This window comes from Thermobia domestica, chromosome 15 (genome assembly GCF_964235325.1).
Source record: "Thermobia domestica chromosome 15, izTheDome1.hap1.1, whole genome shotgun sequence".
In the NCBI taxonomy this organism is placed as follows: domain Eukaryota; kingdom Metazoa; phylum Arthropoda; class Insecta; order Zygentoma; family Lepismatidae; genus Thermobia; species Thermobia domestica.
The window spans coordinates 183,088,556-183,160,644 of NC_137468.1; positions in this window are offsets into that span (position 1 = coordinate 183,088,556).

The window sequence follows — 72,089 nt, forward strand, 5'->3', positions numbered from 1 at the left end:
CTAATTCCACTTTTGTCGCCTCTCAAAATGTGTGCTGCAATGGTAAACCCCGCCAACTGCCAGATGCGAGCAGTTATACGTTTTTTTTTTTTTTTTTTTTTTTTACAGCAAAAGAATATTCGGATGCAGCTGTTTATCGGAAACTTTGTACCGTGTATAGACCAAGTGTGATGAGTGAAGGACTTGTTCGTGAATGGGTTCGTTCATTTAAAAGCGGACGAATAAACATTCATGATCAAGAGAGGAGTGGCTGGCCTCCAGTGGTCACTGATGAACTGTTCAGAAAATTGGTGGAAAAGTTTGTGAAAATCAGCGTTTCACAATCTCGGAGCATTGCGGAATGTCCACAAATGTCCAGAACTGTGTTATATGATCTCAGCGGTTTGATGATAGGGGCCTAATGAGCTGAAAGATGCTGTTACAGGCTGATTCAAGGCACAGGCGGGATATTTGTATGTTAATGGAATTTCTAAGCTAGTGTTGAGATATGATAAGTGCTTGAATCTTTGCGGAAACTATGTTGAAAAATAGAGCAAAAGAAGTAGTTTTCAGATGTATATAATAAATTGTTCTTATTTACGTTGGAATTACTTTTCTTTAACAGTCGGAGATTACTTTCCGAACAGTCCTCGTAGATAAATATGCTTGACAAATACAATTGGAAAAATCAAATAAGAGAGAATAGGACTCAGTTAATTATTCCTTCTAAAGTGTTTGGACAATCCTCCGAAAAAGTCGAGGTTGGCCTGTTTCGATATAAATCGTTGTTATCTTCACTTACGTGTGACTAAATACGGAAGTTAAAATCGCACGTTTGTCAAGTTCTTAACACGACGCTAAAAGCGACTCTGCAAAAGGCCCCAAATGTTTATAGAATTTTCCAACAGATAGCATTAGTATAAAAGCACAGCAACAAAATTAATGAGCTAAATAACTTACTTATTCTTCAAAACTTGCTACAATATTTTTTAGAACAATTGTTACAAAATAATAATAATCTCTGGTAATGAGAATATAGAGAATCACACGAAATTTCAATTTTGTTTGAAGCAAGGTGACCAGAACTTTTACTTTCAAAAACGGGACGTATACGAATCGGCGACGGGAGGGGGGTGACTTCCACATTTCATTTTGGGACTCAGCAGTGTTTTCAATTTGTAAAATACACAAGTAAGAATGATAACACAGCGTTTCTAACTTAAGTACTACCCAATAATACTTTTAACTACTTCAACACTCAGAATTCCCACTCAATTCCCACTTGAACCACAGAACACTCAATTCTCATTTGAATATTCAGAAGTTCTAGGCACGGCTGAACCTTCCCAGTGAGTGTTGGTACGGAACAGCGTAGAATTAGCATATTAGCATTTATATTATGAATAATAATTACGGGGCACCTGGGTCATGTTTGCTTAAAACGGGACATTTAGGTGTCCCGTTTGAGAATCAGAAAAAAAACGGTTCAACGGTTGAAAATAAGGGGCTGTCCCAGCTAAAATGGGACGTCTGGTCACTTGGTTTGAAGGATATAAACCAGTGGAGAATGCTTGCTTTCGTGCAATGGCGCGAGGTGTAACTTCTAGCACTCTGCAATAATATATTTTTTTATGAAGATATGCTTAACCATCGTTAACTGTGAAGATGTTAATGAATTGACGCCATTAATAAGTTGAACCGAAATAATTACTCTACCTCGTTATTGCAGAAACCGAAGTTAAAAAGAAAATCGCATGCCCTCAAGAGTTATTGTGCAGAGTAACGGACGAACGTGACCATCTTAACATTACAGTCTTATAAAAGAGGACTGAAACTTGTACTAGCCTCGCTAGGACTTCCTATACTTAATGGGGTCACACACTATTGATTTGATTTGATTTTTAGTTTAATATCCATTTCAGCAGCGAGGCTATGTGGGACGTGGACCCACAGTTTAACGTAGGATCCGTACCCCATGAGCTCCCGTCGGGAATCGAACCCGAGTCTCCCACGCCAAAGTTGTGTACGCTAACCGCTTAGCTACAAGGGAGCTCACATTTACTATAAATAGACACCGCAATGATTCGTGAAGCCTGGCTCTACATTAATCATAGAACTGTTTTGCCTCACGTGTGAACATCGAGAGAATTCGGTAAGATTCGTAGAGCTGCCTCCCGAACGCACACTTAAGGAAACATCGAACGGCAGACGTGTAGTCTAGTCTACCAAGTTGCCAAACTAGACATGGCACAAGCAAAAATATAAAACAACAATAACAAAAAATAAACAAACCGAAACTTAGCAAAACAAAAAAAAAAAAAAAAAAAACTAAAACGAATTCTTTTATTTTAACGTTGCGCGTTACGTCCTTTAGGCTAAGGGAGACGATGATTAAGGATAATAAATGATGATGGAAAAATTGGTCCAATGAGAAAGTGGGAGGAAACGAGAGTAGCCCCGAAAACCCCCAAGCAATCCGACAACACTGTTCCTTCAGAAGATATTCTTCTTATAGCACAAGAGACAACAGTTGCAAAGTTTCATAAATGGGGCATTGAAGACCGGGACACACCCTCGCATTCTATTAGATACTGAAATAAATACATCTACGTCAAGCGTCACCACTCTTTGCGATCGCTATAATCTCAATGAGATTCTCATCTCTCGGGCTCGGGCTGATAACCCTTATTAGAGTTTGCACCCAAGGCTAGTTTAGTGCGAGTGGGGCCGCTGTGCCTCAGTGGTAGAGCGTTCACATCAGGTGCATGGGGTCCTTAGTTCGATTGCAGATTGCGCCAAGTGAGCTTTGTGGTGGGCAAACACTATATGCGTGTGGGTTTTCTCAAGGTTCTCCCATTTCCTTCCACTTCATTCCACCATTTTATTCATTTCTCGTTATCACCGTGTCCTTTAGCCTAGCTGGCATAATCGTGGGACGTAAAACACAAAGATTTCATTTCATTTTTTTCCTAGTAGAGTGAGAGTTTCAAATACTCTGAGAGAGAGAGAGAGAGAGAGAATTTGAGATACCACGTATCTATACGTATAATTGTGATTTCCTGAAACAGATAGTTTCTTACATACGTTAATTATTATTCCTTCGAGTGATCTCACGTAGCGTAGTTGCTAACGCTCTCGCCTTTGCTGCTAATGGTCTGGGTTCGATTTCCGGTGGGGAGATCCGGTCGAAAACTTGTAACAGCCTTTTCAGGGCAGCTATCCTGTGAGAGTTTTTTCCTGGGATTTCATCATTCACATCAGGCAGATGCCGGAATGAGATACGTCATTCCTCATATGTGTAACGTGCTAACTTGAACATCGATGCCCAGTGGCGTATTTAGGGGGGTGGCTTCCGGTCTTAAGCCCCCCCCAAATCTTACTTAGTATAGTAAAGTAAATGAAATATCTTGCAGAATTTTCACATTTCCAGGCAAAGCCCCCCCCGAAAGTTAGCAAAGCCCCTCCCGAAACAAAATCGTAAATACGCCACTGTCGATGCCAAAAGCTCAGAAATATACTATCTAATCATAATCGTAATATTCCTTCGATAGAGGGAGCTTTGATTTCCTATAGCATCAGACCCAAAGTCTTGATTCCACATAGCATCAGACACAGACGGTCCTGAACTTAAAAGTAACTAAAAAGGAAAAAAGAAAACACCTGAAACCATTAAAAAAAAATCTTCCAAAAGCTTTGTGGCTACTTAGAATCTTAATAGAAGTTCACTGAGTATTGCGTTCTGCTAAGCAAAGCTCCGAAGAGAGGCTAACGTATAATTAATGACCAGAGAGAAGTTATATTTCTTCAAATCAAATCACGTCCTAACTTTTTTTTAGACTGAAGATTTTTAAATTCGTGGTTCTATAACAAGTTTTTTTTTGGTCTTGTCACAAAGTTTTTGCCAATTTACAAGAACATAACTCGTGACAATCTAAAAATCGCGAACTTAAAAACTTTTTTGTTGTTCTATTATTTTTATTTTTATAGCTTGTACTGGCATTCAAATTACCTTGTAGGTACGAGTATCGATATGACTCTAATTAAAGCCACAAAGTATATTGCGATCCCTTTTTTTGCTTAATAACGCAGCGCAACGTGGTAGGCATACTTTATCGCGGCGGCGGAATATCCATCTGCAAAAATTGACAGTGCTTGCCCTTGCTAGAGTCATCAAAACAATGAGTTGGCAAAATTTTGTACAAGTTCTTCTTGATAGTACAGACGATGACAAGAAATTCCAAAGACGTTATAGAAAAAAAAAGTATAAAATTTTCTAGGTGTTGCCCGACTTAAACTTCCGTAATCTACAAGAATAGTAGAAAACTTGGTGATCGAAAAGTTCGTCAGCACCGTAATTTAAGAAGGCGGCGTGTTGTTTGCCACGACTTGATTTTGCTGGTGTTTGCCACGATTTTGCCACAGCATTTGCATTCCGATGTTATCAGATCTCATTATCGTGGAGATTCACACACATCTGAATAAAGAGGAAAGGTTGTCAGGCACCTCTGTTTGTGATCCCCTGGATTAAGTGGTAAGTGTTTTCGCCTTAGGGAAGAGAGAGGTCTCATTAAACTCTCTTCTGAAACAAAACGTTAAGCTTCAAACAAATGAACACAAAACATCATTAATATCCCAATAACTTAGTAAATTGATATAATTGCATTTTCTCATTGATATAATTGATATAAATAGTGATATATGATGTGATATACATTGATATATGTAATTGATATATATATATATATATATATATATATATATATATATATATATATAGTAGCGGATATATATGTGATAAGGGAGGGGCTAAACCATAGTTTGCCGCTTTATCCAGTGTAAAGCAGGATTGAAGCCCATTTTATCCAGTGTATACCTGAGCGCAGTGGCGTATTTACGATTTTGTTTCGGGAGGGGCTTTTCTAACATTCGGGGGGGGGCTTTGCCTGAAAATGTGAAAATTCTGCAAGATATTTAATATATTTTACTATAGTAAGTAAGATTTCGGGGGGGCTTAAGCCCGGAAGCCCCCCCTAAATACGCCACTGCCTGAGCGTCAAGGGGGCTATAGCTCCTATTGTGTAATTATCTCTTCATTACACAAGTACTTACTTTTAGACATCAAGGCTTAGAATTAAAATATTATAGTAAAGTGGATATTCTCATGATTCCCCGTGTAAACGTGCCCTTCCGGGTCAGAGTAGAGCAAAAAGAATTTGAAGAGGGAATCATGCTTCTTTAGCCGTATTTTGACGATAGATGATTACTGCATCAAACAGATCAGGTCAAGAATTTCCATAGCTAAAGAAGCATTCAACAAGAAAAGATCACTCTTAACTAACAGGCTTAATAATAGACTAAGGAAGAAATTGGTCAAGTGCTATCTATATATGGAGTATTGGACTGTATAATTCAGAGACTTGGACATTACAGAAGTCAGAGAAAAAATATTTAGAGCTTCGGAATGTAGTATTGGAGGAAGGTGGAGAAGATAAAATGGACAGAGAGAGCAACAAACGAAGATGTTTTAAAACGGATAGGAGATAAGAGGACACTTGTAGCCAGCATCGTTCGTAGAAAGGCCAATTGCATTGAACACATCTTGCGAAGAAATTGTCTTCTGCATTCCTTAATAGAAGGAAATATGGAAGGAAAGCGAAGAATAGGAGGAAGAACACAAGTGATCAATGATATGTAAAATAGAACAAAAAAAATTGGAAGTTAAAAGAGGAAGCTGATGATTGAGAAATGTGAAAGAAACATTTCTAGACCCAAACCTAAAATTAAAAAAAAAAAAAACTTATTACTCCCAGGACCTGTTAGAGGGCAGAATACTTAATAATAATAGCAGTGGAAGTAAAGTAAATCCCCCTCCCCTTTCGGGACGGGCCATTAAGGTTGAAGGACTGCGGGATGAGATAAAGCTTTCTTGATTTCAGGACCATGCTTCGGCCGTATTTATTCTCCCAGTTTTTTTTTTCTTTTCAGAAAACTGTTTCAAGATGCTAGGTAAAGCTGTGAGTCACATTTAAAAGAAAGCAGAATGAGAAAAAATCCTTCTCACTGAGGATCGAATCCAAGGCCATGCAGTCGGTAAAAGAGACGCTTTTATCAATTTCTGATAGTTCAGATTTTCTTTGAGAAGGGTATTTGAGTAGGGATGCACACGAGACGAGTGGAGACAGGATTTTCCTGACAAAATTCGAGTCGAGACACGCCTCTTCCAATAGAGAAATATACATTTTTCGAGTCGAGACATCACTTTTACAGCACATTTAAAAAATTTGTCTCGTGCGCATCCCCAAATTTGAGTAAACGGGGGTGAAAGTTGCACTACGAAATAATTATGTCAAGCGGCCCGGCTCGGTTCAACTGAGCCAAGGGCTCGAGCCGGCTCGGTTGCGATGAGCCATCGGCTCGGCTCGGTTCGGCTCAACTGAGTCGAGGGCTCGAGCCGGCTCAGTTGGGTGAGATGTTGACTCGCATCGGCTCGGTGGTGACTGAGCCGTGAGCCGAGCCGCTCGAGCCGTTGACAACACTACTACGAAAACAACTAGTAGCCTAAATTGAGCACAATCAGAGAACTGCTCAGGGAAAAAAGGATCTAGCCAGTCGCTCCGGACAGGGCAGGATTAGTCCATCTGGAGACCCGGGGCTAGAAAAAATATGTGGCCCCAGCTGACTTCGCCTAATACATTTCTGTGGAAGTACAATTGGAACGTTAAGGGAATATGTTTCATATTTTTGGTCATTTAGGAAGCCAGTTGAGATTTTGATGAGGGTGGAGGCCCCCGTCCACCGGGAGGACGGACCTACAGCACCCCTAAGCTCCTCCCTTAATGCGACCCTTGCTCGGGCGAAAGTTCTCTTCCGGACCACCCCGTTTACAAAATTATCACTGTTGCCAACTGCTCTACCATGACTCATTAAAAATTTTAGTACTGAGTCAAAAGTAGAGACACAACTGCCTTACGCTTCTTTAATCACCGTTACTGTGTATAAATATTTATGAAAACTATTGGACAATTACGAGTATCATGAAATAAGTAGTGGCGGATCTAGAAAGTAAAAACTGGGGATGTAGGCAGCCAGAACTCAGACTATATCAGGTATATCACGAGTTTACAATTTTTCATGAGTTCTGCAGAAATTTCCAACTTAACTTTCTCCCGATCTATATTATGGCCAGGGCCGGCGCGAAGGGGGGTCGAGCCGTGACATCGCCCAGGGCGGCAAGTCTTGATGGGTGGCAAAATTTAAAAAAGAAAAGAATTCAGAGGCGGCAAATTTTAAAAAAGAAACTAATAAAGGGGCGACATGTGAAAATATCGCCCAGGGCGGCAAAACTTCTAGCACCGGCCCTGATTATGGCTAAGTTGGACGTTGACATTGTGGACCTCAAGTACTGTTTTACACATTGCATAAAAGAAAAACTGAAATTAAAGCCATATCTAATGTTTTAAAAAATTCCAATTAAAAGTAAGTCAACGCTTACTATAAACTTTCAAATATATGTAAATAATAGCATACATTCTTTTTGTCACTCAAAAAAACTGGGGACCTAGGCTCCCAGGGCCCGGTCTAGACCCGCCACTGGAAATACGTTAAGAGTACTTAACGACAAATATACCATTTAAAATGATGACTGACATACGTTAAACTGTTTCTGTTCAAATCACCATAATCCTGACTTTTAAAAGGAAATACATTGCTTCGACAAAAGTGTTCTAGAACATCATTTAAAAAACATTTAAAAAAAATATATGAAGCTAACGGCACTGTATTACCTTTGGTGGAGCTTCTGTCAGTTTGTGTCTGCTGTAACATGTGGACAATATTTCGTGAAGTATATAATCCACCACACCCGCCCGCTATGTCAGTCACTCAACGATGATGGAAGGCCAAGATTTTTCACTCTGGGACACACAGATGAAATCTTCACGTCTTCATCGTGCTCCGGGTGATCATGTAGGAAGAAAGGAAAACACGATACATTTTTTTTTTGTTTTCTGTTGCCCTTTTATTATGTATATTGTTATGTTTTCTTAAGAGGTTGGACATTCTTTCGACAGTACTTCATAGCACTGTCAGTTTATTTGATACGTATCAGAAAATGTCTTCACTTACATATGTATAGTAAGTATATGTCAACCCTCAGATTGGACAGAACGAGAAAGGAAGGAAGTAAGTCCATAAAAGGACAGCAATTAAGAATAGCAAAAAGTAGGGCAATAACTAAATAGACTTAATTTATTCATTCTTTTAATTAGCCACAAAGTATGACAGCAATTAAGGATATTTAATTCCTACGCACTTGCTTGATAGGTTGCCACCAATTTTGACCAGCATGTAGAAGGTCAATTGTTAGGAATTGAGTTCGCTAATGGGGGTGACCAGTGGCGTATTTACGATTTTGTTTCGGGAGGGGCTTTGCTAACTTTCGGGGGGGGGGCTTTGCCTGGAAATGTGAAAATTCTGCAAGATATTTCATTTACTTTACTATACTAAGTAAGATTTCGAGGGGGGCTTAAGCCCGGAAGCCACCCCCTAAATACGCCACTGGGGGTGACATACAAACCGGAAGTGGTAGAAACCAACTATTTCCGATTTTAACGTTGATTCCTATAGAGTAAAAACAGATACTAAGCAAGAAACCGTTTTTCTGAAATTGATTAACAGTCCCAAGAATACGTATAAATTCCCTTCTTTAACTCTCTACTAAAACCGGAAATGATAGACATCCAGTACAACTTCCGGTTTCAATATTGATCTACATAGTACGAAAACGTTAAGAGATAGCGAGAAGCAACTTTTTGGAACCGATTTATCGTTCTAAGAATAGATACCATCTCATCTTTCAATCCTTTATTCAAATCGAAAGCAAAGAAAGAAATGAAATCATTAAGTTTAACGTCCCACGGTTATGCCGGTTAGGCTAAAGGAGACGGTGATAATAACAAATGAATTAAAAGGTGGAATAAAGAAGGTGGGAGGAAACGGAAGAACCCCGAGGAAACTCGCGAGCACGATGTTTGTTCACCACAAAGTCCACCCGTAGCGAGCTGGGATCGAACCAGGCACCCCAAGCACCGGAGGTGAACGCTCTACCACTTTTTTTTTCTAAAGTTAACTGACTCACCGAACGTGTCTCAGTAACTTAATTGACCTACTTATTACTTAAATTTACTTGCTTTAGTCGTTTACTTGACTTTTTTTTTTCCAATCATCTAGAACGACAAGGACACGAACACAGAAACATCGAGGACAGCTAAAATCACAAATGCTCTGTCACCGGTAATCGAACCCGGGACTTCGTACACCAAAGGCGCACGTGCTAGCCATTATACCAGCGGGGAGGGTTAAACACTGAGCCACCACGCCCTTTACATAATCGAAAGCAGCCACAAATCAAGCACTTCTAGCTTTAACGTTGATCATTATAGAAAATTAACGTGTATCACCACCCGGAAGTCAGTACATATTTTAGCTCGTTCCCTTAACTACTGCGCAATGAAACGTTACATATTATAAATATTGTACTATAAGATAGAGTAATGTTTCAGCTACAGCACAAGACACTAATTCATTTATTCCTGTTATTCGTGTTATGTTTCACATTTTATTTAAATATTAATTTACATTTAAGGAAATAGATTTTGAGAAAAAAATTGCGCAAGACGCCATAATGCGTTGTTGCCAAATTTGTACGTTTACTGTGGTAGTCGCAATACGAAAATTCCTGGATCGTAGCATTGCAGTTCGAGAAGCGGAACTTAACTGTGAATTGTGGTAAGGGTCGAAAACTAATTTCTCCAGTAAATATCCAAGCAGAATTCCATGGTTACTTCCTTTATTATCTGGCATCAGTAAACACTTGGCACTATCTGGCAACGCCACACTATTCAAGCTGCGTTTAGCATAGCATCGAGAACACCTAGTGATCCACCTTAAGAGTCTTCATCCCGGCGAAATTAAAATACCGCTAATTTTACAGTAATTATGTGATATCTTCAAATAGATAAAAGATAATCGAAATATGGAACAAGAGCGCCCTAGACAATATTATTTTACATGAGAAACCGTTATCACGACTCATTTATCTGTTTTCGATTTCGAGCCATTTTGAAAATCGGCACTTATTTTCGCGTTTCTAAAGAGCTGAAAACGGAAAGCCACTAGGTGACTTGTGATAACGGCACCTCACGCAAAATAATATTGTCTAGGGCGCTCTTGTTCCATATTTCAATTATCTTTTATCTATTTGAAGATATCACATAATTACTGTAAAATTAGCGGTATTTTAATTTCGCCGGGATGAAGACTCTTAAAGTGAAATCATACAGTTTAACTTCTCACGATTATGCCATTTATGCTAAAGGTAAACGGATGATTAAAGCAAGTGAAAGTAAGGGAAGAATCGGTCGAATGAGAATGTGGGAGGGAACAAGAGCACCTCGAGAAAACCCACGGACACGATATGGTCCACCACCATATACTTGCTTGACCGAGGATCGAACCGGTATCCCCCACGCACCATAAGTGAGCTACCTTGCCACCTTGATCACTATCGAGTAGAAACGGTAATAGCGAGAAGCGGATTCTTTCAATACATCAAAGTTACAAGAATATATTCAATTTCCATTCTAATCCCTGTAATTAAACCAAAAATGGTAGAACTCCACTATCACTTCTGGTTTCAAGAACTATTGGGAAAATATCACACCATACAAAAAGAAAATGCTTCAAGTGGTGTACACGAGACACAGCTACTTGTTTAATATATTATTGTTCACTTGGTAAGACTATTACAGATTTCGAGCTCCTTCGTGGCTAAGCAGTTCGCGTACGCGCCTTTGGCGTGGAAGATCCGGGTTCGATTCCCTGCAGCAGCCCACGTGGTTGAATTCCACGTTAATCAGTAGATCTACATCTGATATAGCCTCGCTGCTGAAAGGGGAGTTAAACTCAATATCAACTCAACTAAATTACAGATTTCCAAACAATTGGTTTAAACGTTAAACCTATAAGTAATACTTTTGTTTTGGTTTTAAGGAGAGAAGGTATTGAAGGTAAAATAGGTTACTTCTACCACTTCCGGCTTCAGTAGATAAATAAGACCAGAGGTGTAATATATTCTTGAAAAGTTTAAACCATTTTTTAAAAAAAAGTTCAATATATGTCTTACGTTTTTCGTTCTTATACCTGTTTATACCCAGGTAAAAGGACAAACAAGTAAAGTTATTCCAGGAGTTCGGAAATCAAAAGGGAAATGAGAAACGAACCAAAATAAACACAACAACCTTGGCTAGAAAGGAAATAAGATAAGCACAATTGATACACTTCTAAACTATGCTATGTAGGCCTATAAGTGTAGGAATTCTTAGAGAACGGCTTTGTCCGTGCGTCTGTCGACAAGTATCAGAGGAAAAACGGTAAGAAATATCGAGATGCGGTACTTTGCAATCGATTCAGTGCCTTATGGATAGATTCCATCTCCACGAATAACTTTCTATTCAAACCAGAAGTGTTTTAAATTAGTCACTTCCGATTTCAACGTTAAGCGCCGTAGAATGAAAACGGGAACAGACTGAGATAACGGTTTTTTTTTGTAAACAATTCAGTCTTAAGGCAGAATATTATGATTATCCACTACACTCAACCAAAACCGGAAGTGCTTGAATTTTACTATTACTTCCGGTTTCCATACTGATTTCTGTGGAGCAAACACTGTAAATGCTATCAAGATGCGAATTTTTTGCAATCGATTCAGCGTCCTAAGAAAACGATATCATGTCCTCTGCTAACACTATTCAAACCGGAAGTGGTTCAAATTAACAATTTCTGGTTTCAACATTTATCGCCACATAACAAACACGATATTTTTTTTTTTTTTTGCAAACAATTCAGTGTCTCAAGGAACTTAGCATGATTTTCCACAATCAGGGCCGGATCCAGGATTTTCTGACGGGGGTGCACTAATGACTACCAGTATATTTGAATTAAATTTGAATTTTTAAAATGCCTTTAGGTATATGTGGTGTAAATGAGGAATTGCCCTGAGAATGTTAAGTGTCTGCTCACGTTAAATCCTTTTGCTTCATCCTTCAGAATATTGACTTAAACTATTGATTTAGCAAAACTTCGTTTTCTGTCAAGCCCAAACAGAAACATGACAGCAGAAATTTTCGGAAAGTGTTGCTATTTTCATTGCTAGTTTCTAATTTTAGGTGTGTATATTTACATTGAAGGATTGGGGGGGGGGGCTCACGTGCACCTTTGCACTCCTTAAATCCGACCCTGTTCACAACACTCTATCAAACCGGAAGTGGTTTACATTTACTATTTTTCCGGTTTTAATACTGATTTCTGTAGAGCAGAAATATTAGGAGATATCAAGAAGCGGAATTTTGCAATCGATTTAGTGTCCCAAGAATATACAGTGCGTTCCACGAATAACACTAAGGCCCGTCTCCTGAAGAAACCAAGGCAGATAGAAACATGAAAGCTTTTGTAACCTTCAATGGACATAAAAGGCAACATTATGCTGATAAGAAAAACAACCCATGAGGAGGGGCTAAGGGGGTTACGAGGGGAACTACGAGAACTTCGACCGTACTTACGGATGGCTGCCATGATGGATAGAGACACGATAGCGACAAGCAGTTTCCAGAACTGGTCTCTACACGTCATCAGCTTGCAAACGAGGTACAACACGATGGGGATTATTTAAAATTTTATAGTTACCCCCTAACTCCATTAAGTGCCCCTCTTGGGAGATTCTCCTTATCAGCATAATGTTGCCTTTTATGTCCCTTGAAGGTTACAAAAGGTTTCATGTTTCTATCTGCCTTGGTTTCTTCAGGAGACGGGCCGTAGTGTTATTCGTGGAACACAATGTATACTGTGTCTTTCCTTAGCCCTCTATTCAAATCGAAAGCGGTTGAAATAAATGATTTTTCGTTTCTACCTCTATCGCCATGGAACAATAACAATAATTAAGGGATACTGAGTAATGGCTTTTTGATATGAATTCAGCGCAGGCCGGTAGCCAGCCCAAAAATGTAGAGGAGACCCGGTAGAAGTTAGGGGGGGGGGCAGACCCAACCATATTATAGTTCATCACCATATTATAGTTCATTTGCAAGCCTACCATGAACATTTTAGGGGGAGCAGTGAAACTTTAGGGGGGCCCACCCTAGCACCCCGTGGATACGGGCCTGATTCAACGTTCGAGGAACGGGTTCTATCTTTGATTTTATTACTCTATTGTAACCAATACCTATACTTACACATGCACTATTTGAAATTTGAGTATTGAATTCGCATAGTGTGGGTAGTCTTACAACTTATTTTTACACTGTGAAACGACACTAACTTGTTGTACGTAGATAGACTGTAGTATGTTTAGACAACAAACCAACTACTTTCAGTATATAGAAAATAGGTGGCAATATAGTTCAAGACTTCCTTGTATCAGGCAGAGTACACAGTAGGTCCTCATAAAATTTGTGTTTAACTTTCTTTACTATTTAGTATTAAAATAGTTCCGCATGCAGATAAAATATAGTTTTCAGAATGGTTACTATTTACTTAATAATGCAGTTATATCTAATATATCGAGAGAGAACGAGAGAACTGCTGATACATTTACGGAATTTGCCATTTAAACGGTCAGCTATTACACTACATTCAATAATTTTGATGTCAATATGTATTAATAGAGTTAGAACATAAAACAACTCTGAGCAAGAATCAAACATGTTAAATTTGGTTCAGTTGGCAATAGCAATAATGTTATTAACTATTTAATCCTAATAATTTACGAATTCTTGCTACCCGTCAAAGTTAATCATAAAATCCAACAGATCAAGCAAAATATAGTAAAATAAGAACAGTATAAAAAAATGTAACACTGAAAGAACAGCACAAATGTTTGAGGGTAACTTAAAGGAGAGAATGCTCCATCATGAATTATAGGAATTATTTTCCTATTCACCATTGTCCATGTTTAATATATGATTGTGTTCTCTCAGCGAGGTTATTATCTTTCAATTTAACGTCCTACATATATGCCCATTAGGCTAAGGAAGACGGGCGATTTAGGCAAGTAAATGATGATGACAGAATTGTTGGAATGAGAATGTGGAAGGAAACGAAGGTACTTGAGAAAACCTACAGACACGATGCTGTCGACAACAGGCCGGGTATCGAACCAGGGACCCCACATACCGGAGATAACCGTTCTATCACGGAGCCACCGTACCTGCCCCCCACCAGCAAAGTTATTAAAAGAAAATAATGTTCTTTGTGTTTCACGCCAATAACCGGTACAACGAGTTGACTTCTGTTGTTGATAGAGCCTCGCAAAGCAAGGATATAAAACAGCCATTAACACCGTTGTTCAAACAATTTGCAGAAGTTAGCTTACGAAGGCAGAAAATCATCGTATTGGAAATGAAAATTCTGCCTCATACCATGTTACACATTATTAAAGATCTTAGGTTTTTTGAGCCTATTAACGAATTACTAGTCATAGACTTACAGTGTGTTTGTGCCACATGAAGGCAACAAGACCAAAAAGTTTGCTTGAGAGATAAGCGAGAGTTCGGGTCTGGCAACCTCTTTTAATAGTTGAAAAAAAAAAATCAATGTGTTTGTGTGCGGGAGGGGGGGGGGTGAATCGTGTTTGAGTGAACCACCAAATGATTGAATGTATGTGTACAGTTCTCAGATAGTTACAGACGAAATTTTTAAGATGGAAAGGGTTTGTCACCCACTTTCACTGAATGGTTGGTAGGGATGGGACAGGCACTATCGAAGTGATGTGTTGGAGACACTTGTGAGGCGCATTGTGGAAGCATTTTTGGAGTGGGAAGACAAATATTTTTTTCTAAGGGAATTCAGGATTAATAAAAATACAGGATTAAATGTATTGACTTTCTAGAGGACCATATGAAACAATACAAATAAAGCGTAACCGTTCCACTACATACTTATTATCATCACTTTTGGATCAACCCTCGTAGGCCTACGAAGTTTTTCTTGCACTTATTTATTGCAGTCACAAACCCTTTGAGTTGAGTTGAGTTGAGTTTAATGTCCTTTTCAGCAGCGAGGCTATATGAGACGGGACGTCCTGATTAACGTGGAATCCGAACCACATGAGCTCCCGCTGGGAATCGAACCCGGGCCAACAAATCCTATGTATAAACTAAGTAGTGCAATAAAAGAAGTTCACAGTAGGGAACATTAGATCTCATAGTGATGAACAATATAATTTTAGAGAGATCTAGATGAGGCATGGTAGAAAAAGATTGGGAACGACTCCTATATATTAATTAACTCGTCTCAATGAAAGATAGATAAGGACCAAAATGTAACACATTGAGAACAGGCACAAGCCCGTAGTTAGGGTTAGTTCCAATGCGACAACCTTCAGTCTCCTTGGAATTTTTAGTTTTTGTTGCTATAAAATGTTAAATCAAATTAACTCCAGAAAATCATATAAATGCCCTGTCTTAGACTTTAGGCTATGGGCTGAACAATTAGGCTATCTAATTTAGTTTCCGGGGCTGACATATATTCTTCAAATGCGCACATGTAATCTATACGGTATATCAATTAACTCGTCCCGACGAAAAAAAAAGTTATTGGTAGGCCTATATTTCCAATACGCGGTATCAAGAACCTCCGCACGATTTTGTTCAAGGGAGGTGCCAAAAGGCCGACACCAAGCAAATCGCGAATATACACTCATTGATAAACACAATCTTCCATGTAAAACAATTATGATCAATGCCCATTGCAGAAGTTTCTTAGCCACAGTAAATATATATATGAAATACTATAATGAATGAATAAGCAGATCAAAAATGTTTTAATATATCTTTCAAGAAGTGAATCTCTTTGAAAAGTCCAGAGGTGTAATTTCCCCTTTTTGACCCATGCAAGAGGTCTGCACGGGCCGGAATTTTTAGCCCGGACCCGGCCCAGCCCGTGAATTTACCATATAAGGGCCGATCTGAGTCAGTAATATGTTTAAGCTTTTAGGCTCGAGCCCGGCCCGAGCTCATGTGATAATCAAACGATCCCGAAATAAGCCTCAATTACAGAAACTTAATAATTGACGCAAAATTATATTTTTATTTACAGCAATTAGAGGTTTAATTTTGCAGTTGTGCTTTAAAAGTTCTCCAGAAACACCGGTGCAATATATATCTTTGTACAGTATTGTTACAAAGTTAGGCCCGAAAATGCTCGACAAATATGGTTGTAGGCTCGCACACGGCCCGCGGGCTCAGCCGGAGCCCGTGCAAAGAAATTTCCACATATCGTTAATATCAAGGTTTGCTACTCATCGTTTTCTTCCATCACGACGACTTGAATTATTTTGCGTGCGCAATCTCTGAATATATGTTACTATCTCATTTTTAGAAAGAAAAGGTCACGTTAATTCTATCTATTAAAATGCCACAATAGCAATTAAGAGCCACTGAGCTCCAACCAAAACTTTAGCTTTCAAACCTTTGACTTACGGTTATTTGTGATTTCACGTTTATAACAAAGACAAATATTTTTAAAAAGATCTACTTTAAATAAATTACTGGAGTATGTTTAGTACAAGGGGTCCACAAGCTCGTAAAAAACACAAAATTTACAGGAGAAATGAATGATGCAAGTACTTAGACGTAACATAACGTAACCAAATCTAACTTAACCTAACATAAACTAACGTAAGCTAACCTGAACTAACCTAAACTAACGTAATATTAGTAGAAATAATCATTTTTTGGAAAATTATGCGGGATCCCTACACTAATATAACATAACCTAAACTAACCTAACGTAACCTAAACTAGCCTAACCTAACTTAAACTAACCAACCCTACCCTAAACTAACCGAATGTGAACAGAAATTACCAAAATTGTATCATTTTTTAGAGAAAACAGCTGGACCCTTCTGCTAAACATAGACCAAATTACTTAAAGAGATCTTTTTCGCAAAGTTTATCCTTTTAAATTATTGTTCAAAGAATTTGCATTTTAATAAGCCTTCTCCGAAGTAAATGCAAATGAATTGTACTGCCATCTCTGGAATTTTTTAAACTCTATATTTGTGGACGTTTATATGTTTGTGGCAAATCCTTTCGACAGTGAGATCTCGGAAACTACAGGCTCTAGAAAGATCGCGTTTTCACTGATCGATTGCAAATTTTGCGTAGATTGTCCAGTTATAACTCAATATATATTCTTATTTTTTTTTTAAAAAAAAACATGACCATTATTTATTTATTACATTTTTACGGGTACACTGAAAGTGTTGAAATTAAAAAAAACTAAAGCATCATATCCTACGCATTATACATTCCAACACCACAAAATTGTATATAAGGGCTGCATATCTCTCAGGTGTTTGTTTCATGGGCAAATTATAATGAAAAACGAAGGATAACCATTCTAAGTTGAATCTTTATTGTTTGGAGAGTTTTGCCCAATGAACACCATATATCACTTACATTATAATTGATTGTATGTGTAATGTATTAGTTTATTTTAAAATGTATAAAACGATAATCATGCCTGTTGTTCTGTATGGTGGCGAAATATGGTCTCTTACTCGGAACGAAGAACATAGATTGAAAGTATTTGAAAACAAGATCCTGAGACGAATATTCGGACCCAAGAGAAACGGGAATAGGGAATGGCGGAATCTTCATAAGGAGGAACTACATAATTTATACGGTTTATCCAACATTGTTAGGGTCATCAAATCTAGGAGGCAGCTCATGTAGCCAGGATGGAAGAAAGAACGAACGCTTTTAAAATCTTAACTGGAAGACCAGCCGGAAAACGACCATTAGGAAGACCTAGGCGCAGATGGGAGGGCAATATTAAGATAAATTTCGCAGAAATAGAAATACAAAATAGGAAGTGGATCCATTTAAAGGATAGAAGTCAGTGGAGAGATTTAGTGAACGCGGCATTGAACCTCCGGGTTCCATAGGCCATAGAGTTGCTTAGTGTATGTATTTGCTCAGTACATACTACGTGCAAGAAGAAAGAAAACACAGATCATACATGAATTAAAAACTCCAACCGGAAGTAGGCTCAAATCTTGCTAACGGTACGAGATACTGAAAAAGTAATCGAAAAAATCTCCCCTTTACGGTATCTCTTGCCGATTTTTACCAAGACTTCTTTCACTTGTGTCTGCAAAGGGACATGTACAGATGTGAGGAATAGCAAGGAGATTCATGCTCACATCTGAATGATGCGCTGTGTAAAGAGCGTAGATTCAGCTAGTAGTATTGAAAATAATTATGTTTCATTAACAGACTTGCACAGATTCATGTTAAGAAAACACTTTTAACATTTTTGTTCTACTGAATTGAGATACTTCCGTACAGCAACACAACGCAAATAAATTAATAAATAAAAAGTCATTATAAGTCAAGTTTATAACAAGGGAAGATAAAGATAAATTCCTTGCCAGGAGAAAAGTAAAACGTAACTTAATATAAATCAATTGGGTTATATGAGCGAAGGTATAGTTTATATTAATCAGAGTCTAACTACCTATCGTAAAAAGGTTTTTGGACGTGCTAGGAAAGTGAAACAGGAAAAGAATTATGCTTATGTATGGGTTGACAATATTGGGCGAATTCTTCTGAGAAAAAAATCAAGGGGGGTCCTGTAATTCAATTAAAAGCTATGGAAGATGTTGTAACATTGTCATAAGCTATGGAACTGAGAAAATCTTTGAACATATATTAAAGTAATGTATACGGAAAGATAAATAAATTAAATATATATTATCAAAATGTTAGGGGTTTAAGAACGAAAACTATGATTTATATTTAAGTACTATAGACTGTGATTTTGATATAATTATTATGACAGAAACTTGGCTTCAAAGTGACATTATTAATTCTGAAATATTTCACAGTAATTATAAAGCATTTAGAAAGGATGGGGTAGGCAAAAGAGGTGGTGGAGTACTTATAGCAGTTAAAAATCATTTGGTTACAACCAATATAAAAATAGAAAATGATCTTGAGAACTTATGTGTTAAGGTCAATGCATATGGCAAAACTATTTATATAGTAACTATATATATTACGCCAGGTTCACTTTTAAGCCATTATTCAGATTTTTATAAAATATTTGAAGAAAATTGTTTTTTAACGAAAAATAATATTTTGGTAGCTGGTGACTTTAATATGCCATTAATTAGTGGTACGGATTATGATCTTTTGAATGAAGATAATGTTGGATCTTTTGCCAACTTTATAAGTTTACATAATATGTTCTCTTTAAATAATATAAAAAACTGTAATTCTAGAACATTAGATTTAGTTGTTAGTAATATTGGAAATGATGTTGTGGTACAAAGATGCGAACTACCACTTATAAAAGAAGATTTGCATCATTCTGCACTAGAAATAATTATTCCATTCAGGGATCATGGCTAAAACTCTAGTACTGCCAAAATTGGAATATACGTCAGTGACCTGGGCAGCTAAATGTAAAACTCAAGAAAACCAGATAGAAGCAATACAAAAAAAGATTCCTAAGGTACTTATATTATAAGAAAACAGGACAGTCTGCTCTTGTAAATAGAATATCTTACTCTAATTTGTTAAGTGAATTTAATTATCTTAAACTTTGAGCTAGATGTATAATTGCACAAGAAATATGTCTACACAAAATAGTAAATGGCATATTTCATAATAGTGAATTTTTGCAATACATTAAATTTAATATCAGTGACAGAACGTTAAGAACAAGAAATCTGTTATGGTATAAAATATCCAAACAAATACATACAATAATTCACCGTTGGTCAGAATGTGTAACCTGTATAATGATATAGCACAAACTGTAGAAGAATTTGACCTTAATCTTAACCAGCAAACTTAGCCAAAAATAAATTTTTACTGAATAATGGTAAGAATAAAATAAATATAGCCGTAATTATGGACTTTACCTATGTATTGATGTATTCTTGCTTCAAGTATATGCGTATGTACTTATATATGTATGTATTCACACAAAACCTATATACCTGTACAAAACCTATATACCTATAGGGTATGTACTTCAATATGTGTATCTGGAAATATTCAGAAACATAAACCATAACTGTTGTTTAGAGCGATATCTATTATTTAACTTTGTGTTTCTGAGAAGAATGTTTCTTGCGATTTTCGTTTTTTTTTTTTTTTGTATTTTTATTTTCAATTTTTTCTTTTTAATGTTTATCACTTACTGATCTAGTAATTGTTCCTTTTAATGTACATAATACATTGTAAGAGCCTTCTGTAAATGAAGAATGTTTTCTCTGCTGAAGGTAAATAAATAAATAAAAAAAAATATATAACTGCATTGCGATTATCTCAAAGGAAATCGAAAATTTTGCGTTGCTTTGCGTTACGCAAGTCGTTGTAGAACATTATTTACTTGCAAGGTAAGAGATAGCTTCCCTGTCATCTGGCGACAGACGTGTGAACTCTCTCCGAAGCTTATGCTGGTTTACTTGACAACTAGCGACATCTGCCAACAACAAACGGAACAACACACAAGGCTTTGTTGGTTATGGAAGTTATTCGTTTATTACTTTTCTCTATAAATTGAAGGAATTTCTTTATATTGTGCAAGTAAAATAGTAATTTTAAAATTCTATAAATTTATCTTAAAAGTTGAATTTTAAACATTAATTTTTAACGAGTTGAGTTTACCGAAAACTATTTTACTAGAACTCATTTATATTGCTAGAACTCATTTATATCAGAGGTGTTATTTGGGGAGAGTAGGGGAAATGCCTCTTCATTTTTTTAAAAAAAAACTCGCTTTCAAAGCTTTTGAGTGAGTTTTTTACGTCCCACGGTTATGCCGGTTACGCTAAAGGAGACGGTGATGATGCGAGATGAATGAAATGGTGGAATGAAGAAAGTGGGAGGAAACGAGAGAACCCCCGAGAAAACCCACTCACACGGTGTTTGTCCACCACAAAGTTCACTTGGCGAGAGCAGGGTTTGAACCCGGGACCCCAAGCATCAGAGGTGAACGCTCTACCACTGAGCCACCGCGGCCCCTGACACACGCTTTCAAATAAGACAAGAAGTGGGTAATTATAGCTAGAACTCTAGCCTATCCGACTATTTTGTTATGCGGCCCTGGATTGCACGCTCAGTGGTAAATCTCTTACATCTAGTACGTGCGGTCCCTGATTCGATTCTCGACCAAGTAAGTTTGAGATATACATAATTGTGTCCGTGTGTTTTCTACGGGTACCTCCGTTTCTTCCCACTTTCTCATTCCACCAATTCTTCCATCATCATTCATTTGCTGTAACCATGCGTCTCCGTTAGCGTAACGGGCATAATCCTGAGAGGTTATACTGAAATGTTTCACTTTATTATGCAGCCCCGTCCGTACGCCAAATGAAGCCCCATAGTCGGGATTTAACAGTTAAATTTCTTTACGAGACAAAACGAGGCGAAAAATTCTCGAAGCGAGACGAAAATAAGCTTTTTGGCAATCAAGACGAGACGAGATAGAACCCTTCGAGAACCGAAACGAGACGAGATGTCTAAAAAAAACTGAGATGGGACGAGAAGCCTTAAATGGTAAAAACAAAGCAGTATCAGGTAACTGGTAAAAACAAAGCTGAAGAAACAAAAAGCAAAATGCAATAAACAAAGGACAAAAAAGTATAGTTTTTGGTTACAATACTCTGACTGATAATATTTAGGGCAAACGCGGAAAAATACTACTGGGCAAGTGCAAGTGTACGTACATGCATGTGTGTGTGCCAGATTCGCGCCCTGAAATTTTTAAAACAACTTAATTACATCAGCAATAGGTTGAGGTAAACCACAAATTCCCACCTTTATTGGGTCTGGGACGGGTTCAAGGTTTAGGGGTGTTCAATACTACCCAGCACTACGTCTGTGTCGTATTGAACCGGTGTTTTGCTACACCCAAAAACACGATAAGCAATTGCTTAGTACCGCCAGATATATTCTCAGAAAAAAAAAATAGAACTTGATAGGCTTTATATATTTTTAATTATATAAGAAAAGAAGAAAGTACAGATGAGGTTTGATCAATTATTTATGCTGTATTAATCATTATCGATCCTAAATATGTATAATTTTATAGAAAAAAGAGTATAAATAGAGGGCGCCCATGTTGTGGTTTGCAAGGGGAGGGGGGTGGGCAAGTATAAGCGACGTTTCAAAAATAGTTTCAAATTTTGCTGTAACTAATGTAAAAATTCTATTGGATTTTCGATATTCTGAATTACAATTTCCTCTAGGGCGGTGAGCGCCCCACCTTTCCCCCTGATGGGCGCCCTTGGTATAAATGTATTTTGAGTTATGAAGGGTCCGGACCTGTTGGACCCTCCCCCTTCCCTGCGTGGGTACGATTCTGGTGTCTGCGTTCGTATTCCGAAATACTGTTTGTAAGTCGAGGGAGGAATCGTTCAGAAAACAAGTTTGTAAATCAATTTGTTTGCGAATCAACGGGTTTCTTAAAGTGACGGTCTTCTGTAATTGGTTTATTATCCTACAAAATGGTACATGACATTTATCATGAACAAAATAAAAAATAGGAGTAGTTTACTTTTGAATTCCAGCTTTGTCGAATTCTAATTTTATCTACAATCGTTCAGATAATTCTCTTAATTAGGTAAATACGGTTCTATTAAGAATCGTACAATACCGTACAAGATATTTTTCTTGAAAAAATTAAAAAAAGCTTATTCTTAGGCAAAATCTTTTCTAGCTCGACACTGAGATGCCACTGCGAAATAGAACCAATTTTTGCGTTTATTTTAATGCCTGTTGGCAATTTCTGTAAATCAATATATTTGACTTTTCTTCCCTACATACTTTTAAGATTGGAAAATAGGTAATTGAAAAGGTATCTAGATTTTCGAGAATTAAAAACAATTACTAATTTTCCTTTTCACATTCAACAAGGAACTAAAGAGTAACAAATAAGACTTTTAACTAGGTGCAAGTTAAATAATAAAATCAAATTCCTGGTTCGTGCTGTAAAGAGAGAAATACTAAATAGAATACTCATTCGCATTCATAATTTAGAACGATAATTGGATACTCCAAAACACTTTCAGACTTCCAAAACAGACTATGCATTAAGTGATGGAAGTCTTAATGTTAATTCACACGTAGTGTGCCGTTCCCTTATAAAATATAGCACTGTCATCAGCAAATAAAGTTATTCTATCTCTTAGTTTAGTAGACCTACATCACTTATATAAATCCAGAAAAGTAGAGATCCCAATATGTACCCTTGTGAAACATGACAAGGGGGTTTCCATGTTGTGGTTTCCAAGAGGGGGGGCAAGTATAAGCAACATTTCAAATATAGTTTCAAATTTTGCTGTAACTATTCTAAAAATTCAATTGAGTTTTCGATATTCCGAAGTACAATTTCTTCAAGGGGGGCGGGCGCCCCACCTTGCCCCGCCTAATGGGCGTCCTTGAAACACGATAGTGTATTTTAACATTACAACTTTTTTCCATTTCCTCAGACATATTCCGCCTTATGCAGAATCGTTTTGACAGCGTCATACTAAAAACCCGACTACTATAGGGAACATATATTAATCGAACTCTTTAGTATGGCACTAATCACGTGTCAGAACGACTCTGCATAAGGCCCATTGTGACTTATTAGATAGATAGCTTTGGAAGCAAGAAAGATATATGTCTCCGTATCCTTTAATCTCTAGCTTTTGTGACAATGCTTCATTGTATCAAACGCTATCTTCAAATCAATGAATAATCCAGCTGCAAGTTTATTGTTATCCAGATATTCTTGAATTCCTATTACTATATCAGTAACAGCGTTCAAAGGATTCTATTATTTCCTAAAACGATATTGATATTTATAAAAAATTATTCATACAATCCAAATATGAAACACGTTTATTATGTACACACTTCTCAATTACTTTGGGAAAGGAGCTTAATTCAGATATGGTCCTATAATTACTTGGATTAAACTTATCTCCACCGCTATAAATTGAAACTACTTCGACAATTTGCAGTTCATTGAAAATCCACCTGGGTAAAAAAAAAAAAAAAAAAAAACTAATTCCGATATTATTTGACTTATAGTGTTCTTGCAATTGACTAGCATTTGATTATGTAATCCATCTCTTGTCCGATATTCTTACCAATGATTCTAATAATTTCCACGTGGGTAAGTGAAATAAAACAATGAATAGATACTTAGGATCAGGGGCGGATCCAGGGTTCGATCAGGACGATTGCCACCCCCCTCCCAGAAGAGAAAACTTTATTGTTTTTTATATATAAATAAAATCCATCCCAGAGTTTGGAGCCCTCAAAAGTAGCATTATGACAACCCACCGCCCCCCAAGAAGTCGGCCCTGGATCCGCCCGTACTTAGGATATCCGTAAGAGCAACTGTGGCTCAGTGGTAGATAAGTATGAGACTTAAGTAGTTAACAAGGAACACAGATATCATGATAAGCCATCAATTACCGTTGAGTTTATTTTTCTAGTCTCTGACTTAACCAAGATTTTTCGGTAATTCAAATTTTGGCCGGGGCCGCGGTGGCTCAGTGGTAGAGCGTTCACCTCTGGTGCTTGGGTTTGATCCCAGCCCCTGCCAAGTGAAATTTGTGGTGGACAAACACCGTGTGCGTGGGTTTTCACGGGGCTCTCCCGTTTCCTCCCACTTTCTTCATTCCACCATTTTATTCATTACTCATCATCACCGTCTCCTTTAGCCTAACCGGCATATCTGTGGGACGTAAAACTCAAAGATTTCATTTCATTTCATTTTTTTTCAAATTTTGGCCACATTGTCATTTCTATGGATGGCAACACTGATTATTCTTCCGATTCGTATTTTCAGGTGTAAAATAACATTATCTATTGTTGTGGTAAGTTACCTTTCATTATCTCCTTTCAGTTACGAAAAACAGGCAAAAGAAAAATTGTTAGCTTTTCAAAACGGTTCTATTAAAAAGTGTACAATATGCCATAAGACATTTTTCTTTAATAAAATGTTTATTGTCAGGCAAAATGTTTTTTAATTCGATTGTAAGATGCCATTATCAAGCACAACCAACTTTTAACTTTACTACAGTGTTTATAGACAATTTCTGTAAATCAATATGTATGAAATTTCTTCCTCACATATTCTAGAGATAGGAAAATAAATAGTTAGAAAGATGTCTTTGATTTTCGGAGTCAGTAACTGCTTCTAATCTTTCCTTCTCAAAATCAGCATTAAACTAGAATGTTATAAATAATACTTTTAACCAGTTCCAAGTTAGAAATAAAAATTTCATCGTTTGTTCCGAAATTGTGCAGTTGAAAGTTTCCCTTGTACACAATAAGGGACGCCGCCAGAACGAAAACAAAGTGGGAGCTGTCTAAATTACCTCCTTACCTCCTTACCTTTTCAGATTCAATCACAAATTGTCGCAATCGTTTGTACATCGTTTGTACAGAAATGTGCAGGCGAAATTTTCGTTTGTACACACAGGGTCGGCCTTACGTGGCGCGGGGCCCGATTAGTAACATTTTGCGGAGTCCCAGGTTTACAACTAACTTGCACCAAGGTCCGTGTGTGTATCGGTCTCCCTGCTGGTCTAGTGGTTATACCCATTTCCCTTTATAACGTGTTTCCATCTGTAAATGTTCTGGTGAAAACACTCATCTTGTTGATTATAGCAGCTAAATCTTCAGAGAAATAACTCAAATGTACTGTAAATGCAGACAGTGAATGATTTTAAAATACATATTTCACCCTATAACGTAACTCGTTATACACAGGTCCTCAGTGATAATTATAGCTAGATTAAATTACAAAAATCACATAAAATAGTTTATGCTCCGTTTAACTTTCCTAGTTTTTATTGTGGCACACACTTTTTGAAATAAATACACACCTTTATGATTATGCGTACATCCCTTTTTATGATAGTTCCTGAATTACGATATATCATTTATTTACAAAACGTTGCTATGACAACGTAAAGACAAAAACTCATCACAAATCATCAGATTAGAATCAATTTTGATTCTCTTTCCTTTTTCGTATTTTTCTTCTTCTTCTAATTGGTTAGTGCATATTTTAAAATCATACATTGCCTGTACTAAAAATACAAGATGTCGAAATACAAGATGTCGTTACAACCCTTGTGCCTCCCAATTTTTCAAAAAGGTTCTGTACCATTATTTCATAGTTTTCCTCTCTTGCAAGTAAATCTATCGATGTCAAATTTAGTTTCTTGACCAAGCTTGGCAGAGAAGTGCGGAATATCAGGAAACGAGCGTAAGCAAAATTTAAAATGCTTCCGTCCATAAAGACGGCCTAGTGGCCAAAAACCTGATTGATCAGAATAAGCCATAACAATGTGTTTAAAGCTTGAAAATTTCATTTTATTTGTGAAACGGGTAAAGGGTAGAAAAACAAAAACTTATTACCGACACCGGGAGGAAGTAGACATGAGGATATGCTTATCATGGCCGCTATCTTGAAGTCGGCCATCTTGTATCTTGCTCGATTTTTTTTAATAGGAAGGGGGTCATGTAATATTAAATTGGACTAGAATTTTACGAGAAATACAATGGCGAAGTCTATGTTTCCATAAGTTTATATTTGTAAGACATAATGAAATGCACATTGATATGAATTCGTTGGCTCAAAGATTTCTTTAACAGCTGCATCTTTTCGAAAAGAATTCAACTCATGAAAACTTAATGTATGCTAGTGAGAACATCGTAGATAGCTACTCATTAAAGGTATAACCAGCTTGAAATCGTTATCGACTTCAGACAAAATAAAATACTGTTGAGACGATCACAAACCTTAAGGAACTGACGGAAGATGGATGACATATTTTCCATTAGATTATTCGAGTTGGAACACAACCTTCATAAGCAGCCTCCTATTCAGTACGCACTAGTATGCATTCTGTTTTCCTGGCCTTATTTTTTAAAAAATATGTCCACGGGATTTTTCGCAGGAGAGGGCAAAGTTTGTCCTCTGGTTTTGTATTTTTAATATAGCTATAATAAATGAAGGGATATCCAAAGAAGTTGTACTGAGGCTGATTTATTTTATATCTCGGTATTCACATTAGTATGACATGACAATCAGTAAGAACGCCAGGAACTTTTACTCAGTGGGGTGTTCAAAACCAAAGAGGGTCTGCAGCCAGAATAATGATATACATCTTTACACAAACTCAAAGAAAACAATATGTTTATGCCCAGGGGTGTGTGTAAGGAAATTTGGTGGAGTATTAGGGGTGTTGGAGATGTGCAGAATACTCCCTGGACATAATATCTATTTTTACAACAGAAGTTGTAAACGTAGAAAAATATAGAAACTACTGCAGCATTAAATTAAGAAATTATTTACTTATGCCCCGAAACTTAATATAGATTATTCATTTACTTGTTAGGGAGAGTTCATGGATGTACACTCATGTCGAAAATGATTGCCGCATATCTATAACTGTCTTCTTGTAAGAACATAATATGATGATGATTTTGCAGGGTACCTTTAATACTGATACTACGTGTATAATCGAGAAATGTATTTTTGTGGTAAATTTCATAGGAAAAGAATTATAAATACGAAAATTAGAGTGCGTAAAAGAAAATGTTGCTAAATGAACAAGAAAGTTTTATTTTCGTTTTATTGTTCTCATTTACTGCTCTTTTGACATGAAATTTGCCACATGCATGTCTGCCGATTATACTAACATTATAAGAAATACCGGGCGAATTCGTTATCAAATTATATTCTTACAACAACATATTTATAGATATGCGACAATAATTTTGGACACGAGGGTACCAGTATTGCAATATGTCGTTGTGTGTATTTGACAACTGACAGTAGCAGAGCCATCTTAATGGTACTATAGCCACTTTATCGGGGGCCCCGCGAGCAGAATGGCATGTGTTAATTACATGTATTAGGAGCAAAATTTGTCATAGGTACTACGACGCATTTACTCTGGGGCCTAATATGCTGTTAAAACGGCACTGGAGAGTAGATTAGACTGGACAGTAGAGTAGACGGTAATAGCGCGGGGCCCGATTGGGAGCAATCGATCCAATCGGCTTAAGGCCGGCCCTGTGTACACAATCAGGGGCGCCGCCAGAACAAAACCAAAGTGGGGGCTGTCTAAATGGTAGCCCCTCACCATGTCCAATTCAATCACAAATTGTCGCAATCGTTTGTACATTGTTTGTATATAAATGTGCAGGCGAAATTCTCGTTTGTACTCAATTAGGGGCGCCGCCAGAACAAAAACAAAGTGTGGGGTGCTGTCTTAATGGTAGCCCCCCACCTTTTCAGATTTAATCGGAAATAGTCTCAATCGTTTGTACATCGTTTGTACAGAAATATGCAGGGAAAAGTTTCGTTTGTACACAATTAGGGGCACCACCAGAACGAAAACAATGTAAGGGGGGGCTGTCTCAATGGTAGCCCCTCACCATGTCTAATTCAATCACAAATTGTCGCGATCGTTTATGCATCGTTTGTGCAGAAATGTGCAGGTAAAATTTTCGTTTTTACTAAATAATATACGGATGTGAGTGAGTGAGAGAGTGAGTCTGGTGTTTGGTGTCATCTGCCTTTTGTCGTTCATTGCACTTTTGTGTAACTGGAGTTGTCTTCTTCGTGCAGTGCTTTGCCCTGTGTGAATGATTGAGGGAACACAGTGGATTTTGTTCATTTTGTGCTGTTTTCGTGTTTTGTTGCATTGTGCAAAATGCGTGTCAGTTATTATTCGTCAAACTGCATGTCAGTTTAAAAAAAAATCGAATCTTCAACAATAACATTATCTATCAAGCCTAAGTTTAAATAATCTAACAATGAAGATAAATGCAAACTGTTCACAAGATTTATCCATCTTATCCGAAAATGAAATGTATTGCTCCCAATGCGATAAAAATATTCCCTACAAAGAAGGGATATAACATACACAAGACTAGAAAACACGCTACACAGGAACAACACTCAATTACGGAAGACTTTACGCACGAGCTGGCTAAATTAAAATCAAATATATGGGTAATAAAAAGGATTCCAAGAGGCATACGGGGTGCTGTAGCAGACAAACTTTCTTCTATCATTAGTGATTGTGCCAACAAAAATGATTTAACTTCTTGGAAGAAATTGTTTAGATTTGCTTTTCATAATCTACGAATCCCCAGAAACCGAACAACATCCTCAGTCACTAACATAATTAAACAAAATCTAAGAGAGTCTTCTGTAGTAGAATGTCCTGCAACTTCAAGTAAGAAGATCAAGCCCGACTTATCTAAACTGATTACAGCCAAAATCGCTGATTTTGATACAATAGGTGCCTTAAGATTACTGATATCTGACGATTCCCTGGCTCCTTCGAGTGAGGAAACTTTTGCTAGTGTACAAAACAAACATCCGTCTCCTTCCAGAGTTTTAGAAATGCCGGAGCAACCAGAGGGCTTGACATCTTCTCTCCTTGTAAATGAAGACATGGTATCAAGAGCAATCCATAATTTTAAGAGTGGCTGCGCTTCTGGAATCGATGGCTTATCCCCTCAACACCTGAAAGACTTAATTTCTAAATCTACAGGAGCATCAGCGTCTGTTTTACTAGGCGAAATCACGAAATTGGTTAACACCATTTTAAATGGAAACGTAAATCAAGACGTGTGGCAATACCTTTTTGGAGCCAATTTGTGTGCTTTGCGAGAAAAGGATGACGGAATCAGACCTGTAGCAGTTGGATGTGTTTTTCGACGACTAGCATCCAAGATAGCTGTTTCGCTCGTTTACAACCAATGCTCTCAATACTTACAACCACACCAACTGGGATTTGCAACTAAAAAGGGTAATGAAGCTATTATACATGCCACACGGACATACATAAAGAGAAATGAAAACGCAAACAAAGTAATCTTAAAAATGGATTACAAAAATGCATTTAATTCGGTGGAAAGAGATTCAATGCTAAAAGAAGTGAAATCTTTTATGCCACATTTGTATCCTTTTGTTTGGGAAAGCTATGTTTATCCATCATTATTATTTTATGGAGAAAGAACTATCTCATCGCAAGTAGGATGCCAACAGGGAGATCCTGCAGGTCCAATGTTGTTTAGTTTGGCTATTCATCCGATAGTCCAAGCCCTTTGTTCTGAATTGAACGCCTTTTATCTGGATGATGGAACCCTAGGAGGATCGCCGAATATAGTCATAGAGGACATGAAGCATTTATTTGCAGAATCTAAGAAAATTGGGCTAGAGGTGAATCCATCGAAATGTGAACTTTATTACACATCGGGTAAAATAGACACAGACGTAGAAACCCAATTTAAAGAGCTGTTGCCAGGCATGCGTATTTTACAACCAGATGAATTATCGTTATTAGGGTCTCCGTTCCACGAAGAAGGGTATGATATCCATTTCGAGAAACATATGAATAGTTTCAAAGTAATAACTGAGAAACTAAAAAAATTACCAAATCACATAGTTTATTTTCTTCTCAAAAATTGCTTCGGCATTCCAAAGCTAACGTACTTTCTAAGAACTGTTCCAACATGGAAAAGACCATCTAAAGTTTTACAGATAGATAATTATTTGACAAAGACATTACAGCTAATAATCAACTATTCCCTAAACGAAACCCAATGGACACAAGCAAGCCTTTCAGTCCGCCTAGGAGGTCTAAACATACGGAAAGCATCGGACTTGAGCCTACCAGCCTTCCTTTCCTCTTGCCATGGGGTGCGTCCACTTGTCTCCAATATTTTAAATAGTTCAGTTGACAACGTGGATATACATCACATGGATGAGGCTTTGGAAATTTGGAAGGGGATCTACAACAGTAAAATTCCTGAGACAAAAGAATTACAAAAAAGTTGGGATGCAATATTATTACAGGAAGTAATAGATAATAGTAATTAAGTAATTTCTGAAAGTATAATTGACACTGTGCGTATGAAAGCTTTACAGAAAAAAGAGACCGGTGCTTGGTTGCAAGCCACGCCATCTAAAACAATTGGAACCTTTTTAGACAACAAAGTTTTTCAAATATGTGTAGCTTTGCGTCTGGGGGTAAATATTTGCCATACATTTACTTGTACATACCAAAGCAGAATGGATGAAAAAGGGTTACACGCACTAAGTTGTACTAAAAGTGGAGGAATATTAGTACGCCATGGTGAATTGAACAACGTAATAAAACGAACACTGGCGAGCATTGATTTTCCAAGCATTTTGGAACCACCAGGAATGTTTCGAGAAGATGGAAAGCGGCCAGATGGAATTACCCTAACTCCATGGAAAATGGGTCAACGCTTGATATGGGATGTCACATGCGTGGATACCTTTGCACCATCTTATTTGCCATCAACACAAAACGAAGCAGGTAGTGCAGCTGAAGTGGTCTGCAAGAGAAAACACTCCAAATATTCTAAACTGAAAGAAGAGCATCTTTTCGTTGCTTTTGCAACTGAAACTATGGGGGTTTTCAGCAAGGAAGCTCACAAATTTTTGAAAGACCTGGGTTCCAATTTGATTTCTAAATCAGGTGACGCCAGAAGCCAACAATTTTTAGTACAACGCATTAGCCTAGCTATACAAAGAGGCAATGCGATTAGTATCTTAAGCTCCTTCCCTTCACACAAGTTAGAAGAAATCTTTTATCTTAATTAAACATAAATTTTCCCTTATAAATTTTCAAAAATAATTCATTTTAGCGGCTCATTCTTGAAAAATATTTGATGTATAGAATATCTATTATTTAACGGATTCATAAGATCATAATACATAAATAGCTTATATATTTTTTCATATCTGTAATTTCTTGTTCTGTATCTTCATAATATCATTGTGGCATTGGGGTTGTATATTTCCCACCTAAATGTATTTGAACAATCGATAATTGCATAAAATTGTTTAATACACTGCTCCACAAAACTTAAGCAACTCGAAGAAAGTGGCAGAAAATAAAACGACACGATCACTGCACCAAGTATAATGAACAAACAGACGGTCCAGATGCACAATGGAACACAAGTGAAGACGAACAACACAGTTAGGATGTACAGGGTGACCAAAAAGTTCAGCACTACGATACCTCAACAGGTGAAGCTGGGTTGTGCGAGGGCATAGGCAGTCAATATGGCATGTAACCACCACGAACAGCTATACAGGCACGACATCTGGCCTTCATGCTGCAAATCAGAGTGTTGATCAAATCTTGCGGCAGATGGCGCCACTCCTCGAGGAGAGTTGTTTGCAGGTCAGGGAGAGTGTGTGCTGGTGAACTGCGCTGCGCTATTCGCCGCCCAAGAGCATTCCACACATGCTCGATGAGATTCAAGTCCGGCGAATATGCAGGCCATGCAATACGCGTAATGCCTTCGCTCTCCAGATACTCGGACACACGATGTGCACGGTGTGGGTGGGCATTGTCATCCATGAACAGGAAGTCTGGGCCAAATGCTCGGCGGAAATTGCACACATGTGTATTGAGAATTTCATCCAGGTACCGTTGTGCTGTCAAAGTGCCATGTTGCACAATATGGAGGTCCGTTTTCCCGTCCAGCATAATTCCACCCCACACTATAATGGAACCACCGCCATAGGAGGGGCGTTTAGCAATGAAGTTTGGATGATAGCGTGCTCCTGGCTCTCTCCACACTAAAGTCCGATCAGAATCTGACGACAGGCTGAATCTCGACTCATTGGAGAACATGACACGCGCCCACTGGTGTTCCCCCCATACAACATGTTCCTGACACCATGTGTAACGCGCTCGTTTGTGCTCCAGTTTCATGGCACACACAGCGCAGGCCTTTTTGCATACAGTCCTGCTCTATTGAGTCGCCGACGAACAGTTTCACGACTCACGCGTTGTCCTGTAGCCTGAAACAACTCATTGGCCAGGTGAGAGCATGAAGCTTGACGGTTATGTTTGACAGAAATTGTGAGAAATCGGTCTTCGACGGCCGACGTCTTCTTCGGACGGCCTCCTCCATGACGTCTACTGACTTCACCTCCATTTTGAAAGCGATTGCACAGCCTCGACACAACACTTTTGTTCACGTTGAATTCCTGCGCCATTTCCACTTGCGATCGGCCGAATTCCACCGCCCAATTGTTTGCCCGCGGTCAAAGTCACTCAAATGTCGTCTACCAGCCATTGCAAGGTGTGTACCCCACACAAGAACCACTAACTCAATGCTTGGAGCCTCGGACACTACTGGGCTGTGGTGTACGCCTCATGGCATAAGTTGTTCACCGCGCTTGCAACGATGCTGCTTATGCGATAGAGTGGGTGCTCGACTTGCCTGTGTGTCTCTGTGTATGTGCATGCCATTAACCAGTGTTGAATGGGTCCCACACGTCACTTATACCACGTTCTCTCGGGTTGCTTAAGTTTTGTGGAGCAGTGTATTAATTCAAATCATACGGATGTGAGTATTTTTAATATTTGACCTAGAATTGAAGAAAAGGGGTGGGGATTGCAATTACTATAATTATGTATATATCTCGGGATTGCTAAAAGTTAGAAATATGAATGTTGTTATTTCGACTTCTCATTTCAAATGTTAAACCAATGTACCGTGGTTTAACGTTTTCTGATACTTAACATAAAATGTAAGAAAGGGGTTCACTAAAATGCTCACGAAATTCGCGATTTTGGATTTCGGATTAATTCTATATTAAAGACTCAGGATGAAGACAAAATATTGCGCACAGTATCACGTTGGACCATTTGCTAGTCCTAAGATATTATTATTATTATTATTATTATTATTATTATTATTATTATTATTATTATTATTATTATTATTATTATTATTATTATTATTATTATTAATAATAATAATATTGTAGAAGAAACTTCTACTGCTAAAGTACTGGTTTGTGGAACATTAAAAAAATGTGTCACATACTATGGAGTATTTACTAACAAGCCAGGGGATGGACAAAAAAAAGTGTATGAAAGATTGAGCCATTTCAAACACGATTTGAGTCTGAACATGGTGGTGTCGCTGTGGCCACCAGCACATCCTGTGAGGTATACAGCCTGACCAATCGAACAGAAGGGCCAATTAGAGTTCAATGACCAGTCTGTGCAGGTTATCGTGAATCATGTCTGAACTGATAGAGTTTCAAAGAGGGCAAATTGTGGGTGTATGTATGGTGGGAGCTTCCGTGACGAAAGTAGCGGAAATTTTTAGTGTATCAAGAGGTACAGTCTCGAATATAGTTTTTGCCTACGGATGTTATGGAAAACCGCTTCAGCGAAGCACCAGCGTGGACGGAAATGTGCGTTGCGTGACAGAGACACGCACACTGGGTAGGTAATTGTGACCAAGCAGATCACCATGGCGCCAAAAGTCAGAGCTGAGCTGAATACAGTGCTTACAAAGTTTGTTAGTGTCTAAACAGTCAGAAGAGAACTCTACAAGTAAGGAATTTATACCAGATTTTGTACTTCCAATCCACTCGTTACTATTGACCATGCTGCTATACGGAGACAGTGGTACAACGCCCATACAAACTGGACAATGGAGAGGTGGAAGACTGGCATCTGGTCGGATGAGTCTTCCTTTACATTGTTTCCAAGTGCTGGTCGAGTTTACGTGTGGAAAAAGCCGGACCAAGCGTACAATACAGACTTCTGTTACCAAGAGTGATGATTTCGGCAGTTTGGGTGGTCCAGTGATGATTTGGGCAGCCATATGCTGGTATTCTGCCAGACCCATTATCACACTGCATGAACATGTCACTGCCAAGGACCACGTAACCATTTTGAGTAACCAGCTGCATTCCATGATCCAAACCTTATTTCCAGATGGTAATGCCATTTCAAGATGACAGAGTCCCTGCTCATACAGCTCACATCGTCCAGAACTGGTTCGATGAGCACTAAGGTGAAGTGTTGCAACTTCCATGGCCTCCACAATCGCCACACCTCAATATCATCGGGTCCTTGTGGTCAGTTTTGGATACCCGCTACCCACTACCGTCCTCTTTGTAACAACGTTCCGCTACTTTGGCGGAAGAATGGTTTAACGTCTCTTTGACAACCATACGCAACCTGTATTTCTCAATTCCCCGTCGACTACAGGGCGTTCTGCACACGGTCCTACTTGCTCTTAGTGAAGGTAATGTGCATGAAGGAAGTTCATATTTTTGTCCATCCCCTGTAACTTTTATTGTTGAATTTGAAATTTAGTAAAAATGATAACAAGGTATAATCTGAAGGAAAATATACGAAACTATAGGAAAATATATGGAAATAATATTCAATTGAATAATTGTTGCTTCAAATTTATTGGAACTTAAAAGAACGTCTTAGTGAATTTTTGCTCCATGTTCGATTAAATGAATGTACTACATTCATAGATGTACAATATAACACAATTTAATAAATAGATAGAAATTGATATGGATAAGCAATGACGTAAATATGAAGAATAATTTTTAGCTCCCGCCATGTGAATACGGAAGCTTATAGATTCCTACCAGGTGTGTGTAGGTTTGTCTATCTCTCTCTTTCTCTCTGTGTGAATGTGATGTTTTATTTCTCCGTAAATATTGGTCGGATATGAACTAAATTTCGTGAGCGAGTCCATAGAATATAGCTATATTTGGTACCCTCTCTGGCCCTCGTAAGGGTGCTGATATGTGTGTATGCGATACTCTATTTCTTGGTAATTTCTGCTCAGATATAAATAAAATTTGGTGATTAAGTAGTCTATCGTCTAGTTAATAAAGATCGCTATATTCTGCGAACCCTCTCTGACCTCCTAGGAGTGATGGGGATTACATGTAAAAGTAATGTGTCGAATCCATAGTTCAGGGTGTCTGAAAAGAATAGTGATACTTATGATGCCATTTAAATACCATTTTAGCCCCCACCGTCATGGGGGTTCAGAGAGAGGAATAATTGAAAACAGTCGATATTAGTGTCGAGGGAACACTTTCCGGGATGACTGAGATGAATAATGACAGTCCCAATGCCGTTTTAAGTTCAGCCGTTATCGACATAGAGTGGCATACAGAAATAATCAAATTAATGTTTAAATGAGTATAATAAGGACCAACACAGTTTGTGTTTCAAGCTTTGCAAATCGACAGCTTCTGAGTTCGGTTCACAGACTGTCCCTCAGCTTCTACTCTTCCCACTACGGTATTTTTAAAGTCCGTACGTGTTTCACCCACTCCAGTTAATACATTTACAGTAGATTGACGATTATCGGAATAGGAGATAGCGAGAACTGGTGTTTTGCAATCGATTTAGCGTTCTAATAATAGGTACCATTTTCAATCTCAGCAACCGTTATTCAAACCGGTTAACGTTGATCGCTAAACAGCAAAAACGGTAATACACAGCTGTAACCCCATCCCTTTTCTCACTTTCTAGGTTAAGTATAAAAAACGTTAAAACACGATACACTGGTTTAATATTTGAAATGAGAAATCGAAATAACACCTTTCATATCTCTAACTTTGAGCAAATCCTGAGATAAAGCCTTGCATAATCATAAAAATTGCAATCCCCACCCCTTTCCTTCAATTCTAGGTCAAATATTAAAAATACTCACATCCGTATATTATTTAGTACAAACGAAAATGTTACCTGCACATTTCTGCACAAACGATGTATAAACGATTGCGACAATTTGTGGTTCAAACGAACATGGTGGGGCTACCACTTAGACAGCTCCCACGTGTTTTCGTTCAGTCGACGCTCCTGATAGCGCAGACACAAAACTTTCGCCTGGGCATTACTGTACAAACGATGTGCAAAAAATTGAGATAATTTTCTTTTGAATCGGACGTGGGGAGGGGCTACCAATTAGGCAGCATATACTTTGTTATGGTTTTGGCGGCGCCCCTAATTGTGTGCAAACGAAACTTACGCCAGCACATTTCTGTACAAAGACGTACAAACAAGTGCGACAGTTTGTCGTTGAATTCGACACGGTGGGAGGGCTACCATTTAGGCAGCCACCACTTTGTTTTCGTTCTGGCGGCGCCCCGAATTGTGAAAAAGGAAACTTTTCCCTGCACATTTCTGTACGGACGATGTACAAACGATTGAGACCATTTCCGATTGAATCTGAAAAGGTGGGGGCTACCATTTAGACAGCCTCCCACTTTGTTTTCGTTCTGGCGGCGAATTTAATTGTGTACAAACGAAAATTCCGCCTGCACATTTCTGTACAAACGATGTACAAACGATTGCGACAATTTGTGATTGAATTGGACATGGTGAGGGACTACCATTTAGACAGTCCCCACTTTGTTTTCGTTCTGGTGGCGCCCCTAATTATGTACAAAGGAAAATACGCCTGCACATTTCTGTACAAACGATTGCAACAGTTTGTGATTGTATTGGACATGGTGGTAGGTCTACCATTTAGAGAGCCCCCACTTTGTTTTCGTTCTGGTGGCGCCCCTAATTGTGTAAAAACGAAAATTTCACCTGCACATTTCTGTACAAACGATTGTGACCAATTGTGATTGAATTGGAGATGGTGAGGCCCCCACATTGTTTTCGTTCTGGCGGCACCCCGTAATTGTGTACAAACGAAAATTCCGCCTGTACATTTCTGTACAAACGATTTACAAACGATTGCGACAGTTTGTGATTGTATTGGACATGGTGGAGGGTCTACCATTTAGAGAGCCCCCCACTTTGTTTTCGTTCTGGTGGCGCCCCTAGTTTTGTACAAACGAAAATTTCGCCTGCACATTTCTGTACAAACGATGTACAAACGATTGAGACCATTTCCGATTGAATGTGAAAAGGTGGAGGGCTACCATTTAGACATCCCCCCACTTTTTTTCGTTCTGGCGGCGCCCCTAATTGTGTACAAACGAAAATTTCAACTGCACATTTCTGTACAAACAATGTACAAACGATTGAGACCATCTCCGATTGAATCTGAAAAGGAAGGGGGACTGTCTAAATAGACGTAACATGCATGCGTTTCTAGGAACAACAGAAGAAAGAGTGAAGCAAATGTTTATTTGTATGGAAAGCACCGAAGTTTCTGGTGTTTGGGTAGCATGTTCTTCACCACCTACTATTAGTAGTAACAGATTTTGGATGAAGAGTAAATCATACAAGATATTTGTATATCCCATAATATTTTTAGAATTTCAAATTATGCTATGCAATAAGTGTTGGAGGTCTTAATGTTAATTCATACATAGTCACTGCCAGATCTTGAATCCTGCGAACTACGCGTTCGCAGGAGGCACCAGGTGAAGGTGGCGCCAAACTGGAAAAGGAAATTTGTTTTTTAAATGTGAATATTTATTAGATAAAATGTTACGATGAAAAATTTTCGAAATAGCATCAAATATATATTGCGTACACTGAGATACAGATAAAATACATCAAAAAGACAATAAAGCCGAATTTTTGCGTGGTTGACTGTAAAACACCTGTTTACAATTGAAATTGGCTTTACATCAATTGGCGTCAATGCCACACTCAAAAGTGATGCTAGTTTGAGGGAAATTTCCCTTGTCACAGGGAGATTTAGGAAAGTATTTTTTTTTAGAGGGAAAAAGGGAGATTTTATGAATACGAGATGAAATGCATATCAATATTGTTCAATTTTTTGGTACTCAAGGTTTGGCGTTTAATCCTTTATTGCACGAATTAATTTTGGTCGTGTTGAAATTATTTTTCTTCTTTCTTTCTTTACGAATTACGTAGATAAATGTAAATAATATCCAATAATATGATTTTTTATGTTTTACTTCTGGGATATCAAATTACAGGATAGATGTTATGGTTGTATTAAACTAGTGAAAACAGAGGGTAGTGTCAATATCAGCAGAAACCATGTGATATGGAAGACTGTGAAACAATTATTTGTTTTTAATGTTAAGAGAACAAAAATAGTTTTTTTTTTTTTTGAAAAATTTACAAGTAACAAACGTGCACGTCTTGTCCTTATTTTTATGCTTTTTGACGCTCTCTGACACTCTCTGTCCGACCTACGCCACTAGACAAAAACTTTGTGGGAGAAAGCTTAACTCCATTGGTGCCACATGGCATCGGTGTGCGCTATTCGCTAATATACACATTTTAGGAATACTATTATTATTATTGTTGTTGTTATTGATTCACTATGATGCCAATTGGCATGAAAATACCTTTTAGGGTTAAAAGTACCAAATAAAACTCTTAACGGAAGTAACAATGGTATTTTATTTTATTTATTTATTTATTTTTGAAATTGGTGGAATACATAACAAAATTTGACGATATTGTGTTTAAACATGTAAGAAGGGTAACTACGGACTAAACACATGTACATTATTTGAGTAAAACAATGCAAAATGAATTTATCAGACTTCTTACTAGGAAGAATGAAGACACAGTCTTAAAGGAACTTGAAAATGCAAAAAAGTTATTAAATCATACTTGATTGCAAACCAGATTTAAGCTACTTTCAACAAATGACAATGGTCGTAAGATTTGTTAAAATTATTGAGAAGGAGGATGTGAAAGAACACTTCTTAGTCTTTGTACTTATCGCCAGTACTACAGATGAAGAAGATCTAACAGAATGACAATAATGAATTGAAAAGGAAATATTCCTCTAAAAACATGGGAGGACAAGGGTATAGCTCCAATATAAAAGGAAAGCATATTGAGTTTTAAAGAGAATAGAGAATACTAGACCTTAACTATCAGACGTTTCTTGTTCCCTGTGGGAACCATTCCCTAAATTTAGTAGTACAAGATGCTGCTCTGTCTTGCCCACTTGCAATAGAGTTTTCTAGTAAAATTGAGAAGTGCACAACTCCTGCCATTAAATTACCACTGGAGCATTGTAATTAAACATTCACCAACACATTGGCAATAAAACCTCTCAGCAGCACTCTCTGGGAGAGTAGAATTGAAGCCATATTACCCTTAAGGCACTATCCAGAACAAATTTATGATACTGTACATGAAGCCTCCCAAGATGAAACAATTGACTGCTTTGGGAATTGCTAGAAAATTGCAGAGCTTCAAGTTTCTTAGCTGTATAGTCACCTGCATGAGATACTGTTAAAAATTAACATGGTCAACAAAATGTTGCAAAATGTACCTCCGATCTACAGTGTCCAATGAATCTCATCAAAAATGTCCAAGGATTTCTTTTAAGAATGAAATCTGATGATGGAATGAATAGTGTAATTACAGACACAACAGAGCTTGCAGGCAAAATCAAAGTCAGTGTAGAGTCGTAAAAAGAAACTCCAAATCCGCCCAAGGAACATACGAAAAAAGCAATTCTGTTATGAATTTGAGTATGAACCTATTAAAGCAGTAAACATTTTTCAAAGTCAACTGTTTTTATATTGTTCTTGACAAAGGAATCACATCACTGAAAGATTCCAAATAATGGCAAAGCACAGTAATTGCTTTGAACTTCTAAAACAAATACACAATCTGCGAACATGGCATAAAGAATCATAGAAAGAAGCATGTATGAATTTTGAAACTATGTTGAATGATGAAAAGGAACTAAGCATTGATGAAAATTATCTCTTCAACAAACTTCAAACATTTTCTCCTATATTGACCATCGGTACCTCTCCTTCCAGCCTTGTATTTCAATTAAAAATGGCTGGAAATCATCTCTTCAAGAAGCTCCATATATTTTCTCCTATATTGACCTCCACTACATCTCCTCTCAGCCTTGTCTTTCAATTGAAAATGGCTGGAAATCATCTCTTCAACAAGCTCCAAATATTTTCTCCTATATTGACCTCCGGTACCTCTTCTCCCAGCCTTGTTTTTAAATGAAAAATGGCTATGTGAATTCATTTCCAAACATTTTTGTAAGCTTAATTAAGAATACTACTTACTTTCCCAGAGTCCGTCGTCAGTGGTGAACGGAGTTTTTCTAAGTTAAAATTAATAAAGAATTATTTGACACCGACTATATCTCAAGAACGAGTAAATGGACTAGCTTTTATAGCCATTGGAAATGACATACTGAATGAAGTAGGTACGGATGCAATAGTAAGAGATTTTTTCAATTTGAAAGTCGGAAATTTATAACATGAACTTTTCAGTAACAAAATAACGAGAAATTAAGCTAATTACCATAATCGTATCACTAGAAAATAATATGTAAATATGATTTTAATGAAGCACAAGAACACATCTCTTTGTCAAAATCAAAACTGTGTTAATGTTAGACGTAAGCTCATGAGTTTAATTATGTTTCGACTTTTATGTTCCAATTGTACTTGTCAAAATGCATCTTATTATGCACCTTAGTTGTGTCTTGTGCTTATTTTAATAAAGAAAAATGCAATTAATTATTGAAATTCGAACTTTCTACACCATTCATTCATAGTCAAGTACTTATAATTTCGCCATTTTTCGTTAATATTCATACGGAGACTACAGGTATTGAAGAAATTAGCAATTATAACAAATTATTTGAAGAATTTTAGTCCATTGTAACTTTCTACTCTTTTATTATCACAGTTGCGGGCGCCGAAATATTGTTTGCTTACACTTAAGAAATATTTAGAACTGGCTCTGCACATAATGTACCGTTCCCATTCCGTGCTCCGACAGACTGCCAGTCCCGTTGTAGCTCGTCGGTCGTGATTCTTCGGCTTTCTTCGGAGTACACGAAGCGACTCGAAGTTGACCAGAACCAAGGAATATTGTGTGGAGAGCAGTAGCGGTACGGCATAGTATATGAGAAAATTTACGAAAGTTATTCTATCTCTTAGTATAGTAGATGAACATCGCTTACATAGATCAAGAAAAGTAAAGGTAATATTATGGACCCTTGTGGAACACGATATTGTATTTTAACATCATAACTTTCTTTCCCATTTCCTCAGACATATTGTGACTCATTAGACAGATAGCTTTTGAACCAAGAAAGAAGTATGCCTCCGTATTCTATACTTTATAGCTCTTGTTGCAAAATATTATGCTTGAATGTATCAAACACTTTCTTCAAATCAATAGAGAATCCAGTTGCAAGTTTCTTGTTACTCAAATAATCCTGAATTCCTACTAGACTAGTGTGTCAGTATCAGCGTGCAAAGTATTCGATGATTTCCTAATACCATATTAATATTTATAAAAGTTATTTACAGAATCCAAGGATGATACAATTCTATTATGTACACACTTCTCAATTACTTTGTAAAAGCAGCTTAATACATGCCTATACTTGTTTACATTTAACTTATTTGCACGATTATAAGTTGAAATAACTGAAAATTTTGCACTGTATTGTAAATCTACCTAGGATAAAATAAGAATTTAATAATTCGGATATTGTTTCACTTATAGTGTCCCTGCATTTGATTAACAATTCATTGTGTAATCCATTTCTTGTCTGATATTTTTTCTTCTTTTTTTCGAGTTTCAATGATTCTAATAATTTCCACTTGGGTAAGTGAAATAAAAAATGAATACATATCCATAAGGGAATACGATGGCTCAGTGCTAGAGCGCGTACCTCTGGTGCGTAGAGTCCTTGGTTCGACCTCCAACCAAGTAGCTTTGTGGTGTGGGGTTTCGTGTTCAAGGGTTTTCTTGGTGCATTCCTGTCAGCTCTCATATTATCATTCCATTAATCCTTCCATTATCATTCACTTGCTTAAATCATTCGTTTCGCTTAGCCTAATGGGCATAAACATGGGACGTTAAACTATAAGATTTCATTTCATTTTCGGATTTCCACATTCAAAGCTTTTATTTTCCAATATAGATGTCTTGGAAATGAAATTAAATCTTTGAGTTTTACGTCCCACGGTTATGCCGGTTAGGCTAAAGGAGACGGTGATTATGAGAAATGAATGAAATGGTGGAATGAAGAAAGTGGGAGGAAACGGGAAAACCCTGAGAAAACCCACGAGCACGGTGTTTGTCCACCACAAAATCCACACGGCGCGAGCTGGGATCGAACCAGGGACCCTAAGTACCGGAGGTGTACGCTCTACCACTGAGCCACCGTGCCCCCCATGGATGTCTTGGATGCTAATATTTTACCAATACTTACATAATTATCATTCAATACATTTGTTATGCGTTTATTAACAACTAAAGCATTTTCTATTCTTTCAAATTATTTTTATTTTTATCTTACTTTTATTGTTCAACTTCTTTTTTTTTAACGTAGAGTACAACACATACAAATACTTGTAAAGTACTGATTTTTGTTCAAAGAGGTTAGAGAATACTAATTATAGCAAGATTTAATATGAAAAGCGGGTTTTAATGCTATGGGTAGGACAATAAATGAGTAATTATACAACTCTAGCCTATCCGCCTATTATGTTATGTTGCCCCCCTTCCCATTCCGTCCTATTAGACCTGATAATACGAATTCTACTGTATATACCTTTGCAGGGCAAGACAAGACGAGAAATTATTATTTAAATGAGACGAGAAAAAGTTTGCCAAGAACTATGACCAGACGAAAAAGAACTCATCGAGGATGGAGACGAGACAAGACTTATAAAAAAACGAGATGGGACGAGAAAACCTTATACAGTAAGTTAAACAAAACTGTATGAAGGCTAAAAGAAAAAAAAAAACAAAGTGCGAAAGGAAAGGACAAAAAGTATACAGAGTTTGTCTGTAGCGTAATTAGACAGGGTCTGGTAAAAATAATTTATTGATCCGATCGGTACATGTTATTAAAATTCTCCAAAATGGTCTCCTTGGGTATGGATACACCCCTGCCAACGCGAAGTCAGCTGCCGTAACCTCTTTCAGGGTCTCTGAGACAGCCCATTGGATGTTGGGAACAGAGTCTGAATGGTGACCTTTCAGGCTTCTCTTGAGCTTTGGGAACATTAAAAAAGCCTGGTGGACTCACATCGGAGCTGTACGGTGGCTGCGGCAAGGTTTGAACGCCTATCCGGACCAGGTAGACTATGGGCTGAAAATGAAATGAAATGAAATTTTTGAGTTTTACATCCCACGGTTATGCCGGTTAGGCTAAAGCAGACGGTAGAGAGATGATGAGAGATGAATGAAATGGTGGAATGAAGAAAGTGGGAAGAAACGGGAGGACCCCGAGAAAACCCACGCACACGGTGTTTGTCCACCACAAAGTTTACTTGGTGGGAGCAGGGTTTGAACCTGAGACTATGGGCTGAAGTGTTGTCGTGGTGGAGCTTCCAGCGATCGTTAATCTCCGGTCGTTTCCGTTTGAAGGCTCTGTGCAGGTGTGCAAGGCCTGGAGGTAAAAATTCTTTCTGCAGTGATAAAACTCAGAAACATTTTTGCCCACCGCGTGATCCACACTGCGTCAGAGCTCGAAAGCGACTGACACCTGATGCGTTGCTTACAGTTAGCTTAGACGCTCATCACAAATCCACCTGCCGGAGAGCACGCTCCTGGCAGCTGCAGCCCCGCATGGCGATTAGTCTTATTACTTTATGGACAAACAAAGTAGTTTTAGGCTACAGTACTCTGACAGTTAACATTTACAGCAAACGCTCAAAAATACTACTTGGCGTATGGAAGTGCATGTACGTGAATGTGCGTGTCACACGCGCACCGAGAAACTTTTGCTGGGGGCGGTTCAAAGTTTAAGGATGTCCAATACTATAACAGACGATGTCTATGTAGTATTGTAGCGGTGTTATGCTACACAGAAAATCTTGGTAAGTATTTGTTAAGTAGTGCCACCTATATTCTCAGATAAAATGTAGAATTAGATAGTATCTTTTTTAAATATATGAGAAAAGAAAAAGTACAGATGAAGTTTCATCAAATCCTTATGCTATATCAATCACTCCGCTCCGCTAAGTATGTATAATTTTATAAAGAAAGCATTGAAAGTTACGAAGCGTCTGGATCCGATGAACCTCCCGCAAAGTGTTGCTACGAGACGAGATGAGATGAGACTCCAGGTTGTCTTGTCTCATCCCTTGCAAAACATGTATCGTCTCGAAAACATGTGCTTCTCTCGTCTCGTGGCAACACAAGAGCGGCTGAGACCCACAAAAAAGAGCTGTTGTGTCAAGTGGTTAAAATTACAACTTTTAACCAAGTTTGGTTTGGTTAACAGAGCACAACACACAACACAACTACAATCTTCCAACAACGACTACTTAATTTCGACTGAACCAGTAATTACTACGATAGGAATATTTGTCAATACCGTCGGTACAGTCGAAAGGCAAGCCTTCCCCACTTATTCTGAAATCCTTTTTTTAGAACCTCTGGCGCCACTTCAACAAATAAGGAGGTCTATGTGAATTTTTGATTTAAAAAATGACTTAGGTTCGAATAACATCATAAAAGAACAAAAAAAAAAAAATGTCAAACTAGCATTCTTTCAAAACTCAGTACCGAAAGCGCCTGACATTTCTGTCATTGTTCGGAACGAGAAAGACAATGGTTAGTTATTGATGAAACTGCCATTAAGAGAACTTGTACTCGTATAATAGGATTTCCATACATTGATATCCCTACCAATTCCCGGAATGAAATCTTCTGAAACACTGATCTCGACTAATGCGTTAACATTGTACTTGAATCTGAAGAACTATCACAAAATAATTAAACTTGGCTCGATTAAAAAATGGAAATGAAAGTTGTTTGTAAGAATCATTAAAAAAAATAACTGTAGGTATTCCCTGTTCTTTGCAGGATAATCCTCATATAAATAATAAACGCTGGTATACATTTCGAAGGCATATAATTTATTCCGTTAACAAAGTTTTAAACAAAATTTAAAAGTAAACACTGTTTGCATTTTCGAGACACGAGACAAGACGAGACATTTCACGAAACGTCTCTTTTCGTCTCGTGTCTCGTCTCCAAAACAAGACGAGACATGTAGTGTATCTTGTCTCGTTTATGACCTTAAAGGGGTTTGTTTCGTCTCGTGGCAACACTACACCCGTATGAGTGCAATTCTCTGTGTGCATTCGTATTCCGAAATATTGTTCGTAAATCGAGCGAAAAAATGTTTAGAAAACTTGTTTGTAAACCGCTTTGTTCACGAATCAACGAATTTCGTAGCCTCTAAGTCCTCTGAGTACTTGATTTACTACCCTATAAAATGGTACATGACATTTATCATGAACAAAATCTAAAAGTTGTTTATTTTTGGGGCCCAGCTTTTTTACATTCTAATTTTATATAAAATGGTTCAGACAATATTGTTAATATATCATTAGGTAAATAAGGTTAAATTAAGAAGCGTACAATATCCCACCACACATTTTTCTTTAAAAAAAATTTAGAGATAAAAAGTTTCTCAATTTGACAATGAGATGACACTGTTTGAAAGAACCAATTTTTGGTTTAAGTTTAGAGTCTGTAGACAATTTCTGTAAATCGATGTATATGAAATATTTTCCCTACATATTCTGGCAATTCAAAAATAAATAGAAAGGTGGCTAGGTTTTGCGGAAGTACTAGAAACTGTTTCTAATCTTACCTTCTCAAAATCAGCATTCAACCAGAGGGCTATAAATAACACTTTTAACAAGGTGCAAATTAAGAGAATAAATTTACGTGCGAATTTTCGAACTGTTCATACTTTGTGGGTTCCGGTAATTTAGCAAAAAGGGATTTTTTTCGATAAAACGTGAAAATGCAGGGAAATTCTCGCGCTGGCTGATTGATCAATATCAGTAGTTCCCGTCTCATATTGCCTCGCTGCTGAAAAGGACGTTAAACTCAAATTCAACTCAACTCTGTCCGCTACAGACATGCAATAGAACAGTGCAACTAAGATTGTTTTTTTTTAAACCACTCATATTTTTCACTTGACTGTACTTTTCTCAATATGTTCTTTTTTGTTTTTATTTTGTTATAAAATGCACTGCAAGTAAGCCTATAATTTACTTTACACAGCATCAATGCACGTACTGTTGATTCATACATCAAACCTCTGTCATCTGCCCAAGCGTTATTCATCGACGAGAAAACAAACCCTCTCTACTGGAGCTGATGTTCCGGAAGGCAAAAGATACTCAACTATCAGCTGGATATTGCACATTGGCATGCCATTTTTCTTAGCATGGCTCAAGAGTTGCATCCATTCTTCTTCACTCGATAGCTTTTCGTCGTTATTTTTCTCTTCTCTTTCCCAGATTCTCACTTCAGAAATCCATTTTTTTTTTTTTTTAGCAACGACAACTTTGTCAAAAAGTTTATCTATATTCATCATAACTTTACCAACATTTTCGTTTATCTTTTCTTCGCTTTCTTCAATATTATCCCAACAGATAATATTCTTATTAATCCAGGCAAAGACATTGGCATCACCCAAAACTGTTCTCCCAAAGTTCTGTATAAGATATACCCTGATGAAAGAATGCCTTAAAGTCATTTTGTATGGAAGACTTTTTGCACTATGCCTTGAAGTCATTTTTATGGAAGACTTTTTGCACTATGCCTTGAAGTCATTTTGTATGGAAGACTTTTTGCACTATGCCTTGAAGTCATTTTTATGGAAGATTTTTTGCACTATGCCTTGAAGTCATTTTTATGGAAGACTTTTTGCACTATGCCTTGAAGTCATTTTGTATGGAAGACTTTTTGCACTATGCCTTGAAGTCATTTTTATGGAAGACTTTTTGCACTATGCCTTGAAGTCATTTTGTATGGAAGACTTTTTGCACTATGCCTTGAAGTCATTTTTATGGAAGATTTTTTGCACTATGCCTTGAAGTCATTTTGTATGGAAGACTTTTTGCACTATGCCTTGAAGTCATTTTGTATGGAAAACTTTTTGCACTATGCCTTGAAGTCATTTTGTATGGAAGACTTTTTGCACTAACAGGAACAAAATTTACAGTTTCTTCTTTGTTCCAGATTTTCTCCCAATTTTTGGAATGCACATGCAACATCAGTGGCACTTGATTTGTCTCTCTCCATGGGTAAAGATAGCTTTCCTGCACTGACTGGAACATTGCGGCAACCGGGCAGGACACCGGGACAACACTCTGAAACCGGGACTGTCCCGGCCAAACCGGGACGTATGGCAAGCCTATCTATAGTCCATATCTCATACATGTAATCGAATTTTTTCTTTGCAAACAGGTTCTTAGAGCAATTACCCACAAATAAAATACAAGACTAGAGGAGAAGCCTTATACAGTAAATAAAACAAAACAGCACGAGGGCTTAAAAAAATAGTGAAAAATGAAAAAAAGGAAGTATAGTTTTTGGTTACAGTACTCTGACAGATAATATTTACGGCAAATGCGTAAAAGCGGCACTGGATACGTAGAAGCGTGAGTACGCGAATCTGTGTGCCAGGCGTGCACTCAGAATTTTTTGTTCGTTGTGGTTCGAAATTTAGTAGGGTCAAATACTACAAGAACTTATGGCTATGTAGTACCGTATTGTTTCGATGTTATGCTACACCCGAAAACACTATAAGTAATTGTTCACTAGTGCTACTCATATTCTCGAAAAGAAAAAAAATGTAGAACTAAATCGTTTTAAAAAAAAAAGAAACATATGGGAAAATAAAAAGTACAGGTAAAATTTAAGCAAATCTTTATGCTTGCCTTATCGATCATTCATCTCTGCTAAATATGTATAACTTTATAAAGAAAGTGTACAAATATATTTTGATTTACAAAGGCCCCGGATCTGGTGGACCTCCCGTGTGGGCTACCCTCTGGTTTTTGCGTTCGTATTCCGAAATATTCTTTATAAGTCGAGACAAGAATCGTTCAGAATACGTGTTTGTAAATTTATTTGTAAGTGTAAGTGGAACCAAAAGTGTATTTATCTTTTGGTTCTCTATATTTCATTTACTAACCTACAAAATGGCACATGGCATTTATCATGAACAAAATCCATAAGGAGTACTTTATACTTGAGACCCAGCTTTCTCGCATTCTAATTTTGTCTAAAGCGGTTCAGACATTTTTGTTGATACGGTAGATACGGTATTGATATTACCGTACGGTATAAATACGGGTACCATTAGGTAAATACGGTCCTATTAAGAAACGTACAGTACCCTATAAGATATTTTCTTCAAAACATAAAATAAAAAGAAATGTTTTATTTGTAGGCAAAATGTTTTCCATTTCGACAATGAAATGACACTGCTAGCCAAAACCAACTTTTTCGTATACTTCAGAGTCTACAGGCAATTTCTGTAAATCGATGTATGTGAATTTTTTTCCTATATATTCTGTCGATTGGAAAATATATAATAAATAAAACATCTAGGTTTTCTGGAATTCGAAATTGATACTAATTTTTCCTTGTCACAATCAGAACTGAAATAAAGATTTATAAATTACTCTTTTAACTAGTTGCAATTAAGAATTCAGTTTTCTCAGCTATCTCACTAATGGAGGCTATTTAATTGAAGGAACTTTACTGCTCCCGATGAAGTTGAAAACCGAAGAAGGAATGATAAATACCAGGGAAGCAAGAAAGTTCGTGCGCTTTTTAACCACTCCCGCGTCCATTTGGCTGCTGCGGAGACATCTGTTGCCTTAGCATAAAGTTTTGACTGTTTGGGAAAGCTTATTCATACGGCGAATACAACAACGCATTTGTTAGTGTGGTGTGTACAAATCGCTCGTGATAATGTCAGTGTCAAATGAAGTTCTTAGAGCTTGTTTGCTGTATGAGTTTCAATTGGGGACAAATGGTGCAGAAGCAGCTAGAAAAGTATGTGTTGCGTTCGGAGAGGGTGTAATAAGTAAACGTACAGCACAAAAATAGTTCCAGACCTTTTCAACTGGTGACGAGACCTTGCAAGGTAAGCATCGCTCTGGGAAGCCTAAATCAGTGGATATGGACCACCTGAAGGCCGCTATTGAAGATGATTCCAGTCAAACATGTGAGGAACTTGCTTACCGATTCGAGGTAAGCAGGAAAACCATTCGGGTAAGTCTGCATCAGTTGCGGAAGACCTGGAAACTGGGTCAGTGGGTCCTCGCCAGCTGACCGCTACGATATCTGTTCATTTTTGTTGACGAGACACAAAATCTGTCCAATTTGGGACCGTATATTAACTTGTGACGAGAAGTGGGTCATGTATGACAATAAAAAACGGCCATACCATTGGCTATCAACGAATGATCCGAAGCCTTTGACTGCAAAACCGAACATCCATCAACGCAAGGTTTTGCTCTGTGTTTGGTGGACTACAAACGGTATCGTGCACTACGAATTCTTGGAACGTGGTAAGACAATTACCAAAGATGTGTACTCATCACAACTGAGAACGGTAGCCACCAAACTGACCCAGAAACAGAACAGAAGAGGTGTGTTCTATCACCAGGACAACGCGCGCCCTCACACCGCAAAACAGACGCTAAAGGCAATATCAGAACTTGGTTGGAAGCTTCTACCTTATCCTCCCTACTCCCCAGATGTCGCCCCTTCGGATTGCCATTTATTCTTGGCCATGGACAACTTTATGCGTGGCAGGCAGTTCAAGACTGAACAAGACGTCAAAAATGCAGTTGCTGAGTTTTTTGAGTCTCGGGAACAAATATTCTACAAAACTGGCATTTACAAGCTTGTTGAGCGCTGGGAGAAGGTTGTAGAAGCAAATGGATGCTATTTTGCCGAACAAATAAACCGTTAAAACCCTGTAATTGACAGTTTTCTTTCATAGTATAAAAGCGAACGAACTTGCTTGCTTGCCTGGTAGAATACTCAATCATATGAAACGCACCAATGTTGCCACATTTGTTATAATTGTGCGAAATTCTGCCCTTTTGTCATTCACCGACCCGTTGCTACCACGCAGGAATTTTCAGCCCCTTTTCTGAAAAATTTGATACAATTCCACCCAATTCAGCACCATTTAACAAATACTTGTCACATCTTCAAAAATGTCAGTAAGAATTTTCCTACATCTCACGTTATTCGTACTGCGTCTTGGACTCTTAAAAGATGCTGTTGAACATTTATTTCTGTGACGTTGCACCGCATAAAGCTACGTACTTTGGAAAATTCGTAATTCTAACTATACCGGGAAACAAATGATACTAGATGGGCACATCCGTGCCGCATATGAAGGAGAGGGTAAGGTTAGATTTACATCGAAATTACATCACCCGAGTGTGACGTAATGCCACATGGTATTATCATGGGACAAAGGTGGAATAAAATTATCCCTGCGGGGCTTCTAACCGCCTACGCTTGCTCAGCTATTTTTCGCAACGTAAGTAAATCACTTTTTTAAATCAATAAAGTTATGTGTGCATAGTGGACAAATTACCACGTGACATTACATCCGATGCATGATGCAATTTCAATGTAAATTTAACTACACCCTGAAGGAGACGAGGAAGAAGCTGTGTGATGGACATATTTACTTGAAATCTTAAAAAATAGAAGCAAACACACGTTGAATCAAGTGTTGAATATTCTGAAGAAGACCAGCGTGTGCATAAGTAAGTCTCTAATTTATGTGTCGTTGCGAGGATTCTACACCAAAAGGCAATGGCGTCGCCTTATGCAGTTCACAAGAGCACGTCAACCACAAAGTATCGTCGGCTGTTTGTTGCTCCTTAAGATATTTAATAATATTTAGAATATTATTATACTGTGGTTTCGTTTCTACTCTTAGCTTGTTTTACTCCTTGTGTATATGGATTCCATCATCACACTATGTTCACAACATATCAGCGAGCGTGATAGACTGCTCTATGTGTGGTACAGAAAGGAAACGCGGGCAGCTGAGGGGAGGAACTACGGTCTCCTGACGTTCAAATCAAGATTTGCACGAGCAGCGTTGACAGCACTGTTGTTGACTTATTTCCAGTAATGTGACGCTTTAAACAGAATCAAAGAATGAACTGCAATTTAAAATAGTAGGGTAACTCATTCTTTCGATCAGTTATCTACATTTCTTTTTATCTCAATTTCTCGTAATGATAATACACTAATGGAAGGAACAAAATTACGGCTTTCCGAGGTCGTACCAAGGGGAATGGGAGGTTTAAAACCCTTCCCGAAAGATTTTTTAAGTTAATGCAGAATAAAATTAAATTTTAATTTATTTTCAAGACTTTTTTAAATATGTATAATCTCTGATTTTTCTTTAGGCTACGTTTTTTTCTACCTAATTAAACTAGATGTTTGTAAGAAAAGCGAATAGCTTATCAAAACATGCTGTACTTGGTAATATTGTTGCAATGGAACTCCACAGTATCCCACAATACCTAAAGGAAATTTTGGAATTGATTTTGTTCAACATATTATCTTTAACACATGCAAACTAGAAAAAGACGAGTATTGAGATTTGCAGTAACGTACGTTCAGCTGTAACCAGGGGCGGATCCAGGACCGACTTCTGGGGGGGGGCGGTGGGTTGTCATACTGCTACTTTTAAGGGCTCCAAACTTTGGAATGGGTTTTATTTATATATATAAATTAAGAAAGTTTCCTCTTCTGGGGGGACGATCGCCCCCCCTGGATCCGCCCCTGGCTGTAACCGGAAACTTTTTTCTTTTGAAGGAGGGGGGAGGAAGTAATGAAGTATCTTGGGATAACAATGCAAAAGTACATGGACAAAGCGTTCCTAATTAAAGGTGCCTCTACAACTATTATAATAATTTGATTTATTGCATGTTTCGTGTATACTGTCAACAGTTCACTAAAGAGCATACATGGCAATTCAAATTGTTGAGTTGATTTTGAGTTTAACGTCCCTTTCAGCAGCGAGGCTATATGAGATGGGACCTACTGATTAACGTGGAATCCGAACCACATGAACTCCCCCTGGGAATCGAATCCGAGTCTCCAATACCAAAAGCACTTACGCTAACTGCTTAGCCACGAATGAGCTCTTCAAATATACCAGATAGCAGACGTTTGCAGTCATGATACTAATGAAGATTACATTGAGTATATTGTGAAATTGATGGCGAGTCTGTAGAAAGAGAATGGCATACAACAAAATTCGTGAAAATCATAGCAAATAATCCGATGTTGACATCAGAAACTGAAAGTTGTTTCACCATATTAAAGAATATATAATCATTTAAAGGAGTACCGTAGCTCAAAATAGTCTCAGTGTATTAGCTATAGTATAAACAGAGAGAGAGAGAGAGAGAGAGAAACTAAACTTCAGATGAATTATTGACAAGTTGATTGCCCAGAAGAACATGAAAAGTACTTTCATATAGGAATGAGATGGAGCATTTGTTTAGAAATTGGTACTTTTCATTATGTGTAAATTAGAGATGCAAAAAAGCCGGCTTTTTTGAATCGATGGTTTTTTTCACATAAAAAGCCGGCTTTTTAGGGAAAAAACGAAATTTTGGAAATTTTGGCTTTTTTCATTTTCATGATTTTTCTATCTAAATAGCTTTCTTACAGTGTATTCTATAGTAGATAAGACTTCCATGATCTAAATGCCATATTTCGCTCTGAAATTCACCATCAAGATAAATGGAGCACATGTTTTACGAATTAAAGCTAACATGAAAAATGTAGTATTTGAGGGCAATTTTAGAGGCTATTTAACTTTATTTGAACTTTTGAGTTATCGACATTTTTTTCTTCTCTAGATCATTTTAGTTTGTTATCCGTGTTTCATTTCCAAGAGCTTAGTACTCTTGCTTCCAGAGCAAAAGTTAAACTTATGTTTTTTCTAAATAGGCCTATCCGTCAAAGCGTACGTTTTTCAATATATCCGTCAAACCGTACTTCCACATTTCCGTTATATACTGTAGCTGTGGAACGATTTAGCAATAATTTTCCGGATACAACCTTGAATACTAATTTATATAAATATTCAGTAGGGGATTTAGAAAAGTACTTTGCGGGGGTTTTCTCTGATTGTTTCGTTTTCTAAAATGTCCTAATTTTATTTGGGAGGAGCTTGAAGTTTATGAGTACAGGCATAATTAATATTTCGTTTCGTTTATATATTTAGCGTCCGGATACAACCTTGAAGATCATTTTATACTGAGAATCAGTGGGCGGATTTAGAAAAGTATTTTGAGAGGGGTTTTTCTTACTAATGTTTAGTTTTTCTAAACATTCGTAATTTTTATTTGACGGGAGCTTAGAGTTTATGAGTAACGGCATAACTAATAGATATTTCGTTTGTTTGAGACATTCCGTAATTTTGGGTAACAGGCTTCAGTCCGAAAGACCGCCCCCTAACCTTCGCAAAACCGTCACTGCTGGTAATTAGTAATAATAACAATTTAAAAAAAAATAAGCAAGGAAATCGGCCAACTCACAGTACACGCACTATTTCTACTTCACAGATGGAATGAAGAAAAACTTTGTCAGAATGGTCAAATGCTCGGTTGAATCCCGGACTTCCCGATAGAAGCGCAAAAGCTCCACTCAGTCACGTTTGTTTTGCAGTTGTATTTATCTTAAATGTATTCCGTAGTCCTTTTTTTTTTTTTGGTGGTGGTGGAGGGGGGAAGGAGAGTTCCGTAATGAATTGAAAAGTGTGAGCCAAGAACATGGTAGCCAACAAATTTTCAATTGCTGAGTTTTGCAGCACCAGATAGGCAGCAACGCATACCGCTTCGTTTAATCCCTCATGTATAGACTTATGTGAAAAATCAGCTTTCCAACTTTCAAAATGGATTGTGCAGCAGAAAATCTCTAATTTCTTAAAATAGTAAAATTGTGGGTTACCATGTTCTTGCCTCACACCCTTCATATGTTGAATCCCTTGTGTTAAAAATTTAGAGAACTTGACTGAGTAAACCGTGATGGTGGTTATATAAAACTGTAGAATTTCAAGAATATACAGAACCAAAAGCTCTAGATATGCAGCCTTTAAGTGTATTATATAAATCTAAGTATTTCTCTTATGTTTTATTTTAATTTTATTTTGTTTCTAAAAGAGGGTATGGAATATTTTGAAGTAAAAATACTACATAGAATTTTGCTAGTTATTTGTGTATTTTTAAAAAGAAGTGTTTACTTTTAGGTTTGGCTGGTTTACATAAGCTGTTTTTTCTTTTAAAAAAATAAACAACTGGTTTAAACTTAAAAAAATAAAAAGAACGATAAATGCGAATCGTGTGAACTTCATAGTGACGTTTCCACACATTAAACCATCTGCATGAGTTAAATTTCCTTTTCACCTTTTAACCAAGGTGTCCCGTGTTCAATTCTCATTGTCAGTCGAGCCACTACCCCTCTTTCATGCGTAACCAAAGTAGCGGTTCGGATGTCACTTGTAAGCGAAATTCTTCTCCTTGATAACCTAGACATTACATAAGGATGTTAAGCCTGAACATACGAAACGGAACCAAATTGTATATTTCTGCATGCCTGAATGACTGTTGTTTTATAAAGAAGCCAAGGTTGCTTAAATATATTGATAGACATTAGCAAAATTTATCGATTGCCTACGTAACTTCCAACATTAGCTTGGATTGGACTTTCAATGATATCTACATACTAAATTTGTAATTTAATGTCTCAGTTTCAGCGTACTGATTATGATACGTTGACCTTTAAATTTTACATGCAAAGCAATAAGAGGATTTTTCCGATATTGTTTTACATTTAGTGTAATGACATGATTTTCCCGATGGCTGGGGCAGGAGTTTCCCAATTAAAGAAATTTACTGACCGGATTTCTTTAAGCTTATGCGACCTCTTCCAGCATAACTCCGTTGTTGCATAATAACATCAAGGTGAAACAAACTTATTTCTGTCAATATGTAATATAAATACATAAAGCAAAATACCTAAATCCAATAAACCTGGTTTAAACAAAAACAAAAAAAAACACTAGTTTAAAATCCCCTTAAACAACGGGTTTTTTGGCATTTTCAAAAACAACCATGGTTCTTGCCAACCCTGCTTACTTTTGTATATAGGAGGTTAAAAAAATCTTATTATATACATTGGTTAATTCTTTGGAATTCATAATGTAAATATGTTGAGTAGTAAAATTATTTGAAGTACCGTCGAAATTCATGGTTTATTTTCGAGGTTTTATATTATTATCGACATCAACCACTAATTAAATGACTTTTTGTGTTATAGAGAAGCGAAACAAAATCTGATTTATCAATTTAAAGCAAGATTTTGAAAAAAGCCCAAAATTTCTCAAGCAAAAAAGCGAAGCAGAAAAAACCGAGTTTTTTTTTCCAAAAAAGCCGGTTATTTTCCGAGCCCTTGCATCACTATTCAAAAGTCATTATCAAGTACAGCGTTATTAAAGCATAAACGGCGCCTCCAGAATACAGTGGCGTGTCAACGTTTTAAATTTTAAAACGGTCGGTGCTCCGACATCGATGTTGGAAATGTGAAGGAAACGAATAATCGATGGCACGATTTTTGAATATCAAACTATATTTTCAACGAAAAATCTAAATACTTAATTTCACGTCAAACTTTTTCAGTATTTTAAGATTAGATATGGGCACCTCATTGGGAATAACTGCAAATCCCTTTTCTACATAGAATTTCGAACTACTTTTTTTTGTCTTCCAGGTCAAATATCTAAAAATTCCTTAGAAATGTCTTTAATTACTCTATATGAGAAATATAAATACCAAATGTAATGGGATCTGGTATACAATAATGAATTCAGCTCTATTTGTTTCAATTTGGTACTATTTTTCATCCCACTCCAGAGCTAGGACTGTGGCAACACTAAAAAGCAGCAAACGCTTGCCTAACCTTTTCTTCAGCGTATATTAGCAATAACAAATTTAGAATGAATAGTAAATCAAAAAAAAAAAAAAAAAAAAAAAAAAATTGGAAACTTCAAAATATTTTTAGACTTCCAAAGTATGCTATGCATTAAGTGTTGGAAGTTTCAAGGTTAATTCACACATACTGTGTTGTTTTTATGCTGTGCCCCGATAGGCCGCCTTGAATCTCTTCAAGCCTGACTTTAGCTCGTCGGGCCAACACCACCTAAATTTGATCTCAAATCTAGGTGCTGTTGGTGGGGCGTGATACTTCGGCTTTCTTCGGAGCATACGAAGCGACACGAAGTTGATCAGAACCATGGGAAATGTAGAAAGTAGTAGCGGTAGCGGCACGGCATGTGACGTGTGAATGGTTACGGCCATGACACGGACAGACCATGTCAGGGCAATGACATGGGCACCACACACTATGTGTGAACTAACCTTTATGGAGTGGCTATGTCCATCTGTCGACAGATATCAGAGCGAAAATGGTCAGAGATATCGAGAGTCAGTTTTAGTTAATGAATTTCTCCCTACAAGAATAGGTGAAATCTCCTTCATTTTTCCTCTATTCAAACTGAAATTGTTGAAATTAGTTATTTTAGGATTCAGCGCCCCCCCCCCCTCTCCTCAGATAGCGAGAAGTGTTTTTTTTTTTACAAACGATTCAGCGTCTCAAGGCAACGTATCATAACTACTAGTAACACTCCACCAAAAACCGGAAGTGCTTCAAATTTATCATCACATCCGGTTTCATTACTGATTTAGATAGAACAAAACGGAATCAGATATCGATTTTTCTTGTTATCGATTCAGTATTCCAAGAGTTAGGCTTCATCTCCTCCTTTACCCATTTATTCAAACTGTAAGCGGTAAAAGTCAACCATTTCCCTTTTTCAACGTTTGTTACCATAGAACAGAAAGACGTAAAAGATAGCGAGAAGTGGTTTATTTTTGCAATCAATTAAGCGTCTGAAGAGATAACATTATTACCACCCGCAATACTACCAAAATCGGAAGTGGTTGAAATTTACTAGTACTTCCGGTTTCAATACTAATTTTCATAGAGCCAAAACGGAAACAGATATCGGGAAGCAGTTTCTTGTAATGGTTTTATCATTTGAACAACATATTCCGTCTCCTTTGATTACCCTCTATTTAAACCGGAAGTGGCAGAAATAAACTACATCGGCTTCAGTTTTTTCCTTGTGATAGAACAATGAAGGTAAAATCTAGAGAACATTTTCTCACAATAAATTCAGAGTCTTAATAGAACATACCATCACGAACCACATTAGTCTAACAAAACCGGAAATGGTTTAAATTTACTTGCACTTCCATCTTGAATACTTATATTGAAAGCGGGGTTTTGACACAAATTCAGGGTCCCTAAAATGAATTTTGACTCCACTTTTATCTTTGTGTTGAAAGAGAAAGGTGGTGAAAATCCTCGCTTTCGGTTTCAAGACTCATCGCATGATTGATAAAACGGTAATAGACATCGACAAGTAACTTTTTTCAAATAGATTCCAAACCGGAAGAATATGTTTCATCTATGATTTTATTCTTTCGTTTCAGCCGAAAGGGATAGACATCAATTAGCACTTCCGGTTTTAAAATTAATGTCGATAGAAGAAAAAACAGTAATACATAATGAATAATGACATTTTGATATTAATTCAGCGTCCGAGATACAGGTTCTATCCTTGAGGTTATTCCTCTATTCATTTGTAGTTATAGATGTAGTGCTTCAAGTTTGAATATTAAATTCGCATAGTTTGGAAGATTTACCGTAGTTCCACTCTTTGAAACGAAACTCTCTTGCTTTTTTTTTTTTAATCGATTGCCCTTCGCTAAATTCTATTTGCTGTTAATAACAAAGCATCACAATAACTTTTAGGTAGACTGAATGAACCATATATTCAGAATTGATATTTTCCGTATGATGATAATAATAATTCCTAGGTAATAAGTCAGTATTCTTTCCCATTCTGCAACTCAGTACAGTAGACTTCCAAAATATGGAAATTTAATGATGAAACCGGAAATATTCAATTATAACTTCCGGTTGAAGAAATAGAGAGTAATGCCAGAGATGAAGTCATTCAAGACATTTGGTATGCGTTTATTAACAACTAAAGCAGTTTCTATTTTTTAAAATTATTTTTAGTTTTTTTTACTTTTATTCTTTATCTTTTCTTGTAACTTCTTTTTTTTTTTTTAAAAAAAAACGAGCATTACGAAACCTAAGAAATGTTCGTAAAGTATTGGTGTGTTCTAACAGGTCAGAAAGTATTAATAAGAGTGGTACTTAAAATGAAAAGCGGGTTTTAATGGCATGGATGGGACAATAAATGAGTAATTACGCAACTTTTGTTTCTATCCAGCTATTTTGTTATGCTGCCCCGATATTCCGTCTTATTAAGTCTGACAATGCAAATTCTACTGTATATACCTTTGCGAGGTAAGACGAGACGAGAAATTATAAAAATGGGACGAGAAAAAGCTTACTGACAAGTAAACCTTACGTTTGGGTGAATCGAGTTGCTGACTGAGACACATATGAGAAAGTAGTACTAATTGTGGTCAGTATTTCAGTGAAGTTATAGGTGCGAAGCTCCAGGGGTTTAGGAGATACAGCTACCAGAACATCACATGGAAGTACAGAACATTATTCATACAGTTGGAGGTAAAAGCTCTGTAAGACCTCTTGTAACGACAAAAGGTGAATAAAAAATATATGGGTACATATTAGGACTAGGGGGAAGTCATATAGTAAGGGTATACCTGACAGCGGCCATCTTGAAATCCGCCATTTTGAATTAAGGTTAAGTTTTTAAAATAGGAACAGGGTCATATGATACATTATTTAAGGCGCAAATTTAATCAGAAGAACAATGGTGATGTTAATTTTGATTTATGCGCAATTGGTAAAAAGTTACAGGGAAATTAAATATTGTTGCAGCATATGTATTAGTCCTTTACCCCACCTTGTAAATTTTGTGTTAATGATAATAATTAAATTAAAAGCAGGTGGATAAATATTAGGTCTATGGTAAGAGTTGCCTTGATGGCGGCCATCTTCAAATCCGCCATTTTGAATCAGACAAAAGTTTTAAACAAAACGCATAAGAGTGACATCTTATTAATAGCAATTTTTACCATAACTCCAACGGTATAACCATTTTTGCTTTATCATTAACCAGCACAAAATTAAATGGATCACTCCTTACGACTACTGGCTTGACGGAAATGTTAACGACAAATGTGTCAAGTGTAATTCGATTGCCTTTGTAAGGTGTGCTCACTGTGAGCAGAGCATTTGTGCAAGTCGTGCACTCTTTTCTGAACTACATATTGATTGTACTAATTGAGGATTTTTCTGGAAGAAAGACCCAAATTCAATTATGACTCAATTCCACTTTGGTCATTTTTCCTTAAATTAGCCAACTTGTTTATGCGATAACAAATGCTGGTTAATGATTGTTATACCGTTGGATTTATGGTAAAATTTGCTATTAATAAGGTGTCAATGTTATGCGTTTTGTTTAAAACATTTGTCTGATTCAAAATGGCGGATTTGAAGATGGCCGCCATCAAGGCAACTCTTACCATAGACCTAATATTTATCCACCAGCTTTTTAATTAATTATTATCATTAACACAAAATTTACAAGATGGGGTAAAGGACTAATACATATGCTGCAACAATATTTAATTTTCCTGTAACTTTTTACCAATTGCGCATAAATCAAAATTAACGTCACCATTGTTCTTCTGATTAAATTTGCGCCTTAAATCATGTATCATATGACCCTATTCCTATTTTAAAAACTTAACCTTAATTCAAAATGGCGGATTTCAAGATGGCCGCCGTCAGGTATACCCTTACTATATGACTTCCCCCTAGTCCTAATATGTACCCATATATTTTTTATTCACCTTTTGTCGTTACAAGAGGTCTTACAGAGCTTTTACCTCCAACTGTATGAAGACTATTCTGTACTTCCATGTAATGTTCTGGTAGCTATATCTCCTAAACCCCTGGAGCTTCGCACCTATAACTTCACTGAAATACTGACCACAATTAGTACTACTTTCTCATATGTGTCTCAGTCAGCAACTCGATTCACCCAAACGTAAGGTTTACTTGTGAGAACTAAGACTAGACGAGAAAGAAGTCTTCGAGAATCAGGGCGAGACTAGACTTTTAAAAAATCGAGACGGGACCAGAAAATCTTATACAATAAGGTAGGGTCAGTTGGTCGAAGAAAATGTAAAAAAATCTTTTTCAGACCAGTCATCCTGAACAAGTTCTCCTGGGTTTTCCTCATTCACACCAGGCAAATGCCGGTGTGGTACCTAAAATATAGGGTCCAGGCCGCTTCCTTCCTTCCTTCCTTCCCTAACCCTTTCTTCATTCTCTTTCCTCAGATACTATGATCACCGAGGAACGTCATCACTCATACATGATGGGCTAACATGGCCATAGATGCCGAAAGCACAGAAATCTAATTCCTAATCCTAATCCTAGTGACGGGTTAACATGGCCATAGATGCTGAAAGCCCAGATATCTAATTCCTAATCCTAATCCTATAACCATGTTAGCCCGTCACTAGGATTAGGATTAGGAATTAGATTTCTGGGCTTTCGGCATCTATGGCCATGTTAGCCCGTCACTAGGATTAGGATTAGGGATTAGATATCTGGGCTTTCAGCATCTATGGCCATGTTAACCCGTCACTAGGACTAGGATTAGGAGTTAGATATCTGGGCTTTCAGCATCTATGGCCATGTTAGCCCGTCACTAGGATTAGCATTAGGAATTAGATATCTGGGCTTTCAGCATCTATGGCCATGTTAGCCCGTCAGTAGGATTAGGATTAGGCCATAGATGCCGAAAGCCCAGATATCTAAATTCTAATTCTAACCATTATACAGTAAATTAAACAGAACTATATGAGGGCTAAAAGAACAAATATCGAGGTGCAAAGAAGACAAGAAATATATAGGGTTTGTTTGTAACATAATGAGACAAGGTCTGGTAAAAAAAAGGGTTAATTGATCCGATCGGTACATATTGTTGAAATTCTTCAAAATGGTCTCCTTGGACGTCGATATATCGCTGCCAACGAGATTCCCACTCTGCAAAGGCTACGTGGAAGTTAGTTGCCCTAACCTCTTTCAGAGACTCTGTGACAGCCCGTTGGACGGTAGGAACAGCATCGGAGCGGTGACCTTTCAGGCTTCTCTTGAGCTTTGGGAACAGAAAAATGTCTGATGGGTTCAGATCGGGGCTGAACGAGGCCTGCCGCAATATTTTAACTACAATGCGGGCCAGGTAGGCGGTTACAACGAAGTTAAGTAGTGCCATCTATTTTCTCAGAAAAAAAATGTAGAACTAGATAGTTTCTTTTTTAAATATATGAGAAAAGAAACAGTACAAATGAAGTTTGATTAAATATTTATACTAGATCAATCATTTCCCTGTACTAAATGTATAATTTTATGTAAATTATGTATAATTTTATAAAGAAAGCGTACAAATGCATTTTGAGTTACAAAGGGTCAGGATCTGTGGTGTGTCGATCTTCTCGTGTCGATGCTTCTCAGGTGTGTGAATTCGTATTCCTAAATATTGATCGTAAATGGAGGAAAGATTCATTCAGAGAACTTGCTTATAAATCGATTGAACTTGCTGTATTTGATTTACTACCCTACAAAATGCCACATGACATTTATCATGAATAAAAGATATAAGGAGTACCAGTAGTTTGCCTTTGAGATCCAGCTTTCTCTCATTCTAATTGGGTTAAATTCCAAAGTTGATCGTCCGTTTCTAGCAAAATTTACCGGGAAGAAATGGATAATTGGCTCGCTTGTGTTCTTGATAATATGTACGGAGAGAGGAACTTGTGTTTACTTTCTTTTGTATAAGCGGCAAGGTTACTACTTGCTTGGAATGTGGTAAAGTAACGAGCATTTGTATTCTGAACATGGATGCAAGCGTACAGAGACACTCTAGTTGGTATTCTTTCGCAGAAACAAAAACTTACACTTTATTAATTTTAACAAAATGGGTTCAAATTTCCCAAACCCTAAGCTAACTCTACTCTACCCTATCCTACTTCATTATATCCTTTTAAAACAGGCCTAAAAATTGATATTTTTAAAATTTTCATTGCTGTTATTACGCTTAAAGAAGAAACTAAGCTAACGACCAACTTCGAAATAAATACCGGGTTATCTTTAGCAGAAGTGGTCCAGAAGCATGTTAAAACAAAATTTACAGGAGAAATGAATGATGCATGTACTTAAACCTAACATAACGTAACCAAATCTAACCTAAGCTAACCAAAATTAACCTAAACTAACCTAACTAAACCTTGGGACAATTTTGTAAATATATTATAGGTAAATATAGTAATTTTGTTAATGTTATGTAAATAAGGAAGCGCACATATCACACAAGACACTTTTCTTGAAAAATAATTAAAGAGAGAGTTTATTCGTAAGAATTCTTTTTCAATTTGACGACAAGATGACACCCCTAATTCAATCCAAATTTTTGGTCTACTTCAGTGTCTATTCGCAATTTCTCCAAATTGATGTATATGGAACTTTTTCCTCACATATTCTGGCGATTCGAAAATAAATAACGGGGAAGTTATCTAGGCTTTTCGGAGTTAGAAGCGGTTACTAATATTTCCTTTTCAAAATCATCATTGAACTACAGGGTTATAAATGACACTTTTGAGTAGTTGCAAGATAGAAAAAAAAAATTAATGATGTATGGTACGTCTTTAAAAACAAAAGAAGTAATAATAAAGGGAATGCTAATTTGAATGACAAGCACTAAACTCCTAGTGTTTAGCTGGCCTGTTTTTCACCGCTCGTTAACAATAACAAATTTAGGATGAAGAGTAGGTCAGACAAGATAATTGGATATCCCCAAAATAATTTTAGACTTCCAAAGTACGCTATGCATTAAGCGTTGGAAGTCTTAAGATTAATTCATACTTAGTGGACTGTTTCCATGCCGTGGCCCGTCCGTTCCATGCTGCACAATGTTTCTTTTCAGATTTTGACGTTGAAAATTCATTGGGTTGTATTTTTCTAAATTCACACATGACGTATCGTGCCGATGCATTTCCCATGCCGTGCTCCGATAGGCAGCTTTGAAAAGAAACTATCCCGGTCGTGGCTTGTCGGCTGCGACCTTTCGGCTCTCTTCGGAGCATACGGAGCGACACGAAGTTGGCCAGAAGCAAGGGAAATGGTGTAGAAATTTGAAATTTACATAGAACAAAAAATGGTATAAGATATCGAAAATCGTTTCTTTGGCAATCGATTCAGCATTACAAGAGTAGGCTCAATCACCTCCTTTAACTAGCAATTCAAACCGGTAAGTGATAGAAGTCAACTATTTTAATTTTCAACGTTTGTCACTATAGAACAAAAACGGGAACAAATTGCGAGAAATGTTTTTTTGCAGACATTTCAGCGTCCAAAGAGATAACGTCATTACCACACTCAAATACTACCAAAACCGATAGTTGTCAGAATTTCTAACACTTCCAGTTTCAATACTGATTTTAATAGAGCAAAACCAGAAGAAAACATATCGAGAAGCAGTTTTCTGCAATAGATTTAGTGTTTCAAGAACAGAGTCCATCCCTCTAGTCACACCGGAAGTGGCTAGAATTTGTTAACCCGCTAGTCGTCACATCACCCTCTAGTCACACCGAAAGTGCCAGAAAAACTATTTCCGGTTTCAACTTCTATCGTGATAAAATAAAAACGGTAATAGATAGCGAAAAACTTATTTCACAATAAATTCAGCGTCTTAACAGAACATACCACCACCAGCCACAAATAGTCAAGGAAAACCGGATTACTACCCACTTACCCACTTTAAATGGATACCCACTTTAAATACTTATAGTGAAAGCGGGTTTTTGATATAAATTCAACGTTCCTAATATGAGTTTTGTTTCGACTTTTATCTATGTGTTCGAAGAGAAAGTTGGTGAAAATCTACGCTTTCGGTTCAACAATGATCGCATGATGGATAAATCGGAAATATAGTCAATTCTCAAAACCGGATCACTTTGAAGAGAAAAAGCTGCGACTCGGAAGGAAACAATACAAACAAATAAGGAAATTTCACACTCATATCATAGGAAGGTACATTGTTTACATCTACGAAAAGTAGAGCTTAAGAATTTGTCTTTTAAATTGGATCAAATGTCCAGCTAAGTGGACCGTAGTCCATTCCTAACAGCACAAAAAAAAAAAAAAAAAAAAAAAAAAAAAAACCCGAAAAATCTAGTTGAATAATAAATGGGAAGGTAGGTGTAATAACTAGCTCAATTTATAATGACGTCATTTCCGAGTATCTATAATCATTTCTTTTTAAGTGTTTCTCAAATAAAGTACTGTCCAGAAAGGAATGTATTTTTTCCTCCGACACCAATACAGTCTTCATGAAACCACATGTTAAACGAGCTATATTGGATCATTTTATTAAGTTTTTCTGAAACAAAGTACTTTCTACAAAGGTATGTCCTTTTTCCTCGGGCAGCATGAACTTCTGACCACGGATCTTCCTAGTTCGTACCCAGAACTATCAGTGAGGGAAGGAGGAAATGTAAAATTAAATTCGTTATGCATTTGCTATCCAGCATGTAGTGCGAAAATTTTTCTAAGTGTAGTAAAATTGATTCACGTTAAATAACGAAAAGAAGGATGGTTTCCTACTAAAAATAAAATAAGTCCTGACGCATTTAATTACAAATCCATACAACTTATAAAAATTGTACAAAATAAACTATTTTTTAAAAATGAAAATATTTTCCCTTTCACAAGAGAAACAAATGTTTTCTAGGGATCCACTGTATGGGACATTTCTATAAACGATCCTGTTTACAAGACAATTCGAGATCCAGTTTACAAAACAATCTTTCGCAAAACGTTCAACTATGAGCAGCTAATGAGAAAGACGAGGCGTCACTGAATTGCGTCAATTGTTGCATAATGGTTATCTTAATTAACAACAAAAATGTGGTTCAATTTGAGCTAAAAATACTTACAACAGAACCTTACGTTTTTCTTCTACTGACTCTTTCGGAAGCAATTTTTGTTCTAACAATGGACACCAAAACTTTCTTTCCGATTCTCTATCACACATACAGCACAACGGAGATGGAGAAGGCAATGCACGTCGGAAGTACCTCAGCTTTGGATGCTATTGTCATGGTATGACTAGTTTTGAATGAGTAGCGACCAAGTTACAAGGGATTGAAAATTTGAATTTTTTGAAAGGCTTTAATTTCGAAAACATACTTGGATAAGTATCATATCTAGTTATTTGTGTGGTTTGCATTCGATGTGTAAACTATTTTGCCATTTACAGCACTTCGATTACTGTTCCGGAGATATGATAAAAGTAGGTAAGGGGAACATATCTTAGCTTTTTGGTAATTGAAGTAATGAGTATTTTCAATGAGAGTCTAATTACGCTAATAGCGCAATGAGTATTTTGCAATTGAACTCATGAACGAGTACGATGTATGTAATTGAACTTATAAAAGAGTATGGGGTGTTAATGATAATATGAATTAATTTTTTATATGACTTACATATGTAATTGTTATTTACGTATGATATAATGTTCCGCGCAATGAGACGAATCCCTAATTACGATTTTTTATGATTTACATATACATAATGTTCTGCACAATGAAACTAATTTATAATTATGAATTTAAGTTGTTGTACCAATTAAAATTATTGAATGCATGCATAAATAAAATATTTACTTACCGCTGTCATTCTTTGACGACGCACGCCGATGTCACTTGAACCGCACAGACCGCCAACGAACAAGTTGAGACCGGAACTGACCTTGTGATGCCGGAGTTTTTTTTTCGGAGGGAATGCACGTGTTCGCAATAGCTCACACTATACGTGTCGGAAATTTATTTCTGATGACGAATTGTTTACTTGTGACCACTTTACTTTTTTAATTTTTGTTTGAGCATAATTGACGTGTTATTTAACCATTGAATTTTTGTATGGATTTTAATATTATATAATAAACTAAAAAATAAAGTATAACGCAAATATATTTTAGCTGACTAAAATATTTTATATAAAAGGAAGAAAAGAACAGTGCTGCCATCTATTTTGAGAATTACGAAAGATTTGTTTGGTGAACTAGACGGTTTTATTGTATGTTACGTAAAAGCTTACAGAAAGCAAATATATTTTGCCGCCGCTGGGAGGAAGTGAACGATTGAGGGTGACATGCCCTCTTTTGGGATTTTTTGAATTACAAGGGAACACTTTTTTTGTTTGTGGATGAAAGAGGTGAGGTTAGAGCTGATTTGACATTTCTTGAACCATATTATTGAAAATTTATGAGATTTGTAAGAGTTTGGATTTAGTGCTGGGTGGTTGAAACATGCACACGTGTATTAGCGGAAGACAATATTTTATACCTAGAAGATTATTGTTTGACAGACATTGTATTTTGGTCATGACAGAGAGAGAAAACATGTAGTTAAAATTCCAAGTATTGGAACATCTGTGACATACACCTGGTGAAGGATATATTGTTATTTTTTTGACTTGGAAGCGAGAAATTTTGGACATTGTTAGCGTTTGACATGAAGATGTGATATATGTTTAGGGACTTTTTTTTTTAGATTGCCTAGAGGTTAGTTGTAACAAGACGAGAACGGAAATGAGCGCTATTGTTTGAGAAAGCATTTGGAAATTTTAAGAACGCCTGTTTCTTTGAGAAATAATTGAGACTGTTGGTTGACGTGAGTTTGAATGGAAACACACGACGCTGCAAAGCATTGTATTGATTTTCTAGAAGTTTAAGTCATTTTGTTCCCCTGAAGAAGAATCTTAGTTAATGTCAGTAGACCAAATTTATGTGATTTTTAAAGAAAAGACCAGGCGGATTTGAAAAGGCAAGGAGATACAGTTTTCTGTGTATCTTTGTTCTTAAGGGAGACATATAGAATGACTTGGGTTTGTAACACCTGCATGTGAGATGGCTGAAATAGATCACTTTGAGAGAATGAAACATTTTGTGAAATGAAAGATACTCGTGTTTGAATAGAAGAAGCTACTTGTATTGTAACTTTTAGGTTGTTAAGAATTGAACATAGTAAAGAAAAATATATATCATGTCCCTGTCCTTTTGACTTGAACTGGAGAAAGTTTTTTCAAAGTACAAAAATTGTTTGTGGTTCACTCGCGTAACCTTTACTATTTAAAAAGAAAAAAGAGAAAAAAGAAACATAATAAGATTTATTTTCCAACTTTTTGTGTATGCTAACAAGCTCCAACTGAGAGTGCAGGTATATGTATTGATACTCGGAAGAGAATGTTTTTAAAAGTATTGAAAAAAAAAGTGATTATTTACCGTATTGTACTGTTGAGTTGACTTTTGTTAACAAAAGAATGTTAAAAATTGCTTTTGGGTGAAACGTTTTTGTATTACTGTGAGAACAGAACTTGACCGTGGGTTATTGTAGTAGGGTTTGTTTGTAAGGTAGATTGAATGAACAAAAGACGGCCACACGTGTATTTTTTTTTCTTTTTCCGTTTCCCCTATATAAGATTTGAGCAAAAGGAAGTTAAACTCATACTTGATTTTTCGTGTGTTTGTGGTAGATGCTGTTTCACAACTGAAGTTTGAAGAAGAAAAGGTAAGTTATTATTTTTTATTAATTTAGTTAAGTTGCGTTGTTAGCATAATACAGAACGCATTACACTTGAATATATTAGAATTAAGGTGACGTATTTACTTTATATGGAATGACGTTTTGTTGATTATACTATTAGAGGGAGTGGGAAAACAATATGAAACGTAGGTACCATTAGGCATTTGCGTAGTGTAAATACAAGGAGAACTGAAATATTTTGTTTTAGTTTCGGTTAACTTTGGAACTTGTGATTAAAACTGAAATACAGATAATGTTGGAAGACCATTGATGACTAGTAAGAATTAATGTACTACACTAGTTAACTATTGCTCAATAGTGAGGGTATACGAGACGTGGGCCTAAAGTGAAACGTAAGCTTTTGCTTAGAACTGGTCCGAAAGTTGTTATGCCAGTATGTTAACCGCTTAGTAAGAAAGAAGTTCTGTTATTATTATTATTATTATTATTATTATTATTATTATTATTATTATTATAGCTGTTTTGATTTTGCATATTTTAACAATGAGGAGATGGAATGCGTACTGTATTATATATGAGGGACCAAAAAACGGTAGTTTTACGGAGCACCTATTGTTTGTTTTTTAATTAAATAAAGACAGGATTTTAAAAATGGGGCCTTAAGAGCCGCCACTGTTGGAAAGACTTACTGGATATTGTACATAGACCTAAATTTGTTAGTGCTTACTCTGGAAATTAATTGGAGACAGGAGTAATGCCAGTTTTTTAAGCAACAATATACGATTTATGAGAAGAAGTAGAAGTGAAATTTTTTGGATTTATATTTGTATTTGAATTTGAAACTGTGTGAGAAGAGCATCTATGTTTGTGGCCTTCTTTCCTTAACTACATTGTGGAAAGTGAGATCATAGTATAGAATGTAGTTAGAGTATGACATTGTTTGGAACTGATTTGGTATTATGTCAGATACTATTTTGGAGAATTACTCTGTAAGAGCATCTTTAAAGCAGATATACGTATTATATTTTACCCGTAACAAGTGTATTAAATGCCGGGAATATAAAATAATTGAGACTGAATTGTCGCTTGGTTTGCATGATAAGAATGCATGGAAAGAACTTATAGTAGATGTAACATTTGAAAAAAAAATGATTCAATGTTTATAATTGTTTAAATGTGATGCTACAATGATGAACAGAGCCAGGCTCTGGACCCCCAGGCTTCAGGCTCCCCCCAAAATTTGTGTCTGTATATTATAGACTAATGCTTTTTTCCCGCTTGAGGTATTATTATAGTTAAGTATTTTTTCACTACCGATACTTTTTTGTGAGGCGGGGGTGTATTTGACACTTGTGTGTTACACTATAGTATATATATGCATTTAACTGTTTGTTAATAATGAATATGGAACACATTAAAATATTATGGTCGATAAGCCTATGAAATAAGAAGGAAAATTTACGCAATATATTGACTACTTAGCTTCAGAACCTCAAAAATATTAATTGAGGCCTAGTTTGTAAAAAATAGATAGAATTGCAGAAAGACGTGGAAAAGAGACAGAGAAACTTATTGCTAATATTTAGTACTGTTTTCACTTTAATGTGATTTGGTAGGGCGTGAAAGAATTTCTTTAAGTAATATGGCGTGAAAATATGTTTTAGGCTACGTGTTGTATTAGTTGGATGCACTGCAGACACAAAAGATAGTTTTAATGTCATAATTTTGGGTTCTTTTAAAAATAATATTGCTCTTGACTAAGAAGTGGAGCATTTTATATACTTTGGCTATATGAGATAGTGACGGGGGGATGGAAATTTTAAATAATAGTAGTTGGAATTTCTGTTGGGAGCAGGACTTGTTTTTTTGTTTATTGTATGGAGCAGGAAAATGTAGGATTGCCTTACTTGTTTGGTAGGAAGAATATTGTGTTATTTACGCATTACCCTGCCTATTCTGAAGAAAATATATGTGTTTCTTTTCAAACGATATTAGGTTATAATCTTTGACAACTAATGCAGTTAACAAAACTGAATTTCTGTACATTTTTTTGTTTGGAAGATCAGGAGGAGACCGAATGGAATATAGATAATAATGTTCATTCTGCTAAGCGGCACTAATTATAATAACTATTATAGTTACGTTGGTATATTGCAAAGAAACTTAGGAAGTCTAACTTGGAAAGTATTTACACCTTTTCAAGTATATCAAAAGACAGGAATGGAGGGAAAGAGATGTATGCAAGTCGTTATTGGAAAGTAATATTTGTATATACTACTTTTAGGCGCTAATAAGAAAGGAGGGCCTTGAAAATTTGCGAGGAGGCTTGTTAGCATTGCATTTGGGAACCATTATTTGTTGCACCCTATGTAAGAAGTTTGGTATTTTTTGATAGATTCGTGATAGTTTGCACTGAACCAATAAGTAATTAATTGTTAGAGCATGGAATGAACAGAGTTTTACTTATGAGACGCATTGAAACGATGTTAAGGACATTTTGATGGGGACGAAAAAAGAATGTTTATGTTTGGAAACTAATTTATTTCTGTGAGTAATAGGACTCGGTTTTTAAAAAATGAAGTAATTGAGAAATTAGGATAAGATGTAATCTAATGATTATTAGATTTATGCGTTGTTTTAGTGGACGATACATGGCAAACCTTTGAAATGTGGGTGTGGAGAATACCGATAATTAGTGTGGGACAAAGGGATGCAGAAATGAAAACGAAGGGACTATAGTTTGACTGTGTTTACTTTTCAATTTTAGCTGATTATTTGGGGTAGCAAGGGGGAAAATGTGAAGCATACATATTGCAAAATGCGAGTATGGAAAAGAATGTCCCCTAAGATTTACTCTTTGTTGACTGCGTTTAGATATTGAATCTTTTGTTTTCCTCTTACTGATTTAGCTTGTACCTTATCATCTATTAGTGCCGTGGCACATAGTATTTTATTTTTTGGGGGGCGCCATGAAACTTTTATTGGGTTATGGCGGAGAGGATTCTAATTAGAAGCAATTATACATATGCCGTGGTTTTCTGAACGTTGTTTGCGCCTAATTGTTCAGCATTAAAGAATTTTTTCATTATATAGAGGGTAGAAAACCACATATACTTATTTTGATTGCACTTGTTTTGCTAAATTTAGACTATTTTACACTATTGGTAACTAAACTAAACTCCAGTAATACTATATTATTCTAACTATCCTTAGTATAATGTAACAATAGGACAATAAAATTATGGAAGCGGGTAATTATGTTTCTATAGAACGCAAATCGATGTAAACAGATGAGTCAATGATACAGTTTGTGTTGCAATGAGGTGTACGAAACATAAGTATGGAAAAAATAGACTACTTTGATTATAAGGAAACGTTACGAAATGCTGGCTTAGTATACAAAGCGAACGAGAATTTGCTTACAAGGAAATGTTACTGCACACTAAAGTTAATTGTAGTATCATAGCGTGAAACGAAGAAGCAAAAGAACGGAAATATTTTTGTAATACCGATAAAACCATAAAGAGGTGACGGTGACTTACACTAATTTGAATAAGATTATTGATACTACAAATTTTGCGGAACAAATTTCCCTTGACATGATATTTAAGTGTTGTTCTTTATGAATTTGATTTTTTCTTATTTATTGGTATTACCAACGTGTTTGTCTAGCTTTGGCATTACTATTTTTTGACTTTTAACTAAAATTTTTCTAACTTGTCTCCTTC